Here is a 72,089-nt window from a genome sequence, read left to right on the forward strand (position 1 = left end):
CTACCGCCGTTGTGCTGCATCATCCCTTCCTCTTTGGGGAAATGCCGACATAGCTTCAAGCCGCATCAAGTACCTTTGTCTTCGGCAGATCCACGGGTTCATTAGCCTCCACATCGCCTCGACGAATCTCTGATGGATTTATGTGTCTTGCTGGCCCCGTAACAAGACATCAATTAGCAAGAGATCACTCCAGTTGTTCCACGTTATGGTCACTGAGAATGCGCCTTTCCTTGAGAGATTGCTTGTATGTGATCTAGAAGGTCCAACAAAAATCAGGGTCATTAACGCGCCGAAAATGACAACGTAGATGTACTCGTCTGCCAAATTCTCCAAACTCTTTATTGGATACGTAATCGTTCAGGTACAACACTCATCTTCTTCTCCGTCTTCTTGAAATTCACATTTTTAAATTTCATCTTGATGTATTTACGACTGTCACCCAGAAAATGATTCCCACAAGCTTGACCCAGTCTGTGCGCACAGTGAAGATCATGGCAATAAAATCTATCGGCCCCAATCCGGATCAAGTTGTTGGATTCCTTACATGCTTTCCGTGCACGGAGAAGGTACTCATCGAGGTGAAACTTCTTTCCTATTAGTAAATGGTAATCACAACCTAGCTAAAAAAATTCATAATTTTCCCAAATTATGATGACAAGTGTAGTGTTCAAAACAGCATCTACGCACTGCACAGAAAGAAAAGTTTTTAGTATTTTTTCTCACGTGATCACCTGCACCGTTTTTTTGTTGTACTACTAGTAGCCTAGGCTAGTCATAGTGGCAAGTAACTTAGACTAGTAACTCTATGGTTACCCTAAGAGCAAGTTCTACCTCCGTCCTGGTTAACTCTTCCTATTTTATAGTATCAAAATTTGACCATAGCTTTAACTGACAAAATGTTAATGCATGTCACTAAAAATTATATCGTTGGATTCGTATTTGAACATAATTTCAAATGGTATAATTTTGGGTGACATGCATTGGCATTTTCTTAGGTAAATCTATGGTCAAAATTTTACATAAATACGAGGTAGTACAAAAGTGGGCTATAACGGCCCTCCACTATGCAGGCCAAAAGACGTGCCAAATTCACTTGTGATGCATTTGGCATCGATGCCCCTCCATTGCTCACCTGGTGCCCCAATCTGGATCACCTACTTTGCTTCAGTGCCAAATTAACTCACGCAATTAAAAAACACTTGCGTGGGAGAGGGAGAGGACTAAGGCAATAAAAAAACATTTGTTTGGGAGAGTGAGAGGCTGGTGTAGTTGGTTTGATTGATTTGTTTATACATGTGGGTCTGTGTGCACAGTGGTGCCAACTCTCTCACATCACTAGAGCGGTGCCAAAATCTTTTGATTTGACATCGATGCGTATTATGTGGCATACTTTTGAGAAATATGGCATCGGCCACATAGTGGAAGGCAACACATGCTCAAGCTCTTCACGTGCTCCTAGGTAAATGAGAGGAAATAGAAAGAGAGAGAGAGAGAGAGAGAGAGAGAGAGAGAGAGAGAGAGTGAAAAATATCACTAGCCTTAGAGCCAACCCGATCGTATGAGCGAATGATATTGGTACCTCTTGATGACACGACAATCTTATACAGCCAGTTGCTCTAATATGTTCTCTTCTTTTGCAGATAAAAAAGACCCGAAAGTGAAAAATATGCTGCACCATAACAATCTCATCGAATGCCTTGATCTCCATATTATAGAAATTGATTTCATCGACTACCGAGGCAGCACATCTGAGATTAAATTGGCCATGTTCTTTTTTCTTGAGGCAAGTGTGCTCAAGGTAATGATGTTTGGCATTCTCTGGTGCAACAATGAATGGTGTGCTGATCATCGCAAGCGTATAAGCCTAAATGACAAAGTATCCGCAGAAGCTGATTTTTTTTTTGAAACATCAAGTCGCTAGAGACTCAAAAATTTATTTGCCCATTAGTGACTTGCTAGGGCGGTGGATTTTAGTTTGTACGATAATGAAGCATCCACCTAAAGTAATGAAAGTTCTTACATAAACTTCCTAATAATTCCCTCTTCGTAGGTGCAGCATTACTCCTAACATTTGTAATATCAGTTCGAAACTTGTAATATTGCCGTGTCCTATTCCCGCGTTTTCAAAATCCTGCGAATAAAAGAGGTCCTGAGTTGGCGATGATGGTGTGCCTGCCATCTTTCACCAATATCTGTCAGATCTAGATCTGACGCATGCAAAGCAAACTTCTACAGTTTTGCAAAAAGATGCCCGCACTTGTTCCCTATTTACAAACAACTCCTTGTTTCTCACAATCAGCCTTATCTCCTCCCCACCACATCTAGAAGGCCATGGAACAATCTGGCGCGATGGCCCTTGCCGGTGCCGTCCACCCCCAATCTTGGATTTCCATGCAATGCACGGGCATCTTACTCGTATAAGAAAAGAGTAGAGATACTCGTGGCAACGCACGGGAAATTATGTTGAACACGGCTAGTTGTAAGCAGGCTAGCTCTACAACCATCATGATAGTGACTTCACACGGTGAGGCTGACTTTGGTATGCCGAAGACGACGCCTACACTCAGGTGTCATATCCAGCGCAGGGTCTTGTCACTTCACCGTGAGGAGTAATTTGACCAACGGGTAGTACAGTACTAGTACTACATTGGTAGTACTACTACTAGTCTAGCACCACCGTCTAGATTTAGTAGTACTACCACGTCCGTCTGGATTTCGTATTTGACTAGCAATATCTAGTAATGCATGTCACAAAAAATATACCACTCCCTCTGTAAATAAATACATGGAGTATTATTTTATTTGTTTTTGAACGTAGTTCCAGATGATATTATACACTCTCCCTTCCGGTAGATGGCTCAAATCTGAAGTCTCATCAACCAGACTACTATTGTACTCACCGAGCGCTCAGCTTGGTAAGCTACAAACAAAAAATTGCAATCAAAGACTACTATTGTACTCCCTCTGTACTGGTGCATTAGTCACGTTACGAAAACCAAATAATCCCAAAACTTTTAGGCGTGGTGCATTAACTACCCACCTCGTTCCCTGTTTTTTGCCACAAAAAAAAGAAATCACCCAATAGGAGACGTGGGGTGCGTATGCATTCAATGACTTGAGACTACACAACATTTTTGGTTACATGCATTAACATTTTATTAGTTAAATCAAAGGTCAAAACTTGGCGCAAAATGCAAAGGGGACCAATAAACCAGTAAAGATAAAAGTTCTCTTGTTTTGCCCCAACTTGGTCTTGGTGAGTTGACTATACTGCACCGGCATGGAGGGGGACGCAGCTTCAGTGACTTACTGCACCTGCCTTTAGGTGTATGATAGGTGGGCCCACCAAGTGGCTGGCCCACCTATCATACAGCCAAAGGCAGGTGTAGTTAAGGCACCGAAGCTCAGTCCCGCGGGGGGAGGGCCGAAGAGTAGATGGCCAACACACACGTGAGTGCAACACAGTCTACACTTCTCATACAAGTGCTGCCCGCCAGTCCAATCTACGAAATCCTATGCACCTACGAACCCTAACCAAGGGCAAGAGTGATCACTCCAACCGCAAGATCAGTTGACTAGAAGCTATGGAGGCGATGAGCGCGAGCATCAGCCGGCTGTGCCAGATGGTCCACGACGCCGGCCTGCGGCCCGGCACCGAGGAACGTCTCCAGGTCGTGCTTGAGGCCGCCAGGGCGAGAGGCCTCTTGGAAGACAACTTCGTCTCCTTGTTCGACAAGGTCCTCATCGGCTTCCTCGACAAGTTCACCGTCGTCTAGAAGCTCGCGGGCGACCTTGACATATGCCTCCAACCCACGCACCCAGGCTCTGCGATGCCTGCCACCCACAACGGACTCTATGGTGACAACCTCTTCTACGCAATTCCGGCCCTGCGACTGCACGCCGTCGCGCCGGAGAATGTCCACCTCAAGGTCGCACTCGCCATACAGTGCCTAGCGCAGCAAGACACCATCGACATCATCACCCACGTCTACGCGCAAATCGTCCACAAGCACTACTACGTGCAAGAGGAGGTGATGAGGACATGGCTACCACAGTTACACCCAGTTCCCCTACTGTTTTATCTCTTGGAACAGTTGCTAGAGCTCAGATACGCCAATTAAATTATCAGGTACTTTCGTTTCTTGGTAATGTTTCTAATGTTCATGAGAATATGATGCTGCCTAACTTACATACATTTGTGTTGCTTGCAATTGAAGGGCCTAGCACAGACAAGAAGGTTGAACATTGGAGCATGGTCAAGCACGGAGATGAAGGTGCGTGCGAAGAGAACAAGAACGGAGGTTCAAGTGGAGATTTCCGGACTTTGAAGCCACCATGATGACATACAAGATGGTGGACGAAATATACAAGATGGCCTTTCATAAATTTCGTCCATAGCTTATTATTGGTGTTGCGCCACCTTATTTTGGGCCAGGCCCATCTAATCTATTTTTAGAGTCCATATTGTAGGGAAACGACTTAGGAGGTGTTTTAGTCCCACCTTGCCAAGGGTGGACAAAATCCCCTCTCTTTTCCCTATAAATATAGCCCTTAAGGCATCGTTTAGACTTGGGTTTTATTTAGTTAAAAGTTAGCCATCGCTGCAACTTCGTGTACTTCGTTTGTGTCCAACGACCAGACCAAGACCGCTTATGAAACCCCACTTCTATCAATACTTCATCCATACTCGCAATATTCAGATTGCTTAATCATATTCTTGCTTGTTCTTCGATTGCTTGCAGGAATAGACCTTCGTGGTCAGGTTGATCGTGCTCCAGCGTGGTCAATAACCTCTCGGAGTTGGTTTAGCGATTGCTAAGGCGCAACGTCGTGCACGTTTGTAGTCGGATCGTCAAAGTCGTCTCCACCAAATCGATAGTTATCATCTCATCGAAAGATCGGGACCCTCGCCTCTATCAAGTGGTATCAGTTTTCAGGTTGCTCGGTGAGATTTTCCAGATTTTCATAGTCTTAGACTGCATCTGTTCTTCATACCTATAGTCCTAGAAAAAGCCACAAAAATAAGTTAGATTAGTTCATCCGTGTCCCAGACAGTCTGAGCCTTTTCGCCATTGCCACTTAGTTTTTGCATTGTTGAATTTTCGGTTGCATCGTGTGTCGAGTTGCTGGTTTTGGTATCTAGTCTTTTAGAGTTTCGAGTTCTAGTCACGTTTTGTTCACGCCGCATCCACATACACGATCATCCACCTCATTGTCATTTTCCGCTGCCATTTATTTTTCCTTCCCCGTTGTCACCTTCATTCGCAATTGTCGTACGTCGTCATCTTCTCGATCTGTTTCACAGCCATATTTCTTGTCGCATCCTCCGAGCACAAGTGAAGTTGGTTGTTATTGGCAGGAAAGTGCGTTGTTGGTTTCACATAAAGTTTTCTTGGAACGCAAAGCAATACAGAAACAGGGAGTAGCCTACGGTGATCTTCACGTTTTGGAAAGAAGAAAGAGAAACGAAGTGGAGATTAGGCATTGGATTTGTTGTTGGCTGATTCGTTTCTTGTATACAAGAAAGGCTACATAGCAGATTTGGTATTTGGAAAGTTAAAAAAAAAACAGCAGAAGAAAAAAAAAAGGCAGATTCGGTTTGGCTTCCAAGGAAAGGTGTACGTGGGGTGGAGTCCTAGCAATTCACGCTTGCTGGATTTTCTTTGGACTGGTCCACCGTGATAGAAAAAGAAAGGCAAGTCAGATCAGCCTACTTATTAAAAAAAAGGGGGTTCGGCCACATCCTTCAGGTGATCTTGTTGCGATTGACTTTGTTGGTTTCGGTTTTGGCAAGTTCCGATCAACCAAAAAAAGAGAGAGAGATAGTTGCCACGTTTGGATATTGAAGTAAAAAAAATCTGACCGGTCAATTGTTAGAGCTGATCCGAATAGTCAAGAAAAAAATTGAGAAAGGAAAGAGATTAAAAGGAGGAAGTTTGTCCATCACTTCTGTGTTTTGTCATGTTTTAATTACCTGCTACGTTTGTGCCTTGTTATTTTCGGCAGGAAAGGAGAGAGAATCACGTTCAGATCTCTTGCCCCGTACAAGGAAAGAAACTTTGGATACTTGGAAGGTTCGGATTAGGATATAAAAAAAGGCAACTGCCAATCGGTTTGGTTGGAAGAAAACGTGAATAGTGGCTTAGATATTGAGGTTGTTGGCGTGAGCTTGTTGAAAAAAAAATTGAGAGAGATTCGGCCATATTAAAAGGCAAGTCTGGTCAGCAAAATGAATTAAAGGAATTAAACGAGATAGTAGAGAGAGAGAGAGAGTAAGGAAGGAGAGAGAAAAAAAGGAAAACCAAATTTCGGTTGGTGGTTTCCAAGTCTGGCCGTGTCTAAAAAAAGAATGATAACGTGACAAGTTTGGAAGGTTTTGATCTGTTCGAGACAAAAAAAAGAAGTTGCTTCGTTTAGAAGATTTGATCAGTAAAAAGAAAGGCAGGTTTGGATCAGTTTTTTTTGCCTTGTTTTCTCTCAAGGAAAGTCCACGCTGGTTGCCTAAATCTTGGATTCGTTTTTGCCATAGAATAATTTCAGTGCAGATCTGTTGGCAGGTTTCTTTTTCCTCTTGTGGGACCGAGCCATTGTTTCACGTGAGGAAAGAGATCCTTGCAGTTTTCCTTGTGAAAAAAGAGAGCATTAAGAGGAGGAATTGCTCCAACGTGAAGAAGGAAACAAGTAAAAAAAGAAGGAACGTGCGCAGTGGTTTGTGGGAGTTGGTCCATATACTTTTGCAAGGGAAAGGAGGCGTTCTAGATATTGAGACAAAAAAGAAAAGAAAAGAAGGATACGTGTTCTTCAGTTTTGGTTCGTTTGGAAAGGTTGAAAAAACAAAGGAAGAGTGCATCCGCTCTTATTTTTCTTTGGCGCTTCAACTCGGTTTGTCTCCATACGCTCATTATTTTCTCTTTGCGTGAATATTCATCTGTGTCATAGGCTCACATCTCTAGTACAGTCTAGCCTAGGACCAGCACTCGACCACTTTGAACGAATTTTCAGCTTGCATTAATTAACGTGGTTTTAGCATTTTTTTCCCACATATATAAAGCCAACCCAGCTCCACATATTTCTACATCGTGCATACATACGTTCACCTGGCAATCGCTTTACTCATCTCTTGGAGTTATTTGACACCGTGGTTGCCGGTCACCACCTGCTGCATGGTAAGAACTTGTAAGACTTTGATTTGCTATACTATGAGCGTTTTACCATCATTTCTCAGTAGTTCATAGGAACATTATTTTTGTATTTTGTTTCTTGTTTCTACTAATCATGACAGGATCTAGAGTCAATTCATGGGGTTTGTCGATCGTGGGAGACGTGCCATCACCAATGCAAATACCACAACCATCACGAAAGGTGCACAAACATCCAAATGCACATGATCAGGTTAATGTTTCTATACCACCATTTAATGGCCGTTTTAGACCTGCTTTATATATTGAATGGGAGTTTGACATAAATAATATATTTGCTTCCAATAATTTTGATGAATGTAAAAAAGTTAAGGTTGCGGTTGGTTCTTTCACTGGTTATGCTATAGTTTGATGGACTGAATATTGTCGGTTACACCCTAATAATATACCTACTACTTGGGATGATTTGAAACTTGCCATGCGACATACATTCGTTCCCGCTTATATACTCGTGACATGATTAAAAAGTTGCAACATTTAAAACAAGGTAGTGACACCGTAACGACATATTATGATACTTTACAAACTACCTTGCTGCATTCCTCTTTAGTAGAAAGTGAAGAAGATTTTATGGATAGATTTTGGGGAGGATTAAATCGTGACATTCAGGAGATACTAATTCATGAAGAGTGTTATCCTATGGACCATTTGTTTCATCTTGCTTGCAAAGCTGAACAGGAAATAAAACGACGTGTTGCCCACAAGGAGAACAAGCGCGAGATGCACATTCCAAGAGTTGATATGGTTGTCCCTTCAACTACTAGGCATACTATGACAACCACATCCGTTGTTGTCAGGACTACATCACCTCCACCATGCACCATCATCCACCGAGAGTGCCTACATCATCTGAGTTGATCATAAGAGGTAATGACAAAGGTACTAATCTTCCACCTCCACATGAGTATGATGAATGTCTTGTCAATTTAAATGTACCATGCGGTGAGCTACCCACTACTTTGATCACACCAGCTATTTTAGAGGACTATGTTGATGATTTGACTTTGCCATGTGATCAAACAATTTTGGGTGAACCCATTGAATTAACTATCGATGCAAAAGAATCAAGTGAATCAGGGAATAAATCAGATTTGGATCAAATACGTTTGAAAATAATTGTGCCAATGTTTAATCATTTTGATATGACCTCTAATCTTGGTGATGGTTCATCAATGTTGGGATGGTTTAATGATAAGCATTGTCAATCTTTTGATATGAATAAGAGCTTCACTTATATGTGCAAACTAGTTGCAATATTTTCATGCCTTTGACTTCTTGTGATAATATATTGGCTTTATATTTCATGACTTTTGAAGGGGGCTCTTGTATAACTGTGTCACATGTGCCCCAACTGAGATCAGTAAAAATGGATGACATATACATATACAACGTGTACACCTTGTCTCTTTTGTTAGCCAGATTTCAGATTAAGCAACGCCGAGGACGGCTTTGTTTTCAAGAAGGGGAGGATGATGAGGACATGGCCACCACAGTTACACCCATATCCCCTGCTGTTTTACCTCTTAGAACAGTTGCTAGAGCTCAGATATGCCAATTAAATTATCAGGTACTTTCGTTTCTTGGTAATGTTTCTAGTGTTCATGAGAATATGATGCTGCCTAACTTAGATACATTTGTGTTGTTTGCAATTGAAGGGCCTAGCACGGACAAGAAGGTTGAACATTGGAGCATGGTCAAGCACGGAGATGAAGGTGCGTGCGAAGAGAACAAGAACGGAGGTTCAAGTGGAGATTTCCGGACTTTGAAGCCACCATGATGACATACAAGAAGATGGACGAAATATACAAGATGGCCTTTCATAAATTTCGTCCATAGCTTATTATTGGTGTTGCGCCACCTTATTTTGGGCCAGGCCCATGTAATCTATTTTTAGAGTCCATATTGTAGGGGAAAACGACTTAGGAGGTGTTTTAGTCCCACCTTGCCAAGGGTGGACAAAATCCCCTCTCTTTTCCCTATAAATATAGCCCTTAAGGCATCGTTTAGACTTGGGTTTTATTTAGTTAAAAGTTAGCCATCGCTGCAACTTCGTGTACTTCGTTTGTGTCCAACGACCAGACCAAGACCGCTTATGAAACCCCACTTTTATCAATACTTCATCCATACTCGCAATATTCAGATTGCTTAATCATATTCTTGCTTGTTCTTCGATTGCTTGCAGGAATAGACCTTCGTGGTCAGGTTGATCGTGCTCTAGCGTGGTCAATAACCTCTCGGAGTTGGTTTAGCGACTGCTAAGGCGCAACGTCGTGCACGTTTGTAGTCGGATCGTCAAAGTCGTCTCCACCAAATCGATAGTTATCATCTCATCGAAAGATCGGGACCCTCGCCTCTATCAGGAGGACGATAGGACGCTGGCCTTCTTGGACCGCAGGGCAACCTTGGACGGCATTGTTCAGAAGCACGTTGAGCTCGCCGCGAACGTCGCTGCTCCTCACACATCAGTTGGTGACCCGGCGCACTAGGGCATGAGGATGTTGTTGATGGATCTTTATGTATCTTTATCTTTCCGTCAAATCCATGTAGTACCAGTATATTGTACTACTAGTAATTATCTTACCTTTCGCATCAACTTCATAATTTTCGTATGTACTCCATGCATGAACCACACCAGAACCAAACTTCTCATTACTCTAGGGAAAATCGTTATTTCTATCTATCGATCGCGTCATGGAGCAGAACCAAATTTTGCAAGTTACAAGTTCAAAAGGAAAAGCCTGTCGTGTTCGCGTCGCACCCCCACATGGTTGGTCCGACATGCCGCTCAAGGGGGAATGTGTATTGTGTTGCATTTTCACTTACAAGTGGGACCGCAGTTGAGCAAACCGACTATCGGCAAACCCCCACCCTGCCCACCGCGGGATTGCTGAGAAAACAGTAGGGAGAAGAGATGGCTGTAGCACGGACTCCAAGAAAATTAGTGTCAGATGTGACTCGTGTGGGTGGTGTGTGGCGTACTGCTAGACGTGAATGCTAGTTATGGTCCATGCCACCCCACTATATCGAGGTGCTGGTTACATAGAGCGAACACATTATCTCTCCAGGAGTACGGTACATCACTAGTACTACTCACATTGTCGTGAAATTTCCTGGAGTTCGTGCTCAGCCCTCCTCTCTCTCTCATCTCAGCCAGCCAGCAAACGCGCGGAGCCCATCGTATGTTTGCTCACATGCGGTCCCACATGTCAGTGAATAGGCAAGATGACCCACTGAACCTGCACATCTTCCACCTCGACTTGCTGCTGATGAAAAATAAATCCAATAAAGATCTTCGGTAGCCGCTTTTGGAGTTACTAAAGAGTAAGATTCTATTTACAGTTTAACCCAAGATGTACATCACGTAGCTTCAACTAGGACTCCAGTTTCATGCATGACACGACCTGGATGCTGGATGTCCCATGTGTCGTCAAAAGGAGGAAAAACTCGACCAAATCTTCTCCACATTTAGACCGGAGGAGTAGGAAACACGGCAAGCCCTGTGCCTGCATCATACTACGTACAAGCCCACCTCACACAGTCACGCTATCACCATATTTGTCGGCCTCCGTGCGACACCTAGCTCTAGTTGATCTAACTAGAACTAACTATTGTGCTAGCATACTCCAATAATAGGTTGGCTCTATGTGATGTGGCAACTTCATATAACAGGATGTTGGCTATACTACTACCGTACTCACACTCGAAGAAGTGAGTCGAAAATCATTCATAAATTGAGTTTATGACATGCATATGCAAATGTACCATTCGTTACATACAACAAGTCATAAACACACAACGAAACATGGATACATGTTGGATTATAGATTAGTTCCAACAAAACATTCTAGTAAATACTAAAGTTTTCATCACACAACAAATAACAAGCAATGAAATGAACTTCAGCTCAACCAATCCACGGCATTGGAAACGCTTGCTTTGAACCATAGGTAAGCCTCTGGGAAGGGCCAACTATTGTCAATCTTGAGGCCCACGCAGGACTGATCATCCAGGCTGAAGCGGCCTATATCTTTTGCCGGGGGTGCCTGAAACCCCTTCTCGTGACCCAATAAGTACCCGGTACCCCCGAAACACTTCTGGTGTCCGAATACTATCGTCCTATACATCAATCTTTACCTCTCGACCATTTCGAGACTCCTCATCATGTCCGTGATCTCATCCGGGACTCCGAACAACATTCGGTCACCAAATCACATAACTCATATAATACTAAATCGTCATCGAATGTTAAGCATGCGGACCCTATGGGTTCGAGAACTATGTAGACATAACCGAGACACCTCTCTGGTCAATAACCAATAGCGAAACCTGGATGCTCATATTGGTGCCTACATATTCTACGAAGATCTTTATCGGGCCAACCATTATGACAACCTATGTAATTCCCTTTGTCCATCGGTATGTTACATGCCCGAGATTCGATCGTCGGTATCTTCATACCTAGTTCAATCTCGTTACCGGCAAGTCTCTTTACTCATTCCATAATACATCACCTCGTGACTGACTCCTTAGTCGTTTGCTTGCAAGCTTATGATGTGTATTACTGAGAGGGCCCAGAGATACCTCTCCGATACTCGGAGTGACAAATCCTAATCTCGATCTATGCCAACCCAACAAACACCTTCGGAGATACCTGTAGAGCATCTTTATAATCACCATTTACGTTGTGACGTTTGATAGCACACAAGGTATTCCTCCGGTATCCGGGAGTTGCATAATCTCATAGTCGAAAGAGTATGTATTTGACATGAAGAAAGCAATAGCAATAAAATTGAACGATCAATATGCTAAGCTAACGAATGAGTCTTGTCCATCACATCATTCTCCTAATGATGTGATCCCGTTCATCAAATGACAATACATGTCTATGGTTAGGAAAATTAACCATCTTTGACTAACGAGCTAGTCTAGTAGAGGCTTACTAGGGACACGGTGTTTTGTCTATGTATCCACACATGTATCAAGTTTCTGGTTAATATAATTCTAGCATGAATAATAAACATTTATCATGATATAAGGAAATATAAAATAACAACTTTATTATTGCCTCTAGGGCATATTTCCTTCAGTCTCCCACTTGCACTAGAGTCAATAATCTAGTTCAAATCGCCATGTGATTTAACACCTATAGTTCACATCTTTATGTGATTAACACCCATAGTTCACATCGCCATGTGACCAACACCCAAGGGTTTACTAGAGTCAATAATTTAGTTCACATCGCTATGTGATTAACACCCAAAGAGTACTAAGGTGTGATCATGTTTTTCTTGTGAGAGAAGTTTAGTCAACGGGTCTGCCACATTCAGATCCGTGTGTATTTTGCAAATTTCTAAGTCTACATGCTCTGCATGGAGCTACTCTAGCTAATTGCTCCTACATTCAATACGTATCTAGATTGAGACTTAGAGTCATCTAGATCAGTGTCAAAGCTTGCATCGACGTAACTCTTTACGACGAACTCTTTATCACCTCCGTAACCGAGAAACATTTCCTTAGTCCTCTTTAAGGTAACTAAGGATAATTTTTACCGTTGCCCAGTGATCTAATCCTGGATCACTATTGTACCCCCTTGCCAAACACATGGCAAGGTACAAAATAGGTTTGGTATACAGGATGGCATACTTTATTGAACCTATGGATGAGGCATAGGGAATGACTTTCATTCTCTCTTTATCTTCTGCCGTGGTCGGGTTTTGACTCTTTACTCAACTTCACACCTTGTAATACAGGCAAGAACTCCTTTGACTGATCCATTTTGAACTCCTTCAAAATCTTGTCAAGGTATGTACTCATTGAAAGTCTTATCAAGCGTCTTGATCTATCTCTATAGATCTTGATGCCCAATATGTAACTAGTTTCACCGAGATCTTTCATTGAAAAAATTCTTATTCAAGTATCCTTTCATGCTATCCAGAAATTCTATATCATTTCCAATCGACAATATGTCATCCACATATACTATTAGAAATGCTACAGAGCACCCGCTCACTTTCTTGTAAATACAGGCTTCACCGTAAATCTGTAAAAACCATATGTTTTGATCACCTCATCAAAGCGTATATTCCAACTCTGAGATGCTTGCACTGGTCCATAGATGGATCGCTGGAGCTTGCACACTTTGTTAGCACCTTTAGGATCGACAAAACCTTCTGGTTGCATCATATACAACTCTTCTTTAAGAAATCCATGCGGTTTTGACATCCATTTGCCAGATTTCATAATCATAACATGCGGCAATTGCTAACATGATTAGGACAGACTTAAGCATCGCTACGGGTGAGAAAGTCTCATCGTAGTCAACTCCTTCAACTAGTCGAAAACACTTTTGTGACAAGTCGAACTTTGTAGATGGTGACTGAGGGAGTCCTGGATTAGGGGGGTCCTCGGGCGTCCGGACTATGGTACATGGGCCGGACTGATGGGCTATAAAGGTACAAGACCGAAGACTATCTCCCATGTCCGGATGGGACTCTCCTTGGCGTGGAAGGCAAGCTTGGCATCCTGATATGAAGATTCCTTTCTCCGTAACCGACTTTGTACAACCCTAGTCCCCTCCGGTGTCTATATAAACCGGAGGGCTTAGTCCATAGGGACAAGAATCATAATCATAGTCATACAGGCTAGACTTCTAGGGTTTTAGCCATTCCGATCTCGAGGTAGATCAACTCTTGTAATACTCATATTCATCAAGATCAATCAAGCAGGAAGTAGGGTATTACCTCCATAGAGAGGACCCGAACCTGGGTAAACATCATGTCCCCCGTCTCCTGTTACCATCGACCTTAGACGCACAGTTCGGGACCCCCTACCCGAGATCCGCTGGTTTTGACACCGACATTGGTGCTTTCATTGAGAGTTTCGCTGTGTTGTCGTCAAGAGGTTCGATGGCGCCGTCAATCGTCTACAACAATGTTGTCCAGGGAGAAACCTTCCTCCCCGGACAGATCTTCGTATTCGGCGGCTTCGCACTGCGGGCCAACTCGCTTGGCCATCTAGAGGAGATCAATAGCTACGCCCATAGCTGTCAGGTCAGATTTCGAAGCTTGAACTACGTCGCGGATATACGCGGAGACTTGATCTTCGACGGATTCGAGACCACGGCAGCCGCTCCCTGTCACCGCGATGAACATGGCTTAAATCTGTCATCGGACCATACTCAGGAGATAGAACCTGCAACTGCTCTGGCCCTAGATCCGGAGCAGATCGCGCCATCCGAGGACGGGAGGATCAACCCCGCCACGGAAGCCGCAGACTCAGCGGCGTCGGAGCCGCACACAGACCCAACCCCGAGCGGGATCTGTGTCACGGGAACCTCGGATTCGTCTTTGGCTACAGGTTCCAAACCATGTGCGCCCGCGCACGTTGAGCTTGATCAGACATCGATCGTCGAATTCAGCTCCGCGGACATCTTCCGGCACTCGCCTATAGGCGACATGCTAAACTCATTAAAAACACTCTCCTTAGCGGGGGACTCACAGCCGAATTATATCCGGTTCGAACTGGAGGTTGATGACGGAGAATTTCGTTTCCCACCCACCGCCCACTTGATAGCCACTGTCGAGGACCTAACCGACATGCTCGATTACGGCTCCGAAGACATCGACGATATGGACGAAGATGCCGAAGAAGAGGAGGCCCAAAACCCGCCGTTTACCGGACACTGGACGGCCACTTCCTCGTATGACATATACATGGTGGACACACCTAAAGGGAACAATGGCGACAACGAGAAGGATCCAGTCGAGGATAAACCTCCCGAGATACAGCCAAAACGCCGACGTCAGCGGCGCCGCTCTAAATCACGCCGTGCAAAAGACAGTCATACCGGCACTAGAGAAGATAACACTCCGGACGGTGCCGAAGACAATGAAGACCCTGTCGAGGCAACTTCCGAACAGGACGAACGGGAAGACGGGCAAGTTAGCCCTGATGAACAGGACATACAGAAGACTCGGAGGACAGTAATTATCTTCCACTCTCCGAGGATGAGGTGAGCCTTCGCAACGAGGATTTTATCGTGCCTAAGGAACCTCTCGAGCAGGAGCGCTTTAAGCGCCGGCTAATAGCCACTGCAAGGAGCCTGAAAAAGAAGCAGCAACAGCTTCAAGCTGATCAAGATCTACTCAACGATAGATGGAGTGATGTCCTGGCAGCCTAGGAATATGGCCTTAAGCTCCCAGCCAAAAGTTACCCGAAGCGCAAATTGCTACCTCAGTTGAGGCGCTGGAGCCCGTACCATCATCGCAGAATGCGGCTGACCGACCACCACGTGGTCGGGATAAAGCGACAACTCAAGCCGAACACCAGCCCGCCCCACATCACCGTTAAGGCGGAGATAAAACGGCTCGGGGACATACATATGACCTGCGGCAGGACTTGGACAGTAGAGTAGGTCAGAACAGATCGATCTATGGATCACGGGGACGTGCCCCGACACGCGACAACGGCTACCTCCGACAAACCAGCCAATCGCACCAATAGAGACTGTTGGATTTTTAAATAGGCCAGCAAGTTAAATGCCGAGAACAAGGAAAAGGGGCCGCAAAGTGAGGACGATGATGAGGAGCCCCGTCCACCGAACACAGGGGGACAGAAGAAGCCCCCCCCCCCCCAAGATAAAATGGTGAACATGATATACGCTACCCACATCCCCAAGAGGGAACACAAGCGCGCACTCAGGGACGTCTATGCGATGGAGCCAGTCGCCCCAAAGTTCAACCCATGGTCTTCATGTCCGATCACTTTTGATCGCAGGGACCATCCGACCAGTATCCGTCATGGCGGTTTAGCCGCACTGGTCCTCGACCCAATCATTGATGGATTCCACCTCACGCGAGTCCTCATGGATGGTGGTAGCAGCCTGAACCTGCTCTATCAGGATACAACGCGCAAAATGGACATTAATCCCTCAAGAATTAAGCCCACAAAGACTACCTTTAAAGGAGTCATACCAGGTGTAGAGGCCAACTATACGGGCTCAATCACCCTAGAGGTTGTCTTCGGATACCCGGACAACTTCTGAAGCGAAGAGCTGATCTTCGATATCGTCCCCTTTCGCAGCGGCTATCACACACTGCTTGGACAAACCGCATTTGCGCGCTTCAACGCGGTGCCACACTACGCTTATCTTAAGCTCAAGATGCCCGGACCACGCGGCGTCATAACAGTCAATGGAAACACGGAATGCTCCCTCCGTACCGAGGAGCACACCGCTGCGTTAGCAGCAGAAGTACAGAGCGACCTTCTCAAGCAGAACCTTAATTCGTCGGCCGAGCTCCCGGACACTGTCAAACGAGTCCGGACTACTCGGCAGTAGGACAGCCCAGCTCGTCAAGAGCTCGATTAGCAATTTGGCCTCCGTCCCAGTCCCAAGCAAGTGGCGGCATTCGTACAGCGCGTACATAAATACGCACTCAAAATACCATGGGCATAGACGGAGGCATAACTAGCTTGTGATCCATAATACGGCTCGACCGCTCCTGGACACACATACTTGAAATTTATCCCTTTTATCCTCTTCAGATTTCTTTTCCGCAGGCTTCTTCTGACGACCTGATCATCGGTCCTCTCGACAGGATGGATACACAAAGATGCCAAGAAGCACCGGCGTACAAGGGAATTTCTAGTTGGTCTCTTTAACGATCACTCTAACTGTTTTCAGGACCCGCATGCAGCTCTCCCTTGGTTGTGGCATGTCAAATAGCCCGATTGCTTATTGCACCACTTGTACAAATACGCTTTGACGTATTAATGAAACTATAATGGAAATAGTCTGTGGCCCAGCTTCTGCGGCAATAGCTTACTACCCCCCTTTGTTTCCTTTTTTCTTGATAATCTTCTCAAGTTGCACCCGTACACTTTGGTATGCTTTAAATCTGCCAGGGGCTTCATTGCGACCCATAATACGGCAACAAAGTACGAACACTTTTTACAATATAGTTCGGCACCCCAAATTTAGCATTATATGCATTGGCTCCGAATCATGTATTTAGTCAATAGTTGGGTTGCCCAGCTCCTGTGCTTACTACCTTACGTTCTGCTATATCGGCTAGGGTAGTAAAGGGAGAACTACTGCAATTGTGTCCTGGTTTATCCGGATGAGCACCTCAGTAGAGAAAGCCGAAAACTGACTGTCATGATGCGGCGAGAGCCGGTCAGCTCTTCGGAGGTTTCAAATCTTTACCGTTTTTTTTCGCATTATGCGATGAATTGGCTCTTACCCGATCAGGTGTTTACTATACCCTAGTTCGGATACTAGGGGCTGCGCCTAAATTTTCATTGTCAAACTCCTATGGCTAAGTGAGGGTGATAAAGCCACATAGTCCGATTGCCTGGTTCGTTGCGCTAAACACCTCCTTCAAGGACCAAACAATTGGATCAAGAGTTTTTAGATTCCATACCGAACACCCCCGTACTACCTACGGTGGGGCTGAAGCCGACGACTGGCCAACTCTTAAGAGATTCATAAACACGGCCGCACAGGAGGTAAAATATTAAACAAGCATTATATTACATAGTTGAACTTGTTTCATAATACAGAGCGAGACAATATGAATGTATTCATTCAAAGATTACATCTTTCGTACATTGCTCCGCCACAATGCGGGATCCCTCCAGGACGTCCCTAAAATATCGCTCCGGCATGCGGTGCTCCTTGCCCGCAGGCGGTCCCTCGGTCGCGACCGTGACGGCACTCATCTTCGCCCACTGCATCTTGACACGGGCGAAGGCCATCCGCGCACCTTCGATGCAGACCGACCGCTTGATGGCACCAAGTCGAGGGCAGGCATCGACTAGCCGCTTCACGAGACCGAAGTAGCTGCTGGGTATGGCTTCGGCAGGCGACAACTGGATTATTAAGTCCTTCATGGCAAGTTCGCCCACCCTATGCAGTTCGACCAGCTGTTTTAGCTGATCGCTAAAGGGCACCGGATGTTCTGGCGCAAGTTATTGCGACCAGAACAACTTCTCCGTTGAGCTCCCTTCTTCGGCTCGGAAGAATTCCGCAGCATCAGAAACACTGCATGGCAGATCCACAAATGCCCCTGGGGAACTCCATATCCGGGTTAGTAAGAGATATCTCTTCTTCACATACTTGCTTTGCATACTGAAAGCCTTACCCACCGCGATTTTCTTGGCCTCCTGGATCTCCTGGAGAGCACCCTGGGCTTCAACCCGGGCCTCGTCCGCGCTTCGGCGAGCCTTGGCGAGTTCGGTCTCTTGAGCCGAAACATCGCGCCCCAAGGACTCGCATTTCTTCACGGCATCCTGGAGCTCTTGCTGGATCTCATCAAGCCTGGCCTCGTGCTTCTCACGGGCGGCTTGTTCCTTGGCAGCTTTCTCCTCGGCCTCGGCCAGTGCCTTTTTAAGGACCTCGACCTCGGTCGCCGCTCCTACAAATATCATGGCACTACGGTCAATACGCGTCATTCATTATTTCCGAATATACAGCAAGTCTCCACATACCTTGCTTGTCCTCCAGCTGCCTTTTTACAAGGCCGAGCTCTTCTTCGGCCCGCTCCAGACTCTGCTTTAGTCTAGAGACCTCAGCAGCATGAGAGGTTGCGGCCAGCAATGACACCTGCTTATTCACATAGGACATATTTCGTTAGTTTCCTGCGAAATTACTTGATCCTCTGTCCGACTTTTCTTTCCGAACGCTGGACAGTGTCTCAGGGGCTACTGTCTATACTATGACTTTCTCTTTTGCGTCGCTTACCTCAAAGCCTGTCAGCAGGCTCGTGCAGGCTTCGGTCAGTCCGCTCTTGACGGACTGAACCCTGTCAACCACCGTACCCATAAGGATACGGTGTTCCTCCCCAATGGAAGCGCCTCGTGGCGCTTCCAGCAGATTATCTGGTGCATCTGGATGGACAGAGGTCACCAGCGAAATAGTCACACCTCCACCATTCGGAGGAGGCTGCTCGCTTGATTCCGGAGCCGTGTAGGTCTTCGGGATGGTATCCGGCTGGGGGCCGAATTGGATATGGCCCCCATCGCCAGTCTCCATGGGGGCTTTCTCCCCTAGGTTTCCGGCGGCCGAGGGGTCATCCTCTGGCGCCGCCCTGATGGCCTCCTGAACCTCTCCCTGGCCGGGGAAGGTCCTTGGGGACAGCACCTCGGCGTTGCCCTTGGCCTTGGGAGAGTGAGCCGGCGGTCGTGACTCACTGGCCATCGCCTTTGAATCCAGCGAATCCCCCGATGAGGACCGCAGGGAGCTGTCGCGGGCCGGACTGCAATTGCATAATTCAACATGTTAAAACTGTGAAGTAGAGAGGCCGGATATATGGACGCATCAGGGTTTTTAGTACTTACGATGCGGCCAGGGGCTTGTTTCGGGGGCGCGGCTCTGGGCTGCTGCCAACATCCCACGCGGAGTTATCCGCGAGGGAACCCTTCCCCCTCTTGGACGCTTCTGCCTCCAGACTCGTGGAAGCCGCCCTCTTCTTCCTTCCCCCCTTAGGGGGAGAGTTGCTCTCTTCCTCCTCGTCGTCATTGTCTTCAGCGGCAGAGGAGTGAGTCTTGTTGTCTTCGGACGACACGACCGAAGATCCCTTACGGCGGAGGCCACTTCTGCCCCCCTTGGCCTTCTTCTCCGGTGCCTGGTAAGGCACCGGGACCAGCATCTTTGTCAGCAGCGGGATGGCTGGTTCCTCGGGCAGCGTAGCCGGACACTTAATCTGCTCTGCTTTCTTTGTCCATACCTGAAAAAAATAAATAGTGAAGCTTAGATATCTTCCTTGAGTAAGCAAGTAGAGGATACACCATGAAACGCGAAAGACTTACCGCACTGGCGGGATGGGCCAGATCATGCCCGCGGTCCTCGGTGGTCTCCGACGGCATCTCGTTGCCCTTGAAGAGCAACTTCCAGATATCTTCCTGCGTGGTTCCGAAGAGCCTTTCCAAGGTCTGGTGCTTCTCCGGATCGAATTCCCATAAAGGGCAGGTTCGGCTCTGGCATCGAAGGATCCGGTGAACTAGCATCACCTGGATCACGTTGACGAGCTTGATGTTTTTGTCCACCATGCTTTGGATGCGTGTTTGCGGCTGATGAGGACATCAATACCATTGTTACACCCACAACCCCTGCTGCTATACATACTGGACCAATTACTAGAGCTCGCGCACGCCAATTAAATTACCAGGTACTTTCGTTTCTTGGTAATGATTCTAATGTTCATGAGAATATGATGCTGCCTAAATTGGATACATTTGTTTTTCTTACAAATGAAGGGCCTAGCTTTGAGAAGGATGAACATTGGAGCAAGAACAAGCATGGAGATGATGGCATGCGCATGGGGGACAAGAACGGAGTTACAAGTGATGATTTCAGGACGTTGAAGCCACCATAATGCGTGCATTAAGCCTTGGACGAAATATACAAGATGCTACTTCATAACTTTCATCCAGAGGCTATTCTAGGTGCTGCGTCACCTTATTATTGGGCCAGGCCCATGTAATTTCGAAATACTTGAGTATAGGCTATTTTTAGAGTCCGTATGTGTGGGGAAACAAGAGATAGGGTTGGTTTCGGACCCCTTCCCCAAGGGCCACGAAATTCCCCCCTCTTCCTCCATATATACAGCCCTTAGGGCGTCGTTTAGACTTTGGGTTTTGTTTAGATTAAAAGTTCGCCATAGCTGCAACTTCGCGTACTTCGTTTGTGTTCAACGACCAGACAAAGGCGTCACAGAACCCCACCTTGATCAATAAAGCTTTCATCTTATATTCGCAATATCCAGATTGCAATCTCAGTTTCTTGCTTGTTCTTCGTTTGCTCGCAGGAAACAGACCCTCGTGGTCAGGTTGATCGTGCTCCGGCGTGGTCAATAACCTCTCGGAGTTGGTTTAGCGATTGCTAAGGCGCGACGTCCTCGCACGTTCGTAGTCGGGATCGTCAAAGTCGACTTCCATCAAAGCGATATCCATCATCTCATCGAAAGACGGGACACCTTTGCCTCTATCAAGTGGTATCAGATTTCCAGGTTGCTCGGTGAGATTTTACAGTTTTTCGTAGTTTAGATCGAGTCTGTTCTTCATACCTACAGTCCACGAAAAAGCCACAAAAAAAATTAGGGTTAGTTCAGTATATCCGAACCAATCTGAGCCTTTGCATAATCTTTTTAGGGTTTTTGCTTTGTTGAATTTGCGGTTGCATCATCGTGTCAAGTTGCTGGTCTTAGAGTCTAGTCTTTTAGAGTTTCGAGTTCTGGTCATAAGTTGTCACGCCGCCGCCGCACCATCATCATCGCCTTGCCATCTACCACTATTGCTTATCCGCCACCGCTCTGAATCCGTATCCATATACCACCACCAATCCGTATCCATATACCACCACCGATCTGTATCCATATACCACCACCGCTATCATATACCACCACCGCTGCCATATCCTACCACCATATATCCACCACCAATCCGAGTTCTTTTCATATTCGGTTTGTTTTAGAGATCCATCTATTTTCTGTTTCGTGTTTCCTTGCCTGAGTAGGTCTCGAGAAAAAAAAGAGTCTGGAGACCCCCGGGCAGTTTTTAGGCCAAAATTTCGGCAACCAAAAATATTTTTTCCCTATCCTATTTTTAGGTCCCGGGGAGTGTTTTGAGACACTCGCCATCATAGTGATTTTTTGTCGCACTTTTTCGTCGTCGCTGCCCTGATTTCCGAAAAAAATAGTCAAAAAAATTGTGCCCATCCTGTCAATTTGACCTGGGAAGAGTTTTGAGACACTCGCCATTATAGTGATTTTTCACAAAAAAAAAGGAGCGCAAAAAAAAGAGCAAAAAAAATCCAGAGTGTGCTTTTCCCTTGTTTACGTGCAGCGCCGTGATTTTGTTAGTGTTCTAGGCTCGCGTCTCTAGCACGGTCTAGCCTAGGACCAGCACAGTACCGTCGTTGAGCGTTTCTTCAACTTTGCATCTCTGAATTGATTATTGCAGACCATTTTTGCTACCATATTATAAGCCTTCCCAGCTCCACATACATCTACATCGTGCGTTTGACTCTCCCTGGTAATCGCTCTATCCAAGCTTTGAGAGTTTTGACTACAACGGTTGCCGATCACCACCTGCTGCTGGGTAAGAACTGGTAAGAATTTGAGATTCGCTTGAAGGTTTTGTGACACACCACCATCACCACCACTTCCTAGTAGTCTGCAGGATCATATTCTTTTGTGTTTCTATTGCTGCTAACTATGGCAGGATCACAAGCCGATGAGACTGATTGGGAGAACATGACGAACAAGGAGTTGCATGATAAATTTCAGCAAATGATGAGTGGCCAGGTGGGAGATGTGCTAAACAGATTTGAAGAGGCTATGGAGAAGATAGATGCCGTGGAGAAGTCGTTCGAGACAAAGCTGGATAACAAGTTTACTGAATTACTCAAGCGTCTTCCCCAACCACCACCGGCTGCACATGTCGCACCTCTACAACAACAACAACCACATCTCCAACGCCGCCTTCCAAATCAAGTGGGACGAGCACAGCGCGTTCCAATTGAGACTGGTCAAAATTCGGGTGCCGCTGCACCTACTGTTGATGCTTCTTTGGCTCCTGCTACTGCGGCGGCTGAGGAGGATGACGATTATGCGGGCGATTATGAGGATGAGGTTGATCAAAATCAGAACTACGTGCAGCCACCAGCACCACCACCAGCAGGTCGACCTCAGGTATATATTCGCAACGGTAGGCCGGCACCACCACCTCAGGTACGAGATCATGACCATCTCCCTAAACTGAAATTGAATATTCCACCATTTGAGGGTAGATATGTTCCTGATATATATCTTACTTGGGAGTTAGAAACTGAACAACGATTTACATGTTTACAATATCCTGAGGAGAGACGTGTTCCTGCTGCTGTTTGTGCTTTCACTAGCTTTGCATGTGTTTGGTGGTCTGAACATTGTAGATTATATCCTGTTCCAGCTACTTGGGCTGCTTTGAAAACTGCTATGCGTACTCGTTGGGTTCCACCATATTATCAACGTGAATTACTTCAAAAATTGCAGCGCTTAAGACAAGGGAAAAATTCTGTAGAAGAATATTATCAGGAATTACAAACTGGCATGATTAGATGTGGTATTGTTGAGGAGAATGAAGCTATGCTTGCACGTTTTATGGGTGGATTAAATAAAGAGATTCAGACCATTCTAGAGTATAAGGATTATAATAATATCACTCGTTTATTCCATCTTGCTTGTAAAGCTGAACGTGAAGTGCAGGATCGACAGCCATTGGCGCGAACTAACTTTTCTGCAGGTCGACCTTCATCATGGACACCGCGTGCATCTTCTACTTCCACTGCACCAGCACCTCCATCAGGTTCCACCTCCAGCCGTGATACAAGAAAGCAGGCACAACCACCACTATCTGCCAAGAGCGCACCTGCCGGGCCTGCACAGAGCTCTTCTTCTTCCATGGCATCGACAGGGCACACAAGTGATATTATTTGTCGTCGTTGTAAGGGAAGAGGACATTATGCGAGAGAATGCAAATCTCAGCGTGTAATGATTGCTACTGAGGATGGTGGGTATGAGTCCGCTAGTGACTATGATGAGGAGACTTTGGCTCTTATTACACGTGAAGAACATGGTGGAGATGATTCTGAAAATGAGACGCAATACATGGCTCCTGAAGACGCTGACAGGTATGAATGTTTAGTTGCTCAACGTGTTTTGAGTGTGCAGGTCACACAAGCAGAGCAAAATCAGAGGCATAATTTGTTCCATACAAAGGGAGTTGTGAAGGAACGTTCTGTTCGCGTCATCATAGATGGAGGGAGCTGTAACAACTTGGCTAGCATGGAGATGGTGGAGAAGCTATCTCTCACCACAAGACCACATCCACATCCTTACTACATCCAATGGTTCAACAACAGCGGCAAGGTTAAGGTAACACGTACTGTTCGTGTGCATTTTAGTATCTCTACATATGCTGATTATGTTGATTGTGATGTGGTACCCATGCAAGCATGTTCCTTATTACTTGGTAGACCATGGCAATTTGATAAAAATTCTGTACACCATGGTAGAAACAATCAGTATACTCTTGTTCATAAGGATAAAAATATTACTTTGCTTCCTATGACTCCTGATTCCATTTTGAAAGATGACATTAATAGAGCTAATAAAGCAAAACAGGAGAAAAATAAGAGTGAAAATCAGATTGTGGCAAAAGAATTTGAGCAACAAATGAAACCTAATAATAAACCATCTAGTGTTGTTTCTGAAATTAAATTGAAAAGTGCATGTTTACTTGCCACAAAATCTGATATTGATGAGCTAGATTTCAGCAAATCTGTTTGCTATGCTTTTGTGTGCAAAGAGGCATTATTTTCATTCGAGGACGTGCCTTCCTCTTTGCCCCCTGCTGTCACTAACATTTTGCAGGAGTTCGCTGACGTCTTCCCACAAGACGTGCCACCGGGATTACCACCTATTCGAGGGATTGAGCATCAAATTGACTTAATTCCCGGTGCATCGCTACCCAACCGTGCACCATACCGTACCAATCCAGAGGAGACGAAGGAGATTATGCGTCAAGTACAGGAGCTGCTCGACAAAGGTTATATACGCGAATCTCTTAGTCCTTGTGCTGTTCCTATTATACTAGTGCCTAAAAAGGATGGTACGTCGCGTATGTGTGTTGATTGTAGAGGCATTAATAATATTACTATTCGTTATCGTCATCCTATTCCTAGGCTAGATGATATGCTTGATGAATTGAGTGGCTCTACAATATTCTCCAAAGTTGATTTGCGTAGTGGATACCATCAAATTCGTATGAAATTGGGAGATGAATGGAAAACTGCATTTAAAACTAAGTTTGGTTTATATGAGTGGTTAGTCATGCCTTTTGGGTTAACTAATGCACCTAGTACTTTCATGAGACTAATGAACGAAGTTTTACGTGCTTTCATTGGACGATTTGTGGTAGTCTATTTTGATGATATACTGATTTATAGCAAATCTTTGGAAGAACATTTGGAACATTTACGTGCTGTTTTTATTGCTCTACGTGATGCACGTTTGTTTGGTAACCTTGGGAAGTGCACCTTTTGCACCGACCGAGTATCTTTTCTTGGCTATGTTGTTACTCCACAGGGAATTGAAGTTGATAAAGCCAAGATTGAAGCTATTGAGAGTTGGCCGCAGCCCAAAACGGTCACACAAGTGCGGAGTTTTCTTGGACTCGCTGGTTTCTATAGGCGTTTTGTGAGAGATTTTAGCACCATTGCTGCACCTCTCAACGAGCTTACAAAGAAGGATGTGCCTTTTGTTTGGGGTACCGCACAGGAAGAAGCCTTCACGGTATTGAAAGATAAGTTGACACATGCTCCTTTACTCCAACTTCCTGATTTTAATAAGACTTTTGAGCTTGAATGTGATGCTAGTGGAATTGGATTAGGAGGTGTGTTATTACAAGATGGTAAACCTGTTGCATACTTTTCTGAAAAATTGAGTGGGCCTAGTCTGAATTATTCTACTTATGATAAAGAACTATATGCTCTTGTTCGGACTTTAGAAACATGGCAACATTATTTATGGCCCAAAGAATTTGTTATACATTCTGATCATGAATCTTTGAAACATATTAAAAGTCAAGCTAAACTGAATCGTAGACATGCTAAATGGGTTGAATTCATTGAAACTTTCCCTTATGTCATTAAACACAAGAAGGGTAAAGAAAATGTTATTGCTGATGCATTGTCTCGTCGCTATACTATGCTTTCACAACTTGACTTCAAAATATTTGGTTTGGAGACCATCAAAGATCAATATGTGCATGATGCTGATTTTAAAGATGTTTTGCAGAATTGTAAAGAAGGAAGAACCTGGAACAAGTTTGTCGTTAATGATGGATTTGTGTTCCGTGCTAACAAGCTATGCATTCCAGCTAGCTCTCTTCGTCTTTTGTTGTTGCAGGAGGCGCATGGAGGAGGATTAATGGGACACTTTGGCGTGAAGAAGACGGAGGACGTACTTGCTACACATTTCTTTTGGCCAAAGATGAGACGGGATGTTGAGCGTTTTGTTGCTCGCTGCACTACATGTCAAAAAGCTAAGTCACGACTCAATCCTCATGGTTTATATATGCCTTTGCCTGTACCTAGTGTTCCTTGGGAGGATATATCTATGGACTTTGTTTTAGGTTTACCTCGAACAAAGAAGGGGAGGGATAGCATATTTGTTGTCGTGGATAGATTCTCAAAAATGGCACACTTTATACCATGTCATAAAAGCGATGATGCTGTTAATGTTGCTGATTTGTTCTTCCGTGAAATTATTCGTTTGCATGGTGTGCCAAATACTATTGTTTCAGATCGTGATACTAAATTTCTTAGCCACTTTTGGAGATGTTTATGGGCTAAGTTGGGGACTAAACTGCTTTTTAGTACTACTTGTCACCCCCAAACTGATGGACAAACTGAAGTAGTCAATAGAACATTGTCTACTATGCTTAGGGCTGTTTTGAAGAATAATAAGAAAATGTGGGAAGAATGCTTGCCTCATATTGAGTTTGCTTATAATCGTTCATTGCATTCTACTACTAAGATGTGCCCTTTTGAAATTGTGTATGGTTTCCTACCTCGTGCACCTATTGATTTGTTGCCTCTTCCATCTTCGGAGAAGGTTAATTTTGATGCTAAACAACGTGCTGAATTGATCTTAAAAATGCATGAGTTAACTAAGGAAAACATTGAGCGTATGAATGCTAAATATAAACTTGCTGGAGATAAGGGTAGAAAACATGTTGTGTTTGCACCTGGAGATCTTGTTTGGTTACATTTGCGTAAGGATAGATTTCCTGATTTGCGCAAATCAAAGCTAATGCCACGTGCTGATGGTCCTTTTAAGGTGTTAGAGAAAATAAATGATAATGCATATAAACTTGAGCTGCCTGCAGATTTTGGGGTTAGTCCCACTTTTAACATTGCAGATTTGAAGCCTTATTTGGGTGAGGGAGATGAGCTTCCGTCGAGGACGACTTCATTTCAAGAAGGGGAGGATGATGAGGACATCAATACCATTGTTACACCCACAGCCCCTGCTGCTATACATACTGGACCAATTACTAGAGCTCGCGCACGCCAATTAAATTACCAGGTACTTTCGTTTCTTGGTAATGATTCTAATGTTCATGAGAATATGATGCTGCCTAAATTGGATACATTTGTTTTGCTTACAAATGAAGGGCCTAGCTTTGAGAAGGATGAACATTGGAGCAAGAACAAGCATGGAGATGATGGCATGCGCATGGGGGACAAGAACGGAGTTACAAGTGATGATTTCAGGACGTTGAAGCCACCATAATGCGTGCATGAAGCCTTGGACGAAATATACAAGATGCTACTTCATAACTTTCGTCCAGAGGCTATTCTAGGTGCTGCGTCACCTTATTATTGGGCCAGGCCCATGTAATTTCGAAATACTTGAGTATAGGCTATTTTTAGAGTCCGTATGTGTGGGGAAACAAGAGATAGGGTTGGTTTCGGACCCCTTCCCCAAGGGCCACGAAATTCCCCCCTCTTCCTCCATATATACAGCCCTTAGGGCGTCGTTTAGACTTTGGGTTTTGTTTAGATTAAAAGTTCGCCATAGCTGCAACTTCGCGTACTTCGTTTGTGTTCAACGACCAGACGAAGGCGTCACAGAACCCCACCTTGATCAATAAAGCTTTCATCTTATATTCGCAATATCCAGATTGCAATCTCAGTTTCTTGCTTGTTCTTCGTATGCTCGCAGGAAACAGACCCTCGTGGTCAGGTTGATCGTGCTCCGGCGTGGTCAATAACCTCTCGGAGTTGGTTTAGCGATTGCTAAGGCGCGACGTCCTCACACGTCCGTAGTCGAATCGTCAAAGTCGACTTCCATCAAAGCGATATCCATCATCTCATCGAAAGACGGGACACCTTTGCCTCTATCAGCGGTGCTATCAGCTCGTCCGACGAAGACCAATTCGGGCCCTTCTCTAGCCAGGAGGTGAGCCGCATTGGAGCTCCGGACTTGAATTCAGGAGCCGCGGCCCAGGTGGCGTCGCGGGGCTCTGTGATATAGAACCACAGTTTCTGCCACTCTTTGACGGTCTCCACAAAAGTACCTTTGGGCCATGTGACGTTGGGCATCTTGCTCACCATGGCACCTCCGCACTCTACGTATTGGCCATCCACCACCTTCGGCTTCACGTTGAAGATCTTAAGCCACAGTCCGAAGTGGGGTGGAATGCGGAGGAAGGCCTCGTACACGACATTGAATGCCGAGATGTTGAGGAAGGAGTTTGGGGTTAGATCATGGAAATCTAGCCCGTAATAGAACATGAGTCCACGACGAAAGGGTGGAGAGGAAACCCTAAACCCGCGACGAAATGGGGGATGAACACCACCCTCTTATTGGGCTTCGGGGTGGGGACGATTTGCCCCTTGGCCGGAAGCCGGTGGGCGATTTCTTTCGCCAGATACCCGGCCCCGAAGCTTGGTGATGTCCTTCTCCTTAACGGAGGAGGCCATCCACTTGCCTTGCGCTCCAGATCCGGACATCGTTGAGTGCTTCCTTGAGGTGGAAAGGATGAGGACTTGGGCGCTGGAGCTCGAGATTGGGAGGGCAGAGAGAGAAGGCGTGGGTGAAGGAGGGGAATCCTTGTCTCCTTATAAAGGCAGTGAATATCAAGCGCCTCCCCACTCGCCTTAAAACTCGCCTGCTCCCGAGGGTTGTGCAAACGGCACGGTTGGATTACCCACGCACGTATTGATGTGAATCCCGCAATAAGGGGACACGATCTCTGCTTTGACAAGACGTGCCAATGAGACCGCATCTCGAAGCGGCAGGCCGAAAAACGGTTCGAAATAATAACTGGGTGATGACGTGGTATCGCGTTACAAAAGTTGTCAGCGGATTGGACTCGTGAAATGTCATACTCTCTGCGGTTGTGTGTGGGATTTGTTTTACAGAGCCGGACACGTTCGTTGCGTCCAAAGACTGTGTTGGAGTAGTCGGAGAAGGAACCCGCCTTGCAATGCCGAAGACAATTTGCGCGCCGGACGCCTTGTCATTGAAGCCTGGTTCAGGGGCTACTGAGGGAGTCCTGGATCAGGGGGTCCTCGGGCGTCCGGACTATGGTACGTGGGCCGGACTGATGGGCTGTAAAGATACAAGACCGAAGACTATCTCCCGTGTCCGGATGGGACTCTCCTTGGCATGGAAGGCAAGCTTGGCGTCCTGATATGAAGATTCCTTTCTCTGTAACCGACTTTGTACAACCCTAGTCCCCTCCGGTGTCTATATAAACCGGAGGGCTTAGTCCATAGGGACAAGAATCATTATCATAGTCATATAGGCTAGACTTCTAGAGTTTTAGCCATTCCGATCTCGAGGTAGATCAATTCTTGTAATACTCATATTCATCAAGATCAATCAAGCAGGAAGTAGGGTATTACCTCCATAGAGAGGGCCCGAACCTGGGTAAACATCGTGTCCCTCGTCTCCTGTTACCATCGACCTTAGACGCACAGTTCGGGACCCCCTACCCGAGATCCGCCGTGATGAGGACATCAATACAATTATTACACCCACAGTCCCTGCTGCTATACATACTGGACCAATTACTAGAGCTCGCGCACGCCAATTAAATTACCAGGTACTTTCGTTTCTTGCTAATGATTCTAATGTTCATGAGAATATGATGCTGCCTAAATTGGATACATTTGTTTTGCTTACAAATGAAGGGCCTAGCTTTGAGAAGGATGAACATTGGAGCAAGAACAAGCATGGAGATGATGGCATGCGCATGGGGAACAAGAACGGAGTTACAAGTGATGATTTCAGGACGTTGAAGCCACCATAATGCGTGCATGAAGCCTTGGACGAAATATACAAGATGCTACTTCATAACTTTCGTCCAGAGGCTATTCTAGGTGCTGCGTCACCTTATTATTGGGCCAGGCCCATGTAATTTCGAAATACATAAGTATAGGCTGTTTTTAGAGTCCGTATGTGTGGGGAAACAAGAGATAGGGTTGGTTTCGGACCCCTTCCTCAAGGGCCACGAAATTCCCCCCCTCTTCCTCCATATATACAGCCCTTAGGGCGTCGTTTAGACTTTGGGTTTTGTTTAGATTAAAAGTTCACCATAGCTGCAACTTCGCGTACTTCGTTTGTGTTCAGCGACCAGACAAAGGCGTCACAGAACCCCACCTTGATCAATAAAGCTTTCATCTTATATTCGCAATATCCAGATTGCAATCTCAGTTTCTTGCCTGTTCTTCGTTTGCTCGCAGGAAACAGACCCTCGTGGTCAGGTTGATCGTGCTCCGGCGTGGTCGATAACCTCTCGGAGTTGGTTTAGCGATTGCTAAGGCGCGACGTCCTCGCACGTTCGTAGTCGGATCGTCAAAGTCGACTTCCATCAAAGCGATATTCATCATCTCACCGAAAGACGGGACACCTTTGCCTCTATCAAGTGGTATCAGATTTCCAGGTTGCTCGGTGAGATTTTACAGTTTTTTCGTAGTTTAGATCGAGTCTGTTCTTCATACCGCGTGCATCTTCTACTTCCACTTCACCATCACCTCCATCAGGTGCCACCTCCAGCCGTGATACAAGAAAGCAGGCACAACCACCACTCTCTGGCAAGAGCACACCTGCCGGGCCTGTGCAGAGCTCTTCTTCTTCCATGGCATCGACAGGGCACACAAGTGATATTATTTGTCGTCGTTGTAAGGGAAGAGGACATTTTGCGAGAGAATGCAAATCTCAGCGTGTCATGATTGCTACTGAGGATGGTGGGTATGAGTCCGCTAGTGACTATGATGAGGAGACTTTGGCTCTTATTACACGTGAAGAACATGGTGGAGATGATTCTGAAAATGAGACGCAATACATGGCTCCTGAAGACGCTGACAGGTATGAATGTTTAGTTGCTCAACGTGTTTTGAGTGTGCAGGTCACACAAGCAGAGCAAAATCAGAGGCATAATTTGTTCCATACAAAGGGAGTTGTGAAGGAACGTTCTGTTCGCGTCATCATAGATGGAGGGAGCTGTAACAACTTGGCTAGCATGGAGATGGTGGAGAAGCTATCTCTCACCACAAGACCACATCCACATCCTTACTACATCCAATGGTTCAACAACAGCGGCAAGGTTAAGGTAACACGTACTGTTCGTGTGCATTTTAGTATCTCTACATATGCTGATTATGTTGATTGTGATGTGGTACCCATGCAAGCATGTTCCTTATTACTAGGTAGACCATGGCAATTTGATAAAAATTCTGTACACCATGGTAGAAACAATCAGTATACTCTTGTTCATAAGGATAAAAATATTACTTTGCTTCCTATGACTCCTGATTCCATTTTGAAAGATGACATTAATAGAGCTAATAAAGCAAAACAGGAGAAAAATAAGAGTGAAAATCAGATTGTGGCAAAGGAATTTGAGCAACAAATGAAACCTAATAATAAACCATCTAGTGTTGTTTCTGAAATTAAATTGAAAAATGCATGTTTACTTGCCACAAAATCTGATATTGATGAACTAGATTTCAGCAAATCTGTTTGCTATGCTTTTGTATGCAAAGAGGCATTATTTTCATTCGAGGACGTGCCTTCCTCTTTGCCCCCTGCTGTCACTCACATTTTGCAGGAGTTCGCTGACGTCTTCCCACAAGACGTGCCACCGGGATTACCACCTATTCGAGGGATTGAGCATCAAATTGACTTAATTCCCGGTGCATCGCTACCCAACCGTGCACCATACCGTACCAATCCAGAGGAGACGAAGGAGATTATGCGTCAAGTACAGGAGCTGCTCGACAAAGGTTATATACGCGAATCTCTTAGTCCTTGTGCTGTTCCTATTATACTCGTGCCTAAAAAGGATGGTACGTCGCGTATGTGTGTTGATTGTAGAGGCATTAATAATATTACTATTCGTTATCGTCATCCTATTCCTAGGCTCGATGATATGCTTGATGAATTGAGTGGCTCTACAATATTCTCCAAAGTTGATTTGCGTAGTGGATACCATCAAATTCGTATGAAATTGGGAGATGAATGGAAAACTGCATTTAAAACTAAGTTTGGTTTATATGAGTGGTTAGTCATGCCTTTTGGGTTAACTAATGCACCTAGTACTTTCATGAGACTAATGAACGAAGTTTTACGTGCTTTCATTGGACGATTTGTGGTGGTCTATTTTGATGATATACTGATTTATAGCAAATCTTTGGAAGAACATTTGGACATTTACGTGCTGTTTTTATTGCTCTACGTGATGCACGTTTGTTTGGTAACCTTGGGAAGTGCACCTTTTGCACCGACCGAGTATCTTTTCTTGGCTATGTTGTTACTCCACAGGGAATTGAAGTTGATAAAGCCAAGATTGAAGCTATTGAGAGTTGGCCGCAGCCCAAAACGGTCACACAAGTGCGGAGTTTTCTTGGACTCGCTGGTTTCTATAGGCGTTTTGTGAGAGATTTTAGCACCATTGCTGCACCTCTCAACGAGCTTACAAAGAAGGATGTGCCTTTTGTTTGGGGTACCGCACAGGAAGAAGCCTTCACGGTATTGAAAGATAAGTTGACACATGCTCCTTTACTCCAACTTCCTGATTTTAATAAGACTTTTGAGCTTGAATGTGATGCTAGTGGCATTGGATTAGGAGGTGTGTTATTACAAGATGGCAAACCTGTTGCATACTTTTCTGAAAAATTGAGTGGGCCTAGTCTGAATTATTCTACTTATGATAAAGAACTATATGCTCTTGTTCGGACTTTAGAAACATGGCAACATTATTTATGGCCCAAAGAATTTGTTATACATTCTGATCATGAATCTTTGAAACATATTAAAAGTCAAGCTAAACTGAATCGTAGACATGCTAAATGGGTTGAATTCATTGAAACTTTCCCTTATGTCATTAAACACAAGAAGGGTAAAGAAAATGTTATTGCTGATGCATTGTCTCGTCGCTATACTATGCTTTCACAACTTGACTTCAAAATATTTGGTTTGGAGACCATCAAAGATCAATATGTGCATGATGCTGATTTTAAAGATGTATTGCAGAATTGTAAAGAAGGAAGAACCTGGAACAAGTTTGTCGTTAATGATGGATTTGTGTTCCGTGCTAACAAGCTATGCATTCCAGCTAGCTCTCTTCGTCTTTTGTTGTTGCAGGAGGCGCATGGAGGAGGATTAATGGGACACTTTGGCGTGAAGAAGACGGAGGACGTACTTGCTACACATTTCTTTTGGCCAAAGATGAGACGGGATGTTGAGCGTTTTGTTGCTCGCTGCACTACATGTCAAAAAGCTAAGTCACGACTCAATCCTCATGGTTTATATATGCCTTTGCCTGTACCTAGTGTTCCTTGGGAGGATATATCTATGGACTTTGTTTTAGGTTTACCTCGAACAAAGAAGGGGAGGGATAGCATATTTGTTGTCGTGGATAGATTCTCGAAAATGGCGCACTTTATACCATGTCATAAAAGCGATGATGCTGTTAATGTTGCTGATTTGTTCTTTCGTGAAATTATTCGCTTGCATGGTGTGCCAAATACTATTGTTTCAGATCGTGATACTAAATTTCTTAGCCACTTTTGGAGATGTTTATGGGCTAAGTTGGGGACTAAACTGCTTTTTAGTACTACTTGTCACCCCCAAACTGATGGACAAACTGAAGTAGTCAATAGAACATTGTCTACTATGCTTAGGGCTGTTTTGAAGAATAATAAGAAAATGTGGGAAGACTGCTTGCCTCATATTGAGTTTGCTTATAATCGTTCATTGCATTCTACTACTAAGATGTGCCCTTTTGAAATTGTGTATGGTTTCCTACCTCGTGCACCTATTGATTTGTTGCCTCTTCCATCTTCGGAGAAGGTTAATTTTGATGCTAAACAACGTGCTGAATTGATCTTAAAAATGCATGAGTTAACTAAGGAAAACATTGAGCGTATGAATGCTAAATATAAACTTGCTGGAGATAAGGGTAGAAAACATGTTGTGTTTGCACCTGGAGATCTTGTTTGGTTACATTTGCGTAAGGATAGATTTCCTGATTTGCGCAAATCAAAGCTAATGCCACGTGCTGATGGTCCTTTTAAGGTGTTAGAGAAAATAAATGATAATGCATATAAACTTGAGCTGCCTGCAGCTTTTGGGGTTAGTCCCACTTTTAATATTGCAGATTTGAAGCCTTATTTGGGTGAGGAAGATGAGCTTCCGTCGAGGACGACTTCATTTCAAGAAGGGGAGGATGATGAGGACATCAATACAATTATTACACCCACAGTCCCTGCTGCTATACATACTGGACCAATTACTAGAGCTCGCGCACGCCAATTAAATTACCAGGTACTTTCGTTTCTTGCTAATGATTCTAATGTTCATGAGAATATGATGCTGCCTAAATTGGATACATTTGTTTTGCTTACAAATGAAGGGCCTAGCTTTGAGAAGGATGAACATTGGAGCAAGAACAAGCATGGAGATGATGGCATGCGCATGGGGAACAAGAACGGAGTTACAAGTGATGATTTCAGGACGTTGAAGCCACCATAATGCGTGCATGAAGCCTTGGACGAAATATACAAGATGCTACTTCATAACTTTCGTCCAGAGGCTATTCTAGGTGCTGCGTCACCTTATTATTGGGCCAGGCCCATGTAATTTCGAAATACATAAGTATAGGCTGTTTTTAGAGTCCGTATGTGTGGGGAAACAAGAGATAGGGTTGGTTTCGGACCCCTTCCTCAAGGGCCACGAAATTCCCCCCCCTCTTCCTCCATATATACAGCCCTTAGGGCGTCGTTTAGACTTTGGGTTTTGTTTAGATTAAAAGTTCACCATAGCTGCAACTTCGCGTACTTCGTTTGTGTTCAGCGACCAGACAAAGGCGTCACAGAACCCCACCTTGATCAATAAAGCTTTCATCTTATATTCGCAATATCCAGATTGCAATCTCAGTTTCTTGCCTGTTCTTCGTTTGCTCGCAGGAAACAGACCCTCGTGGTCAGGTTGATCGTGCTCCGGCGTGGTCGATAACCTCTCGGAGTTGGTTTAGCGATTGCTAAGGCGCGACGTCCTCGCACGTTCGTAGTCGGATCGTCAAAGTCGACTTCCATCAAAGCGATATTCATCATCTCACCGAAAGACGGGACACCTTTGCCTCTATCAAGTGGTATCAGATTTCCAGGTTGCTCGGTGAGATTTTACAGTTTTTTCGTAGTTTAGATCGAGTCTGTTCTTCATACCGCGTGCATCTTCTACTTCCACTTCACCATCACCTCCATCAGGTGCCACCTCCAGCCGTGATACAAGAAAGCAGGCACAACCACCACTCTCTGGCAAGAGCACACCTGCCGGGCCTGTGCAGAGCTCTTCTTCTTCCATGGCATCGACAGGGCACACAAGTGATATTATTTGTCGTCGTTGTAAGGGAAGAGGACATTTTGCGAGAGAATGCAAATCTCAGCGTGTCATGATTGCTACTGAGGATGGTGGGTATGAGTCCGCTAGTGACTATGATGAGGAGACTTTGGCTCTTATTACACGTGAAGAACATGGTGGAGATGATTCTGAAAATGAGACGCAATACATGGCTCCTGAAGACGCTGACAGGTATGAATGTTTAGTTGCTCAACGTGTTTTGAGTGTGCAGGTCACACAAGCAGAGCAAAATCAGAGGCATAATTTGTTCCATACAAAGGGAGTTGTGAAGGAACGTTCTGTTCGCGTCATCATAGATGGAGGGAGCTGTAACAACTTGGCTAGCATGGAGATGGTGGAGAAGCTATCTCTCACCACAAGACCACATCCACATCCTTACTACATCCAATGGTTCAACAACAGCGGCAAGGTTAAGGTAACACGTACTGTTCGTGTGCATTTTAGTATCTCTACATATGCTGATTATGTTGATTGTGATGTGGTACCCATGCAAGCATGTTCCTTATTACTAGGTAGACCATGGCAATTTGATAAAAATTCTGTACACCATGGTAGAAACAATCAGTATACTCTTGTTCATAAGGATAAAAATATTACTTTGCTTCCTATGACTCCTGATTCCATTTTGAAAGATGACATTAATAGAGCTAATAAAGCAAAACAGGAGAAAAATAAGAGTGAAAATCAGATTGTGGCAAAGGAATTTGAGCAACAAATGAAACCTAATAATAAACCATCTAGTGTTGTTTCTGAAATTAAATTGAAAAATGCATGTTTACTTGCCACAAAATCTGATATTGATGAACTAGATTTCAGCAAATCTGTTTGCTATGCTTTTGTATGCAAAGAGGCATTATTTTCATTCGAGGACGTGCCTTCCTCTTTGCCCCCTGCTGTCACTCACATTTTGCAGGAGTTCGCTGACGTCTTCCCACAAGACGTGCCACCGGGATTACCACCTATTCGAGGGATTGAGCATCAAATTGACTTAATTCCCGGTGCATCGCTACCCAACCGTGCACCATACCGTACCAATCCAGAGGAGACGAAGGAGATTATGCGTCAAGTACAGGAGCTGCTCGACAAAGGTTATATACGCGAATCTCTTAGTCCTTGTGCTGTTCCTATTATACTCGTGCCTAAAAAGGATGGTACGTCGCGTATGTGTGTTGATTGTAGAGGCATTAATAATATTACTATTCGTTATCGTCATCCTATTCCTAGGCTCGATGATATGCTTGATGAATTGAGTGGCTCTACAATATTCTCCAAAGTTGATTTGCGTAGTGGATACCATCAAATTCGTATGAAATTGGGAGATGAATGGAAAACTGCATTTAAAACTAAGTTTGGTTTATATGAGTGGTTAGTCATGCCTTTTGGGTTAACTAATGCACCTAGTACTTTCATGAGACTAATGAACGAAGTTTTACGTGCTTTCATTGGACGATTTGTGGTGGTCTATTTTGATGATATACTGATTTATAGCAAATCTTTGGAAGAACATTTGGAACATTTACGTGCTGTTTTTATTGCTCTACGTGATGCACGTTTGTTTGGTAACCTTGGGAAGTGCACCTTTTGCACCGACCGAGTATCTTTTCTTGGCTATGTTGTTACTCCCCAGGGAATTGAAGTTGATAAAGCCAAGATTGAAGCTATTGAGAGTTGGCCGCAGCCCAAAACGGTCACACAAGTGCGGAGTTTTCTTGGACTCGCTGGTTTCTATAGGCGTTTTGTGAGAGATTTTAGCACCATTGCTGCACCTCTCAACGAGCTTACAAAGAAGGATGTGCCTTTTGTTTGGGGTACCGCACAGGAAGAAGCCTTCACGGTATTGAAAGATAAGTTGACACATGCTCCTTTACTCCAACTTCCTGATTTTAATAAGACTTTTGAGCTTGAATGTGATGCTAGTGGCATTGGATTAGGAGGTGTGTTATTACAAGATGGCAAACCTGTTGCATACTTTTCTGAAAAATTGAGTGGGCCTAGTCTGAATTATTCTACTTATGATAAAGAACTATATGCTCTTGTTCGGACTTTAGAAACATGGCAACATTATTTATGGCCCAAAGAATTTGTTATACATTCTGATCATGAATCTTTGAAACATATTAAAAGTCAAGCTAAACTGAATCGTAGACATGCTAAATGGGTTGAATTCATTGAAACTTTCCCTTATGTCATTAAACACAAGAAGGGTAAAGAAAATGTTATTGCTGATGCATTGTCTCGTCGCTATACTATGCTTTCACAACTTGACTTCAAAATATTTGGTTTGGAGACCATCAAAGATCAATATGTGCATGATGCTGATTTTAAAGATGTATTGCAGAATTGTAAAGAAGGAAGAACCTGGAACAAGTTTGTCGTTAATGATGGATTTGTGTTCCGTGCTAACAAGCTATGCATTCCAGCTAGCTCTCTTCGTCTTTTGTTGTTGCAGGAGGCGCATGGAGGAGGATTAATGGGACACTTTGGCGTGAAGAAGACGGAGGACGTACTTGCTACACATTTCTTTTGGCCAAAGATGAGACGGGATGTTGAGCGTTTTGTTGCTCGCTGCACTACATGTCAAAAAGCTAAGTCACGACTCAATCCTCATGGTTTATATATGCCTTTGCCTGTACCTAGTGTTCCTTGGGAGGATATATCTATGGACTTTGTTTTAGGTTTACCTCGAACAAAGAAGGGGAGGGATAGCATATTTGTTGTCGTGGATAGATTCTCGAAAATGGCGCACTTTATACCATGTCATAAAAGCGATGATGCTGTTAATGTTGCTGATTTGTTCTTTCGTGAAATTATTCGCTTGCATGGTGTGCCAAATACTATTGTTTCAGATCGTGATACTAAATTTCTTAGCCACTTTTGGAGATGTTTATGGGCTAAGTTGGGGACTAAACTGCTTTTTAGTACTACTTGTCACCCCCAAACTGATGGACAAACTGAAGTAGTCAATAGAACATTGTCTACTATGCTTAGGGCTGTTTTGAAGAATAATAAGAAAATGTGGGAAGACTGCTTGCCTCATATTGAGTTTGCTTATAATCGTTCATTGCATTCTACTACTAAGATGTGCCCTTTTGAAATTGTGTATGGTTTCCTACCTCGTGCACCTATTGATTTGTTGCCTCTTCCATCTTCGGAGAAGGTTAATTTTGATGCTAAACAACGTGCTGAATTGATCTTAAAAATGCATGAGTTAACTAAGGAAAACATTGAGCGTATGAATGCTAAATATAAACTTGCTGGAGATAAGGGTAGAAAACATGTTGTGTTTGCACCTGGAGATCTTGTTTGGTTACATTTGCGTAAGGATAGATTTCCTGATTTGCGCAAATCAAAGCTAATGCCACGTGCTGATGGTCCTTTTAAGGTGTTAGAGAAAATAAATGATAATGCATATAAACTTGAGCTGCCTGCAGCTTTTGGGGTTAGTCCCACTTTTAATATTGCAGATTTGAAGCCTTATTTGGGTGAGGAAGATGAGCTTCCGTCGAGGACGACTTCATTTCAAGAAGGGGAGGATGATGAGGACATCAATACAATTATTACACCCACAGTCCCTGCTGCTATACATACTGGACCAATTACTAGAGCTCGCGCACGCCAATTAAATTACCAGGTACTTTCGTTTCTTGCTAATGATTCTAATGTTCATGAGAATATGATGCTGCCTAAATTGGATACATTTGTTTTGCTTACAAATGAAGGGCCTAGCTTTGAGAAGGATGAACATTGGAGCAAGAACAAGCATGGAGATGATGGCATGCGCATGGGGAACAAGAACGGAGTTACAAGTGATGATTTCAGGACGTTGAAGCCACCATAATGCGTGCATGAAGCCTTGGACGAAATATACAAGATGCTACTTCATAACTTTCGTCCAGAGGCTATTCTAGGTGCTGCGTCACCTTATTATTGGGCCAGGCCCATGTAATTTCGAAATACATAAGTATAGGCTGTTTTTAGAGTCCGTATGTGTGGGGAAACAAGAGATAGGGTTGGTTTCGGACCCCTTCCTCAAGGGCCACGAAATTCCCCCCCCCCTCTTCCTCCATATATACAGCCCTTAGGGCGTCGTTTAGACTTTGGGTTTTGTTTAGATTAAAAGTTCACCATAGCTGCAACTTCGCGTACTTCGTTTGTGTTCAGCGACCAGACAAAGGCGTCACAGAACCCCACCTTGATCAATAAAGCTTTCATCTTATATTCGCAATATCCAGATTGCAATCTCAGTTTCTTGCCTGTTCTTCGTTTGCTCGCAGGAAACAGACCCTCGTGGTCAGGTTGATCGTGCTCCGGCGTGGTCGATAACCTCTCGGAGTTGGTTTAGCGATTGCTAAGGCGCGACGTCCTCGCACGTTCGTAGTCGGATCGTCAAAGTCGACTTCCATCAAAGCGATATTCATCATCTCACCGAAAGACGGGACACCTTTGCCTCTATCAACCCCCTTCTGGCAAAGATGGCGCCGTGGAAACGTTTCGTGAAGGCCCGTATGATGGCCACGTCCCCCCCGAGCGCGGCCTCCTGCGCCGAGAGCGTGGCCGCCTACGCCGAGAGTGCCGCCGCATCTGCATTGAGCATGTCGCTTCCGCCGAGAGGGCGTCTACGGCAGCCGACAGGGAAGCTGCAGCAGCCGAGACGGCTGCAGCTGCTGCTACGACGGCGGCTGCAAATGCCGAGAGGGCTCGAGTTGCCGTCCGTGCCGCTGATGTCGCCTTGGTTCGGGTCAAGGCCATCCACGCCAAGATCAAGGATGCACACGCCAAGATATTCCAGGCCACCTCGGACTCCAGCATGCAACCCATGTCTGAAAAGGCGGCGGTGGCCATGAAGAACCTGCTTCCTCATGAGGTCGCCTAGCGGGAGCTGGAGATGCAGGAGGCGGCGGAGATCGAGGAGCGCCGGGAGGAGGAGTTGCGCTTGGCCGAGGTCGAGGTAGAGAAGAGTCTGTCCGTCGACGAATCGGCGGTGGAGTACCAACGCGAGCTCTGGCGCAGCCACTACTACGAGTACTACAACCTTGAGGGCGGCGCCGAGGATGAGGGCGAGGACGAGGACGAGGACGCGGTCGACTTCAGCAGGGGGGACACGGAGTCCACCAATGGCGGCATGTCGCTGGGACAAGTCATCGACGTCTCATCTCACACCGGCGATGCATAGGCCGGCGCGGCGGCGGACTTGTTAAAATTATGCGTACTTAGGCTTTGTTTTTAATGCTGGTCCTTTGTTAGAGCAATGTTCAGGTCAACTAGCTCTGTTTAACTAAAATTGCTCGATTCAGTAAGTGTGGTCTGTCTGCTGTACGCTCTTTTGTGTGCCCAAATTAACAAGCGATGTTAAATTATGCAATGACGTACCCGGGGAAATTTCCACCAAAATTTGAATTATCAAACTCATCCCATGCGCGTAAAGCAGAAGAATCGTTTGCAATGCACACAATCATTCAAAGTGAATGGTCCGGCGGCACCGCACGCAAAGTTTCCCTCCACATTTCCAAAATTTTGGCCTACCGCCAAAATATCTACCCCCGACCCCTTCCCCCCTTGCCCACCCCCTTTTCTCCCCGACCACAAGTCACATTTCCCCTGTTTCCTCCTTCCTTCCTTCCTTGCTAAGCTATAGCCGCTTCCTCGCTCTCGCCGTCTCGCATCCTACCGTTGGGGTCGCCATGGTCTTCTTCAAAGACCTCTCCAGCGGTTCCTCCTTCGGCGACTACTCCTTCACCACCCGGGTATGCCTCTCTTCTCTCTCCCGGGCTATGACTTGGAATGAAGGATTTTTACTCGACGGTCGATTTGAGTCATTTCTTCCTCTTGTAGCTCCCTAACACCATTAGTGGGAACGAATGGAGCGGGGTGGCTAAAGATCTATCTGCTCGTTTTCACCATCAATCTCCATGCGTGAAGCTAGTTGCGTTTGATTCTGTGGACAGTGGGAGGAAGTTTCTGCCATGTGCAGAGAAGGTTAGACCCTCTTTCGTTGTTACAAATCATTTGTTAGATGTGATTCAGACACTGTCACGGTCCCGACCCATTCATACCACACCTTCAACCAAACGCATCCTAAGATAGTGTCACAGTTTGTACCTAGTATCTTAAATTGTTGCCATCTCATCGGCGGTGCCATTAGAAAATTATTTGGCACCGCTTCAACAGTTTGTGCAGCCAACTTTGGTCCACACATCCGAGCAGCCAAGCAGTAAAATACTAAATCTTTATGGCACGAAGGAACTGGGCATCGGAGCAACTACGTGCTCCGGAGTCTGGGTCCTTGATTTTTTTTCTGCTGCATCGGCTAGCCAATGCAGGGCACCGGTGCGAGATGTAGCAACTATTGTCTTTACCCCAGTTTTGGCATACATAGTAGACGACCTTAGTGCTATTAGTTCTATGTTACTAAATTTGTGCATGTACACACCTGTTAGTACCAATTTGATGTCATCCAAGCACTATCGCTATGCTGTTGCAGTTATATTTACCTTCCTCATAAAATGTTCAATTTGTTATTTATTGTACGTGAGGAAGAACTTGTAGCGCCGTTGTAGTTAATTATAGCTTCTGATGTTCCAAAATTTGGTTGTTGTCTTAGTACCAATTATTTCATTTGCACATTGATCTTTTTGAGAAGATATGTCATAATTAACATGTTTCTTTAGTTTTTCAAAATAAGCATTGGGGATTTTCTATGTTGCTATAAACCCATTTCCCCTACAATTGTTACTGATCTAGTTTTAAATATTATAGGATGAACAGAAGTGTTCTTACTTGGAGTGGGTTGATCAAGAGAGGCCACAGTCTTTGAAGATGTGCCTAGCGAAGCTCTGGAGCATGTATGAGGAAGAGAACACACGTAGGTTTAGAGAAACTATTGTCAATGCTGAAGCATATTTCAAGATGCGGGATAAAAAGTTGAAGGTGGAGAATGAGCTCAGATTTTTTAAATCAGACTTTGCTAAGATGGTGTTGGCGAAGGAGGAGGCACTTTCCCAGTTGGCCCGTGCAAAACGGGTTCTTACTGAACTGAAAGTAGAGGTGAATAAGACGAGCCTGGATGATCTCGATTAGGGAAATGAATATATTGTTCTTATGAAGTTGAACTAGCTATATGTTGTACCGCGCTATTCTCATGTAGCTACCGTACTGTGATGTTATAATATATTTATGTGCCTGATATGAAATTGGCAAACAGCTGTTCGATATGAAATGTGAATTTGCGTAATACTGGAATTATTAATTGTAAACTAATAAACCTGCTAATTGTGTCATGGACCTTTGCAAACGGTTCTAGCAGTAAAAGCGCTTGCGATGGATAGCCCAATGCCACACAGTTTTCTTCATCAAATCGTGTGTGATATAGTTGATAAAAGCAAACAGTTAATCAAGGCAGACCGTGTGTGATAGTTACACCTTTCACACACGAGCCTACACATAAACTGTGTGGGATGTACGTCCGAACAGAAACGTTTTCCCTGTATTGACTGTGTGGGATGTACATAAGAATGGAAACATATTCCTTGGATTGACTGTGTGTGATATACATACAAACGAAAATGTTTTTCTGGGATTCACCGTGTGGGATGTACATACCTACGGAAATGTTTTTTCGGATTACCGTGTGGGATGTACATACCTATGGAAATGATTTTCTGGGATTCACCGTGTGGGATGTACATACCTACGGAAATGATTTTCTGGGATTCACCATGTGGGATGTACGTACCTACGGAAATGATTGGGTTTCGATGCCTTGCCCGATCGCACACGGCCCCAGCCTGGGTCCCAGGAGGGCCTATCCCCGACAATTTCTCGGTCGTGTGGGAAGGACCCCCCTATCGCCCAAACTCACTTGGCGACGGTTCCAAATGCCGTCGCGGAAAGGGGTTAAAAACCGTTTGTTTAGGACTGACGCGTACCAGTGCATGTCATCACCATAATCATCATATATAGCAACTTTGTTGTCATAATCAATTGAAACCTCTTCCAAAATAGTGGATTCATCATTAAATAAAGTCATGACCTCTCCAAATCCACTTTCATAATTATTACAATAAGATTCAACACCCTCCAAGATAGTGGGATCATTAGTACCTAGAGTTGACACTCTTCCAATCCCACTTTCATCAATATAATCATCATAAATAGGAGGCATCACTACAGCAGGATGCTGCTAACAAGACACTACAATCAAAGACCCTCCGACGAAACTGTGTCCAATGCATTAATCGCAAACGGTAATGTAAAAAAAGTCAAAAAATATGCAAAACGTTTGCGATGCCGGATACATCAAACATGGTAAAGATTCTACTTACGTGTGCGATGAGGGGCATACGGTTCACTCCAATGAACTGTTTGCAATGAGGCAGAACAACAGAAACGGGCAGCTAGATGAATGTGTGTGTGATGTACGACATACAGTTCACTCTGATGAACCATTTGTGATTACGCAACAGAACACAAACAGTCAGCCAGATCAAGGTCTGTGCGATTGACGGCATACAGTTCACTCAGACGAACTGTTTGTGATTAGGCGGAACAAAAGAAATGGTCAACCATACCAAGGGGTGTGCGATAGAGGGCAAACAGTCCACTCGTGTGAACTATTTGCGTTGAGCGAAGAGAATAGAAACAGTTCAATTTAACAAGATGTGTGTGATACGCGGCAAACAGGTCTGTAGTCAGAAATGTGTGCGAAGACTGATAATAACACAGACGATTGCTGCTAATAAGATGTGTGTGTTGTGCGATGGGATTGCATACAGAACAACATATATATATATATATATATATATATATATATATATATATATATATATATATATATATATATATATATATATATATATATATATATGCACTTATGAGTACATGGTTGCATAACCAAATTAAACATCGGACTACATAAGTGGCTACTACACACATGACATTTGCACACACCAAAGTAAACTATTACATGCATAATTACATAGGTGGCTACTACACACATGCCATTTCCACACACCAAAGTTAAATGTATATTACATGCATATTTAACTAGGATAAATGATCATCTGATCATCATCTACTCCATGTGATGCTTGCCGCTATTGCTCTGCTTGTGGCTCGATCCGGCCGGCGTCGATTTTGGGAACGAGGCACTTCCTCATGTCAACGATCCGCCTATACATCCCATAGCACGTGTACACGCTCTTGGCCGTGAACCTAAGGTGAGGTTCATCCAGTTGCCGCATCCAGGCCCCGTGCCAGGATACATGACTTGTTCTGTTGGCATCTTGCTTCATCTTTTCGTAGTAGGGGTCGATGATGGCCGAGGCGAGTTCAACCAGGGAGTCCTTCATGCTGCCCCAGACCCTGTAGTGGTCACGGATTTCAACAAGGTTCTTGGAGGCCAAGCCCGTAACCATGAGTGCTTTTACATCGTCGAAGGTTTCCACTGTAGCAAACTTGTAGTCGGTGTTGTTGACAAACCTGGCGAAATGGTCGCAAGGCTTTGTGGCCATGCAGTAGTGGTAAATGAGGACATGATGGCGCACGCACAACTGGGCGACGACAACCTTCTGATCTTTGTCAGGACAACCGCCAGTGTACTGGAGGTCGATGTCGACCACCATGTACTTGTCTCGAGCAAACAACTGCTCCACGGTGTTGATGTAGTCCTCCACCACGGCCAAGTCGATGGTCTACACCACCCAGAGATCCGTCTCCCTCGCGTGGGTCTCCACTTTATGCTCGCCGAACTTCATTGGAGCGCCGCTAGATATCCTCTGTGTATGTGTCGTCGTGGGTGTGCTTGTTGTGTTGTGGCTTGTGGGGCAAGATCAAACTGTTGAAGAGACTAAGGTTATAATGACCGTGGGAATTAATGGGGAAGCCGGACGGCCTGGAATATACGCATGCCCGGATGGCAGTTCTAATTTGCAGGGCGTAACTCCATCGTGCCGCACGTAACTGCATCATGGCCACGCGCGCAACGCAACCGCCTGCATATGGGCCCCCCAACGTGATCATGCGCAGGCCCCAACCGCTGGCGTGCAGGGACACGAGCAAAGCGCTCCGTGGCGATTCAATGGCGAGCAACCATATATACGCATATAGCAGTTGAACACGCAAGGAAAAGCTGTCCACAAGCCGAGCGTGTGGAACGAGCAGAGCGCGCCGCGGCGCCTAACGACGAGCCGAGGCCGACACAGTGATACGTGGCAAATAAGATGAACTGTGCGAGCGATGGCGGAGACATCAAACACGAATCAGATTAGAGTTGCGTGTGCGATATGTGGCATACAATTGATCCATCCGAGCTGTTTGTGATGGAATAGGCCGTGTGTGTTGTGGGCAAACGCTTGCCCGTATATAACTATTTGCGATTGATGAATTCATCACCTACCTAGTGTGGTCCGTGTGCGATATGATATGCTCTGTCTGCACAACATCTATGCTATGTGTACAGAAGAACAACATATATATATATATATACTTATAACAGGAAATGATTGCAAAACCTAATTAAACATCCAATTACGTTATATAACAAATACCATAAATATTGCAAGGTTCAAATTCCAGCATTACAAGGCCCAAATTCAAATATTACAAGGTTCAAACTATTCATACACATAAAATTCATCTTCTTCAGAATATTTTGTATGCATTATTTCTGCGAAAGGATCAGCCACCGAGAAGTCATATAGCGGCTCGATACAGTGTCTTCTGAATAATTTGTCATATGAAGTTACAAAATGAAATTCAGCTTGTGCAGAGCCTTTTCCATTTAGCTGTAGACGCATGCGCTCTTTATCAATCCATTCACTTCTGCGTAGTAAATATAGGGCAAACCTCATTACCTTGAGCAACCTTGCTTTCTGAACAAAGAACCTGGCGAAATTATTTTTTGGTGTGGTGCCTCGGTACTCAATTAAAGTAATTTCTATGAAATGAAGCTCAAGGCATTCAATGGGATTGTTATATTCCCCAACATTTTCTACTTTCGGTCCTGCTAGTATCTGCAAACGAAGACAACATATTAGTGCCTAGCTGCAGTCTTGAACACTTCGGGCCTCTTTGATTTGCAGGATTTCTAAAATACACGAAAAGAGTGAAATGCCACATTCAATCTTTCGTGATAAACTTTTATCACGAAAGCATGTCGGGCGAAGGAATAAAACGCGTACAACACTAGCATCTCAAAAAATATATGTATTCAGATCCTCCAAATTTCCTTTAGAAATCATTCTACATTTGTCATTGTAATCATGGGTAAAAGTAACGAAATATTGAGCTCCGTTGTGGTTAACAATTAACAGGAAACGAGCATCACCTTGATGTATAGCTTCTCCGTGCAAGGAAAGCATCTAAGGAATCTAACAACCTCATCCAGATCGGGCCTGGCAGATTGTAGTGTCAATATCTTGACTGTGCGCATAGGCCGGGTCAAGCTTGTGGGAATCATTTTCTGGATGGCAGGTGAACATATAGATCAACAACAATTAGATAAAATGTGATGTCCAATAATATATAAGAAGGATAAGAAGAAGACTATTGTACTTGAACGAATGATGATCCAGTAACAAGTTCGTTGAATTCAGCACACGAATAGCCCAACACTGTCAATTTTGGTGCGTGACTGACCCTGATTCTTGCTGGACATAATTTATTAAGTACATACAATCTCTCGAGGAAAGGCGCATTCTCAATGACAATATCGTGAAACACCTCAACTGACAGCCTTGGGCGGCGCCAGCAATGCACCTAAATCGCGCGGACATTCATCAAGGTGACGTGGAGGCTACTGAACCCATCCATCGCATGAAGACGAAGGTACTCGAGCGCTGTACAGCCGACGAGCAGGCGCTCCAAATCCTCCTTCGAGATGAGGACGACAATGAGCTCGAGGTGCTTAAGTATAGGGAGATGAAGAGTGCGTGCGACATCGATCCAAGGGAAATGCACCGCCTGAATGTAGCACGGCCCACCGTGGGCGCGAGGCAGGGTACGGGCAGCGGCAGCGAGCAAGGACATCTGGCATGAAGGCTGAGCTCCTCGAGCCGATCCAGGGCTGGAGATAGGAACCAATAGTGCAACCTGGGTTTGGTCTTGTTGTGGGGACTGAGCCCGCCGATACCAAGGCGTCTGGCCGACCCAGGGTGCGTGGCGAGGACATGGGACAATCCGTCCAAGTGTTCCTGCTCCCCACTGCAGAACTCGTGGTCGACATGAGGTCCAGGGGGCTGGAGTGCCAGAGGGGGCGCCACCGTCGCGAGAGGACAGTGGTCCGCATGCCATATTTGATGGGGAGGTGGATATGATGGTTACCAACATCTCGTCAGGGAGGCTACTGATGAAGTCCACATTCGCCGGAGGCTCTTGCCTTCTGGCTCGACCAGCCCCCGCTTGTTGGCCGGCTCGTGCTCCATCTTGCAACAGGTGGCTAACCTCGGCGGTGGTGCTTGTAGATGAGAATGGAAGACTGTTCTACGTACCTTCCCAAGGCGGCCGAAACAAAAGAGCAAAACCAGCAATAAATTGCATCGTCCACGGCGAACTGCTCATAGTCATCCCGTCATATCAAACAGCGGCCCGCGGTAGTAAATGGTTAGTTGAACACCCATGGTTGGACTAATACGACCGTTTGTGATAATAACATGGTGGCTGTTTGTTAAAAACCCTAGGAAAATCAATGTATAAAAAGGAGAAACGAACCCTGAATAATTTCATATGTTTAGTAGAGTTGCATGTTGCCTCTGTAAAATAAATCAAGGCGGGAAGATATAGCGTATGTCATTTGCACACAGATCATGTGACCAAGTTCCCTCTAGGAACCATGAGGATTCTTGATAGATGCTCTAGTTTGTACGAAAGAAAATATGGGTCAAAGCCGAGTTGAAAAGGGCAGCAATATCTAACCCCATCTTACAGAAGATACAAAGCACGATGCTTAATTTTCAGCAGGTTTACACAAAATCCAGATTGAACGGGACAATAACAACTAACTCAACCAAAGTTTTCGGCAGTCACAATCAAATGGATCGACCTGATCCATATAATCAAGATCCTAGACCAAAAAATCTACTGGTACATGAAGACAAGTTGTTGTAAATAGAAGCCGAGCATGTTCAGAAGCCCATTTATCCACCCGAAACTTCTTTTTATGTTGTTCAACATGTCCATCCGTGAGAAAGCTTTTGTTAAAAACTTAATCCTCATGGACAATAGTACTCTTGCATTCAATAGGAAGAATGTGACAAAGCTAGTGTTTGCATGGTTGGATGCATATCCTTCTAGCATTATTGTCATCAAACGAATGTCATGAGAACTGAGAAAATCCCGGTGCTTCTTATGCCACCGATTGGTTATACCTTTTTGTTCATGTCCTTTAGCCTAAATAGACATGAAGACTGAAAGCAGTTAATATCTAAAAAAATAGTATAGCTGAACGGTTAGTTCTAATAAAATATATCAATGTGCTTGATATCATCACCTCTATATACAAATTCTCCAGACATGGAAAGCATCACAGCAAGCTGATAATCATGTTCAGACCAAAACACCACGTACTGATATGTAAGGTATTGACAAAATCGAGCACCATTGATAGGGTACCCATGGACAAACTCTTCATTGAGCATTGAACATAATATTAGTACCAAAAGCGTACTCCAAGATTATATAAAACTTATGTGCACAAATGAAAAATGCAGCTTATGATTACAAAAGTGTTGATGATATAAAACTTACGCACACAAATGAAAAATGCAGCTTATGATTACAAAAGTGTTGATGATATAAAACTTACGCACACAAATGAAAAATGCAGCTTCTGATTACAAAAGTGTTGATGATAATAAACAGCACACGAATAATTGTGGAGCTAACCACCAACTTGTAACCATCAAACGGATCAGGAATTACACCCAAGGTCTCCAGTTTAGGCGCAGAGACCACAGTTATTTGCGAAAGGTGCATAACAATAATCAAGGAGCAGCCCTTGGAGTGAAGGGGCGTCTTTGATGATGATCTCCTCTCCTTTAAAGAAAATTCCAATGCTTACAAGGTGAGGCGACTTTATTTGGAGATAACGGATATGAATTTCTTTTCCAAAAACAAGCAGCAAGTGCTCCAGGGTAGGGCAGCAGGAGTGGATGATGGTGTGCAGTGAGGCCTATGACAGATCGACCACCACAAGCGCGAGTTTTTTAGCAGTGGGAGTCGAAGCCTTTGTACCAGATTATCTGGTAGATGACACCAGCCCAGTGTGGTGGTGTGGAGAGAGGAGGAAAACCATGAGATGGACATTGGTGGTGAGGGCCCAGCTACAACGCTTGGTGGACATCTATTTGCATAGTAATGGTAGAACTCAAGATGTTGGAGTTTTTTGAATTGACAGGATGTCAGCCAGGCGTGGACCGTGAAGGGTATGTGCAGCAGGCAGAATGCCGAGATGCATAGGTGTTGAACAGAGCCCTGGTGGGAGGAGATGATGGCTCCGTGGAGTTCAAAATCATGAACGACAGATAGCCGTCCACAGTCGAGATTAGGAGGTGCGACGCCACAGAGTGCGCCACCAAGATGCGAGGACCTGTGTGTGGAAGCCATCCTTGGTGGGGAGAAGGAAGATGATCTCCCCAAGGATGGCGTCCGGGAGACCGCTGATGCCGTCCGCCCAATAGTCTATGGGTTCCTCAAATCCAGGGGGCGTGGCCGCTTCTGCCCGCGCTGTCGGGTACATGATCAACAGCCGGCGGTGCCGCTGGCCGGAGCCTCATCTCTGTACTTAGCAATCTGGAAAAAGGCAGAAACATACATGTTGGACATTCAAAATCAATTCTCAAGATCTGGAAGAAAAAAGGGCACAAACATATATGTAGGACATTCAAAATCAATTCCCAAGATCTGGCTACGAATTATTAGCAAGCACGCTAACCCTAGTCGGATTATTAGCAAAAAAATCATTTGTACATAACAAACAATTAATCACTAACCATAGATACCATTCAAACAATCAATTTACTACACGGATCTAACGAATCTTACTCTGATTTCATGGACTAGGTGAACATAACCAAGGATTTCTGTTCCCAACAAAAGGGGCGGGGGGGAGGGACTAAGCATTTTTCCGTCGGAGTCGGAGTCGTTGCTGGAGTAGTCGGGGACCTCCGACTCCGGCTGGGGAGGCAAAGGACGGCGACGAAGTCAAGGTCACGCTGCTGCCAGCGCGAGACCTCATCGGTGGCGACAGCAACCTCTGTGCCCAGCTTCATGTGTTGCGTGGGTGCTTTACCAGCCCCGGCGTCACCACTCCCACCGATGGTGTGCGGAGGCCTATTATGACCAGCGGATCAGGCACGCCATTAATATGGAGCAATGGGAGCGAGGTGGGCGGCGGTCAAAGGGCTGGCTTGCCTCGCGGTGAGCCTCCATAGCGGACTGCTGGCATGCCTACCGTCATTTCACACAGCTACTAGCACGTCCCATGGTGAGTGCGTAGCGAACACGCACATGCCTCGGCCTCCCGGTCTGCCTGCTAGCATGCGTCTCATCAACTCACGCATGCTCGTACGGCACACGGGACGCGTGCCCGACACGTATTATATTGATTTTTCCTTTTTGATGATTAATTCTGCTGCTTTATTGCTTAACCGAAGCACGACACGTACATTGTTGGTCTAACGCACACGGTTCGAATAAAGAGTCGTTTGTGATATTGGTTGATAATTATTTATAGTTTCCAATATGTAAGAAGATTATATCAAAACTTGTCTCAAATTTGAAAATAATAATAATATCACCAGTCTATTGGTGTCCATATGACACCACGATAAGTTGCATGAATTTCAACATAGTTTTTGATTTACTGGATTTTAAAATCAAGATTCTCGATGTTAGAAATTTCTTGCATGGGGACTAAACATGCACCCAAGGACACGTACACATTTGAATTTGCAATCAATTTTCATGCACTATCACGGGTCTCATGTAGATCAAATTTGATTTTTGCACATTAAATCCCTAGAAAATCAATCAATGTATAAAAATGGACAAATGTTATCTATTTTTTTTCAATTTTTAACACTAAACTCCTTTGGTCACATGTTTGCTGCAGAAAAAGTTTGACATGCACTACTAGGAAAAGGGCTATAGATGGAATGGCCACTAATGGCGCACCAGACATGTGGTGCGCCATTGGTATATAGCAATTTATTTTATTTTTCCAAACATACTAATGGCGCACCAGGGCACAGTGCGCCATTACTAGTTCTAACTAGTAATGGCGCACCAGCCACATAGTGCGCCACTACTATATTTTTTTATTTTTTATTTTTTTGCAAAACTACTAATGGCGCACCGGAGAACAGTGCGCCATTACTAGTTTAGTAATGGCGCACTGTTCCCTGGTGCGCCATTAGTGTCTTTTTTTTTTGCAAAACTACTAATGAATGCAACTAAAATTGCAAAAAAACAAATTTGATTATATTTTCAAATAATAAATTTGATGATTTTTTTCATATTCATAAATATTATTACTGTTTTTATAAAAAAATATTACTGTTTCATATTCATATTCATTTTCTAAAAAATTATTAGATGCAACAAAAAAAAATAAAAAATATATTACTAATGGCGCACCTCTGGCTGGTGCGCCATTGCTATGTAAAAAAACATTCTAATGGTGCACCGCTTCGTGGTGCGCCATTAGTAAGCTTCCCCCACACTAAGCTGCTCCCGCCGCACCCGACCACCACCGCCCCCAACGCCCCCTCCCCGAGCCGAGCGCCGCCTCCCTCGCAGTCCCCCCTCCGCCCGCGCCCGCGCCCTCGACGTCCTCCCGCCCAACCGCCCCCTCCGCCCGCGCCCTCGCCGTCCAACACCGCGCGGCCTACCCAGGAGGACCGCCGCCATCTTCCTCTTCTTCACCCCCCAGCGTGAGCTCGGCGGCGACAAGGAGTGGCGACCGCAACGACCCCGTCGCCGGCGTGATTCTCCCCCGCCGGACTCCACCCCCGCCGCCCTCGCGCCCCCGCGCCCCCCACCACAGCAGCCGGCCGGCGCCGTGTACGCCCTCGACTGCAGGTGAGCCCCTCCCCTCCACTTCCTTCTTCTTCTTCTTCCTCTTGCCCTCAACCTCTGCTCTGAGTCTCGACCACTGTGCAGGGCCTGTCCATCTCCGGCGAGCTCACCACACCGCGCGAGCTCAACGACCGCTGTGCAGGGCACCACCACGCAGGTGACCCTCCGAATGTCAAAATTTCAACATTTTGATAGAGTATAATTGTTACAGTAAAGTCAGAATTGTGTATGATTGTGCCTAAAGTAGATAATAGTGGACTTTAGGCTTTTTTAGAGGCAATACTAGTGAATTTCAGTTAACTCCTTACAGTTCAGTTAGGTACAGAAAAATTCAGTTAGGTACAGTTACAGAAAAATCCAGTTAGGCTTTTTTAGAGGCAATACTAGTGGATTTTAGGTATCTATTTGCTTGTCCTTCAAATAGGGGCAAGACTGTTACAGAAAAATTACTAAATACAGTTAGCTACTGTCAAAAAATTCAGTTAGGTACAGTTAGGTACAGTTAGGTACAGTTAGCTACTGTCAGGCTTGTTAGATTAATCTTCAGTTTACTTGACTTTTGAGCCGCTGTATCTGAAGGGAGGGAGACAGGGAGTGATGCAGTTGTGCAGCTGCTTGCTGCTGAACCCTAATTAGTTTGTTTGGCTTATGTATAAGACCATAGGGCACACCTCAATTGGAACCACAGCTGCACTAGAGCAATTATGTTTCAGAATGCCCAATCATGTTCTCCAAGTGCACCAAGTGCAAGTGCACTAGGATTTTAGAACCACAGCTGCACTAGGATTTGGTGGTGGTGACTGAATGCAAGTGCACCAAGTTATAAGGGTCCATAAGCAGTGTTGTCATCAGGTCCAGACATAAGCTCCTGTAGTAAGTAGCTTTTGGTTTTATCTTTGTAAGATAACTTGTTCTTGTAGTTTGCTGTTGGTTTCTCTTAATGGAAATCGGAGGGGTAAACCCTTCCTTGATAAAAATTAAAGTGTCTGGTTTGTCGATTGCAGAACTGAACTTCTCTTTGAGAATGTGTACTCTGTGCTCTTGACATTTGCGCTTAAAGTTCTGAGAAAATCCACATGGTCTTTCATTTCTGTTGCATTGTTTTATCTATATGGTCTTTCATTTCAGAGTTACACTTATATCATATTAATCATTGACAAATCCACATGCTTAATCAATCGAGTAGTAAGTTGTTTAGGCTTGGCCATTTCCACTCATTGTAGATAGATAGAGTTACACTTTTGTTACATTGCGTTATCTTTCTGTAGAGTAGTAATGCTCCACTTCCATTGGTACTACTTGTGATGCTGACAGCAAGTCTGTAATATTGAAATTTTGTCAACTTGTGATGCTGCTGCTGTACCCCGAGAGGCCCTTGAGTTTGCTGGAATGTCGATTAACTTCCGTTCTGGCAAATTTGGGTACTCCATATGTCCTATTTTCAGCAAAGGTCATGCTGAAATTTTCCATGAATTTTAGCATGACTTTTCCATGAAATAGGACATATGGGGTACTTGTGACTAATTCATGGGCCGGGGTCTTAGTACTTAATTAAGTAGGAACCACTCATCCTAACCATTTGCTCTCAAAATTACCACTTCACTTCTTACTACTGAAAATCTTAGACCATCTCCATTCACCAATTGCTCAAACCAGTTCGAAGGGCATGTTTTCACCACACTGTGGATTATCTTATTGGACCCAACAGAGATGATGTAGTTTTGAATTATGAACATAGGAAATGTCGTCAACGGACGACGAAAGTCTCCCGGGGGAGTGCGACTGGTGCCACGACGGTCGAGGTCTGTGCGACAGGCCTCACCTGGACGATGATCGGCGCTTCAGCATTAAGCTCGAGGAGACCTTCGAAGTTGAAACGGTACGCAACGACAAGTGTTTTTTTCATAATTAAGCATGACTTCAATTATTTCAACGTGTAATTTCATCTTTTACAATTCGAGTATAGTTTATCCCATGCCATGCAAGACGCTATGTCTTGGAGAGGATGGATTTTGAAGATCATGAAAATTTTGAAACGAAGAAAATTCACCTAAGGACACATCATGATGTGGATTTTGAAGTAAATTTGTATAATGCTGAGAGCGTAACCCATTTTGGTTGCAAAAATTGGGAAGCATTTTGCAAGATGTATGGTTTTGATGAGGGTATGCTTATCACCATGGATCTTGGTGATCCTGACACCGACCATGACAATATGGACATTTGGGTCCTTGTTGATACGCCTCCAGTTCTACCGCTATGTGAGTTTCTCAAACATAGTTAATTATTAACTAATTTATATTGTTTATTTCAAAATAGTTGACACCTTATTTCCATTGACAGCTTATTTTGATTGTTCAAAAAATGTGCGGAACATGGTAGACAAAACCCACTACACCGATGGCTCCGAGTTAACTTATCAGGAGAAAAATCATCTGGTCGGATTTTGTACTGATCTTGAGAATTACAATATCTACAATCAAACTCCTCAACATTATGGTCAATACGTGCCACTAGTGCACGTGTTGAACTACGGTAACTACCATGGAGATACCCTGGTAAGATTTTTTACTATTACGACATCCGTGCATCTTTTGCATACTTCTAAAACTAGTACATCATTGCTAACTATGAAGTTATTACTATGTTTTTCAACAGAGAATCCCTGAGGATTGTGTGCCTCATTTGATGTATCAGAATGGCAGCCTTCAGGTTTTCAACTTATATCCAGGTCATCCTACGAATCTCAACTGTCCATACCGGATTTCTAGAAGAAGTGGAGACATGCTAATCAGAGAATGGAAAAAATGTATGGACAGTCATAAGGAGGTTCTTGGAAGCAAAAGGAAGCGCCGCGCAAGAATTGGAGACAGGATGATCTCCATTCTCCATAATGGAGAGTCAGGGTCTATATTGTTTTATGCTATTTTACCTTAAATAGGGTATTTAGGTCCTGCCTAATATTGATGATCATGTGCTAAGAACAATTAAGTAGGGTTGGTTGGATGACTATCAGGATGATGATCGTATGACTTGTTATTAATAACGAGTAGAAGTTGTATGATGATGATTAGTAGGACTTGTTAGGATTAGTATTACTTTCGACAAACTCGCTACTCGCGGTCTCGAGACTTGTAATGTTCTATCTTTGTTCGGTCTTTTGAATTCGGAGACTAATATGATGAATTGTATTCGGAGACTAATCTTCTATTGTATTCGATGAATCTGCTGTTGCTGTGTGGTGCTGCTTATATTCTGTCCAATAATATATTTTGTAATCTGTGCAAAAATCAGAAAAGAAAAAAAAATCCCTAATATACATACTAATGGCGCATCACACCGCAGTGCGCCATTAGTATGCCAAAGGATACTAATGGTGCATCACCACGTGGTGCGCCATTAGTATGGCTAGGCACATGGGTAAATATGGCCCCCTGGGAGGCATACTAATGGCGCACCGTGGCCTATACTAATGGCGCACTGCCTGGTGCGCCATTAGTATACCAGATACTAATGGCGCACTAGTGGTGCACCATTAGTAAAAAATACTAGTGGCGTGGTGCTAGTGGCGCACCAGTAGTGCGCCATTAGTAGGCAAAACTGGTGCGCCACTAGTAAGCCTTTTTCTAGTAGTGATGCATCTTTGGTCCACATGCACGTGGTGGTCCTACGGCTCTCCCTCGCGTGGGCCCGCGAGGTCGCCGTCCAGCATTATGACATGCGATGAGAGAGGTTAATTTGACCAACAAGGATGCTCTTTTTTTGGTTTTTGTTACGTACGGTAGGAGTATATATATAGTACGCGTTGAAGAGGGTGGCCGGGGCAATACTACGCGTGATATAGGACAGTCACTCGCATGCGATGCTTCCATCCGTGGGCCCGCGAGCTTGTACCTCCATCACTTTGACCCAACAAGGAGGCTTCTTTTTGGGTTGTGTTGCGGTAGGAGTGTATAGTACGCGTTTAAGAGGGGACGAGGGGGCCGAGGCAACACATACTACACACACGTCATGAACGATCTCGCTCCGTGTGGGGACTTTTCGGTTTCCGAGGCAGGTGCCACAAAGAAGTTGTGGATATTGGGTATTAAAAGTATCACCAACACACTGGGCCATGTGGAGACGATGGTTGTCACTCATTCGCCTGTGATTCTTCCCTCCATGGGCCCGCGAGGTCGTCGTCCATCTAATATATGACACAATGAGAAAGGTAATTTGACGAACAAGGAGGATTATTTTTGGGTTGTGTTACAGTACGTAGGAGTCTATATTACGTGTCGAAGAGGGGAGGGGGCAACATATATGTACTACGTGTCATGAACCTAGTCAATCACTTCGACCAACAGCGATATAGGTTAATTTGACCTATAATTAGGAGGGCATTAAATTTTGGTTTGTCTTATACGGTACGGCACATGCAACTATACTTTGAGCGCATGTGTATGCACGAATCCCTCCCACCGGGTCGAAGTGGGGGGAGCACACGACCTGTCATGAACCGGATCTGTGTGGGGACTGTGCGATTTTTGACGCATGCATGCGCCACATAAAAAATGTTGTGCTTTTGGTATTCAAACATATATGCATGCATCACGCATGTCCATACATATGTTTGGGGCACATACATGCAGTGGTTGTCTTTGGACACTCTCCCTCGGTTAGTTATCATCGACGGCCTATATATTCGTGGGCCCGTGTGGATGTCCATCACTTCGACCAACAACGCGAGAGAGGTTACCAGGGTAAATTCTTCTTCTCTTGGTTCGCGTTACCGTATAGTCGTACGTCGATCATGGTGAGATTCGAGACCTAAGTTCGAGGGCTCACACAGACACACACACACACACACACACATATATATATATATATATAGTATACGGGACGTGAACCCTCACTCCGTGTGGGGACTTTCCGCTTCTAAAGGCACGCTGCCACATCAAAGTTGTGCATTGGGTATATTCAAACATCACATGACACTTCATACATATGTTTGGGCCACATGCACGCAGTGGTTGTCTTCAGGCACTCCCTCGCGTGGTTATCGGTGACAAGCTAGCCTATTTGTGGACGTCCATGCATGAATTTGACCCAACAACAAGAGAGGTTATACGACCAAGATGGTGATTCTTGGTCAGTCTTACAGTACGCCTTGGTGAGATGCCCCCTCCCACCGACCCAAAGTGTGTGTGGGGGGGGGGCACTTACTACTTCGCACTAGATGAACCTCCATGGGGCCGGGGATGTCCGGTTAATTTGCAATGCACATGTGCCACATCAAATTTGTGATTTGGTTATTTAAATATCAAACCACACACACAGACACATATCGGGCCACCCGTAGGTGTGGTTCGTATGTGGTCTCACCCATCTAACACGAGAAGAACAAACCTGTGGGACCGCACATGGTCCACATTTAATCGGAAGCAAAGGAGGGGGGGTTGACCACGATGTACTCATTTCGTTTTTGTGTTACGGTAGGGTATGATGTCAGACCTAGCTATTTGGGGGCATGCACGTTCATAGCTAGGATTCCCTCCCGGCAACATGAAGTGTGTGTGTGTGTGTGTGTGTGTGTGTGTGTGTGTTTGTGTGTGGGGAGGGGGGCTAGCAATAATAACATGCGCTTTGTGCGAAAGGTGCTACATCAAAGTTGTGCATTGGGTATTTGAACATCAAACCACCCTTTTCACACATATATTTGGTCGACATGCAAGTGTGTTCGTGTTCTGACCCTTTCCTGCATTTTTTCGCCAAATTTATAAACAATAGACAAGTTGGACACAGCAACCGTCTATGATCGGGTACAAAATAGACACGGTTCCCTAGGACTACCCGTGTGCCGTGCCCCTGCCCCTGTCACCCACATGATCACAGTAGATTGGGCTCCACGAGGCTTTCCCCCTCTCAAAAATATGTACTCTCCCTCGCAATCTCGAAAATATCTACCCGCCTAGATGGTTTTTCTGTTTGATAGCACACGATTAGTATGTGTGGACCGTGTGCGATGTCTACCACTCCTGCTCTGCTTCAATCAGTAGATCCAAATTTTCAGTAGCCCCGGAATTTTATTCCCGCCTGCATCCCTCGCAATCTAAAAAATATCTGCTCGGTTAAAGTGTTTTTCTGTTTGATAGCACACGATTATTATGTTTTAACCGTGGGTGATGTTCATTACTCCCGCCCCACTCTAGTTCAATCCCTTGATCCAAATTTTCGGGAGCCCCACAATTTTACTCCCGCCTAGTAAAATTTTCAGTACCCGCGGCATTTCCTCAAACACCACCTTGGACCCCCTCCACACACACTGATGAGGACATCAATACCATTGTTACACCCACAGGCCCTGCTGCTATACATACTGGACCAATTACTAGAGCTCGCGCATGCCAATTAAATTACCAGGTACTTTCGTTTCTTGGTAATGATTCTAATGTTCATGAGAATATGATGTTGCCTAAATTGGATACATTTGTTTTGCTTACAAATGAAGGGCCTAGCTTGGAGAAGGATGAACATTGGAGCAAGAACAAGCATGGAGATGATGGCATGCGCATGGGGAACAAGAACGGAGTTACAAGTGATGATTTCAGGACGTTGAAGCCACCATAATGCGTGCATGAAGCCTTGGACGAAATATACAAGATGCTACTTCATAACTTTCGTCCAGAGGCTATTCTAGGTGCTGCGTCACCTTATTATTGGGCCAGGCCCATGTAATTTCGAAATACATAAGTATAGGCTGTTTTTAGAGTCCGTATGTGTGGGGAAACAAGAGATAGGGTTGGTTTCGGACCCCTTCCTCAAGGGCCACGAAATTCCCCCCTCTTCCTCCATATATACAGCCCTTAGGGCGTCGTTTAGACTTTGGGTTTTGTTTAGATTCAAAGTTCGCCATAGCTGCAACTTCGCGTACTTCGTTTGTGTTCAGCGACCAGACAAAGGCGTCACAGAACTCCACCTTGATCAATAAAGCTTTCATCTTATATTCGCAATATCCAGATTGCAATCTCAGTTTCTTGCTTGTTCTTCGTTTGCTCGCAGGAAACAGACCCTCGTGGTCAGGTTGATCGTGCTCCGGCGTGGTCAATAACCTCTCGGAGTTGGTTTAGCGATTGCTAAGGCGCGACGTCATCGCACGTTCGTAGTCGGATCGTCAAAGTCGACTTCCACCAAAGCGATATCCATCATCTCATCGAAAGACGGGACACCTTTGCCTCTATCAAGTGGTATGAGATTTCCAGGTTGCTCGGTGAGATTTTACAGTTTTTCGTAGTTTAGATCGAGTCTGTTCTTCATACCTACAGTCCACGAAAAAGCCACACAAAAAATTAGGGTTAGTTCAGTATATCCGAACCAATCTGAGCCTTTGCATAATCTTTTTAGGGTTTTTGCTTTGTTGAATTTGCGGTTGCTTCGCCGTGTCAAGTTGCTGGTCTTAGAGTCTAGTCTTTTAGAGTTTCGAGTTCTGGTCATAAGTTGTCACGCCGCCGCCGCACCATCATCATCGCCTTGCCATCTACCACTATTGCTTATCCGCCACCGCTCAGAATCCGTATCCATATACCACCACCAGTCCGTATCCATATACCACCACCGATCCGTATCCATATACCACCACCGCTACCATATACCACCACCGCTGCCATATCCTACCACCATATATCCACCACCAATCCGAGTTCTTTTCATATTCGGTTTGTTTTAGAGATCCATCTATTTTCCGTTTCGTGTTTCCTTGCCTGAGTAGGTCTCGGAAAAAAAAAAAGAGTCTGGAGACCCCCGGGCAGTTTTTAGGCCAAAATTTCGGCAACCAAAAATATTTTTTCCCTATCCTATTTTTAGGCCCCGGGTAGTGTTTTGAGACACTCGCCATCATAGTGATTTTTTGTCGCACTTTTTCGTCGTCGCTGCCCTGATTTCCGAAAAAAAAATAGTCAAAAAATTTTGTGCCCATCCTGTCAGTTTGACCTGGGAAGAGTTTTGAGACACTCGCCATTATAGTGATTTTTCGCAAAAAAAAAGAGCGCAAAAAAAAAGAGCGATTTTTTTTCCAGAGTGTGCTTTTCCCTTGTTTACGTGCAGCGCCGTGATTTTGTTAGTGTTCTAGGCTCGCGTCTCTAGCACGGTCTAGCCTAGGACCAGCACAGTACCGTCGTTGAGCGTTTATTCAACTTTGCATCTCTGAATTGATTATTGCTTACCATTTTGCTACCATATTATAAGCCTTCCCAGCTCCACATAAGTCTACATCGTGCGTTTGACTCTCCCTGGTAATCGCTATATCCAAGCTTTGAGAGTTTTTGACTACAACGGTTGCCGATCACCACCTGCTGCTGGGTACGAACTGGTAAGAATTTGAGATTCGCTTGAAACTTTTGTGACACACCACCATCACCACCACTTCTAGTAGTCTGCAGGATCATATTCTTTTGTGTTTCTATTGCTGCTAACCATGGCAGGTTCACAAGCCGATGAGACTGATTGGGAGAACATGACGAACAAGGAGTTGCATGATAAATTTCAGCAAATGATGAGTGGCCAGGTGGGAGATGTGCTAAACAGATTTGAAGAGGCTATGGAGAAGATAGATGCCGTGGAGAAGTCGTTCGAGACAAAGCTGGATAACAAGTTTACTGAATTACTCAAGCGTCTTCCCCAACCACCACCGGCTGCACATGTCACACCTCTACAACAACAACAACCACATCTCCAACGCCGCCTTCCAAATCAAGTGGGACGGGCACAGCGCGTTCCAATTGAGACTGGTCAAAATTCGGGTGCTGCTGCACCTACTGTTGATGCTTCTTTGGCTCCTGCTCCTGCGGCGGCTGAGGAGGATGACGATTATGCGGGCGATTATGAGGATGAGGTTGATCAAAATCAGAACTACGTGCAGCCACCAGCACCACCACCAGCAGGTCGACCTCAGGTATATATTCGCAACGGTAGGCCGGCACCACCACCTCAGGTACAAGATCATGACCATCTCCCTAAACTGAAATTGAATATTCCACCATTTGAGGGTAGATATGTTCCTGATATATATCTTACTTGGGAGTTAGAAACTGAACAACGATTTACATGTTTACAATATCCTGAGGACAGACGTGTTCCTGCTGCTGTTTGTGCTTTCACTAGCTTTGCATGTGTTTGGTGGTCTGAACATTGTAGATTATATCCTGTTCCAGCTACTTGGGCTGCTTTGAAAACTGCTATGCGTACTCGTTGGGTTCCACCATATTATCAACGTGAATTACTTCAAAAATTGAAGCGTTTAAGACAAGGGAAAAATTCTGTAGAAGAATATTATCAGGAATTACAAACTGGCATGATTAGATGTGGTATTGTTGAGGAGAATGAAGCTATGCTTGCACGTTTTATGGGTGGATTAAATAAAGAGATTCAGACCATTCTAGAGTATAAGGATTATAATAATATCACTCGTTTATTCCATCTTGCTTGTAAAGTTGAACGTGAAGTGCAGGATCGACAGCCATTGGCGCGAACTAACTTTTCTGCAGGTCGACCTTCATCATGGACACCGCGTGCATCTTCTACTTCCACTTCACCATCACCTCCATCAGGTGCCACCTCCAGCCGTGATACAAGAAAGCAGGCACAACCACCACTCTCTGCCAAGAGCACACCTGCCGGGCCTGCGCAGAGCTCTTCTTCTTCCATGGCATCGACAGGGAACACAAGTGATATTATTTGTCGTCGTTGTAAGGGAAGAGGACATTTTGCGAGAGAATGCAAATCTCAGCGTGTAATGATTGCTACTGAGGATGGTGGGTATGAGTCCGCTAGTGACTATGATGAGGAGACTTTGGCTCTTATTACCCGTGAAGAACATGGTGGTGATGATTCTGAAAATGAGACGCAATACATGGCTCCTGAAGACGCTGACAGGTATGAATGTTTAGTTGCTCAACGTGTTTTGAGTGTGCAGGTTACACAAGCAGAGCAAAATCAGAGGCATAATTTGTTCCATACAAAGGGAGTTGTGAAGGAACGTTCTGTTCGCGTCATCATAGATGGAGGGAGCTGTAACAACTTGGCTAGCATGGAGATGGTGGAGAAGCTATCTCTCACCACAAGACCACATCCACATCCTTACTACATCCAATGGTTCAACAACAGCGGCAAGGTTAAGGTAACACGTACTGTTCGTGTGCATTTTAGTATCTCTACATATGCTGATTATGTTGATTGTGATGTGGTACCCATGCAAGCATGTTCCTTATTACTAGGTAGACCATGGCAATTTGATAAAAATTCTGTACACCATGGTAGAAACAATCAGTATACTCTTGTTCATAAGGATAAAAATATTACTTTGCTTCCTATGACTCCTGATTCCATTTTGAAAGATGACATTAATAGAGCTAATAAAGCAAAACAGGAGAAAAATAAGAGTGAAAATCAGATTGTGGCAAATGAATTTGAGCAACAAATGAAACCTAATAATAAACCATCTAGTGTTGTTTCTGAAATTAAATTGAAAAGTGCATGTTTACTTGCCACAAAATCTGATATTGATGAGCTAGATTTCAGCAAATCTGTTTGCTATGCTTTTGTGTGCAAAGAGGCATTATTTTCATTCGAGGACGTGCCTTCCTCTTTGCCCCCTGCTGTCACTAACATTTTGCAGGAGTTCGCTGACGTCTTTCCACAAGACATGCCACCGGGATTACCACCTATTCGAGGGATTGAGCATCAAATTGACTTAATTCCCAACCGTGCACCATACCGTACCAATCCAGAGGAGACGAAGGAGATTATGCGTCAAGTACAGGAGCTGCTCGACAAAGGTTATATACGCGAATCTCTTAGTCCTTGTGCTGTTCCTATTATACTAGTGCCTAAAAAGGATGGTACGTCGCGTATGTGTGTTGATTGTAGAGGCATTCATAATATTACTATTCGTTATCGTCATCCTATTCCTAGGCTAGATGATATGCTTGATGAATTGAGTGGCTCTACAATATTCTCCAAAGTTGATTTGCGTAGTGGATACCATCAAATTCGTATGAAATTGGGAGATGAATGGAAAACTGCATTTAAAACTAAGTTTGGTTTATATGAGTGGTTAGTCATGCCTTTTGGGTTAACTAATGCACCTAGTACTTTCATGAGACTAATGAACGAAGTTTTACGTGCTTTCATTGGACGATTTGTGGTAGTCTATTTTGATGATATATTGATTTATAGCAAATCTTTGGAAGAACATTTGGAACATTTACGTGCTGTTTTTATTGCTCTACGTGATGAACGTTTGTTTGGTAACCTTGGGAAGTGCACCTTTTGCACCGACCGAGTATCTTTTCTTGGCTATGTTGTTACTCCACAGGGAATTGAAGTTGATAAAGCCAAGATTGAAGCTATTGAGAGTTGGCCGCAGCCCAAAACGGTCACACAAGTGCGGAGTTTTCTGGGACTCGCTGGTTTCTATAGGCGTTTTGTGAGAGATTTTAGCACCATTGCTGCACCTCTCAACGAGCTTACAAAGAAGGACGTGCCTTTTGTTTGGGGTACCGCACAGGAAGAAGCCTTCACGGTATTGAAAGATAAGTTGACACATGCTCCTTTACTCCAACTTCCTGATTTTAATAAGACTTTTGAGCTTGAATGTGATGCTAGTGGCATTGGATTAGGAGGTGTGTTATTACAAGATGGCAAACCTGTTGCATACTTTTCTGAAAAATTGAGTGGGCCTAGTCTGAATTATTCTACTTATGATAAAGAACTATATGCTCTTGTTCGGACTTTAGAAACATGGCAACATTATTTATGGCCCAAAGAATTTGTTATACATTCTGATCATGAATCTTTGAAACATATTAAAAGTCAAGCTAAACTGAATCGTAGACATGCTAAATGGGTTGAATTCATTGAAACTTTCCCTTATGTCATTAAACACAAGAAGGGTAAAGAAAATGTTATTGCTGATGCATTGTCTCGTCGCTATACTATGCTTTCACAACTTGACTTCAAAATATTTGGTTTGGAGACCATCAAAGATCAATATGTGCATGATGCTGATTTTAAAGATGTATTGCAGAATTGTAAAGAAGGAAGAACCTGGAACAAGTTTGTCGTTAATGATGGATTGTGTTCCGTGCTCACAAGCTATGCATTCCAGCTAGCTCTCTTCGTCTTTTGTTGTTGCAGGAGGCGCATGGAGGAGGATTAATGGGACACTTTGGCGTGAAGAAGATGGAGGACGTACTTGCTACACATTTCTTTTGGCCAAAGATGAGACGGGATGTTGAGCGTTTTGTTGCTCGCTGCCCTACATGTCAAAAAGCTAAGTCACGACTCAATCCTCATGGTTTATATATGCCTTTGCCTGTACCTAGTGTTCCTTGGGAGGATATATTTATGGACTTTGTTTTAGGTTTACCTCGAACAAAGAAGGGGAGGGATAGCATATTTGTTGTCGTGGATAGATTCTCGAAAATGGCTCACTTTATACCATGTCATAAAAGTGATGATGCTGTTAATGTTGCTGATTTGTTCTTTCGTGAAATTATTCGCTTGCATGGTGTGCCAAATACTATTGTTTCCGATCGTGATACTAAATTTCTTAGCCACTTTTGGAGATGTTTATGGGCTAAGTTGGGGACTAAACTGCTTTTTAGTACTACTTGTCACCCCCAAACTGAAGTAGTCAATAGAACATTGTCTACTATGCTTAGGGCTGTTTTGAAGAATAATAAGAAAATGTGGGAAGAATGCTTGCCTCATATTGAGTTTGCTTATAATCGTTCATTGCATTCTACTACTAAGATGTGCCCTTTTGAAATTGTGTATGGTTTCCTACCTCGTGCACCTATTGATTTGTTGCCTCTTCCATCTTCGGAGAAGGTTAATTTTGATGCTAAACAACGTGCTGAATTGATCTTAAAAATGCATGAGTTAACTAAGGAAAACATTGAGCGTATGAATGCTAAATATAAACTTGCTGGAGATAAGGGTAGAAAACATGTTGTGTTTGCACCTGGAGATCTTGTTTGGTTACATTTGCGTAAGGATAGATTTCCTGATTTGCGCAAATCAAAGCTAATGCCACGTGCTGATGGTCCTTTTAAGGTGTTAGAGAAAATAAATGATAATGCATATAAACTTGAGCTGCCTGCAGATTTTGGGGTTAGTCCCACTTTTAACATTGCAGATTTGAAGCCTTATTTGGGTGAGGAAGATGAGCTTCCGTCGAGGACGACTTCATTTCAAGAAGGGGAGGATGATGAGGACATCAATACCATTGTTACACCCACAGGCCCTGCTGCTATACATACTGGACCAATTACTAGAGCTCGCGCACGCCAATTAAATTACCAGGTACTTTCGTTTCTTGGTAATGATTCTAATGTTCATGAGAATATGATGCTGCCTAAATTGGATACATTTGTTTTGCTTACAAATGAAGGGCCTAGCTTGGAGAAGGATGAACATTGGAGCAAGAACAAGCATGGAGATGATGGCATGCGCATGGGGAACAAGAACGGAGTTACAAGTGATGATTTCAGGACGTTGAAGCCACCATAATGCGTGCATGAAGCCTTGGACGAAATATACAAGATGCTACTTCATAACTTTCGTCCAGAGGCTATTCTAGGTGCTGCGTCACCTTATTATTGGGCCAGGCCCATGTAATTTCGAAATACATAAGTATAGGCTGTTTTTAGAGTCCGTATGTGTGGGGAAACAAGAGATAGGGTTGGTTTCGGACCCCTTCCTCAAGGGCCACGAAATTCCCCCCTGTTCCTCCATATATACAGCCCTTAGGGCGTCGTTTAGACTTTGGGTTTAGTTTAGATTCAAAGTTTGCCATAGCTGCAACTTCGCGTACTTCGTTTGTGTTCAGCGACCAGACAAAGGCGTCACAGAACTCCACCTTGATCAATAAAGCTTTCATCTTATATTCGCAATATCCAGATTGCAATCTCAGTTTCTTGCTTGTTCTTCGTTTGCTCGCAGGAAACAGACCCTCGTGGTTAGGTTGATCGTGCTCCGGCGTGGTCGAGAACCTCTCGGAGTTGGTTTAGCGATTGCTAAGGCGCGACGTCCTCGCACGTTCGTAGTCGGATCGTCAAAGTCGACTTCCATCAAAGCGATATTCATCATGTCATCGAAAGACGGGACACCTTTGCCTCTATCACACACACACCCCAAATCCTTCACTCACCCCAAATCCCCCGCTCACACACATACACACCACCCCTCCCTCGCTCCAAACCTATCTAGGTCGCCACCGCCGCCGCCGTGCCGCCTCCATTGTCAACCTCTGCCAGTCTGCCCATGTAGTTTACCCACCGGTATACATACCCTCGCCACCCTGAGTTTCTTAGATGACGCATGCAAAATGCTCCCTTTCCCAGAGATCCCCATCCCCACCCCTCCCCCACTCCAGAGCGTTACAACCTAAGCCCGGCTATGCTTCCTGGGGAGCTCGAGGAGCGAATGTCCCAGAAGAGCTTTACCGCGGCCTCTTCGCCCGACGTCGGCGAGTTGGCCTCCGAGGAAGCTGACGACGATGATTGGACCTAGATTGAGCCTTTCAATCAGCGGGCTAGAGTATTCTGGCATGTCGCGGACGCCGGCTACGACATGAGGTCATTGACAACGATGGCTTGACGCAAGCTATGTCACAGGTTATGTTGCGCACCCCCAACCCTTAGGGTTCGACAGCCGTCGATCTCATCGATGGCCCTGCCACTGATCTCCTGTGGCTCGTTACGAACAATTAGCCATCCTTCATCGCCATGGAGCCCCTTTTTTCAGTTCTGAAGGACACGTTCTGCGATGCTGGCTTGGGATCCTCAGCTGGCAAGTCAGACCTCATCGACGACGACCATGAGGAGGAGCCAATCTGTGACAAGTGAGGAAACCCATGATTTCTTTTCTCGAGCCCCTTTTGTAGCGAGAACCTGTCTAATATTTATTGCTATATCTGGTTGTTTGCATTACGCCTTGTTTATTTCTAGGGTTATGGTTGTTCGGTTGTTTGAGTTAGCATATGTCCAGTTTCAGTTGCCATCTTTGGTTGTTCGTAGTATGCCTTATTTATTTCAGCTATTCACAGTGTGATGTTCTATATGTGCTAGTATGAACTGTGCAGTTCAATTTCATCAATACCAATTTTAATAATAGCTCTATGAATGACTATATTTGGTTGATGTTAAGCATGTTGTACTCCCTCCAAATCTTTTTAGTTCGCATATAAGATTTGTCTAAAGTCAAGTCTCGTAAAGTTTGACCAACTTTATAGAAAAAAATACTAACATTCACAATATGAAATCAATATGAGTAGATGTGTCATGACTTAAATTTTCGTATTGTATAACTTTAGTAGGGTAGATGTTGATATTTTTTCATATAAATAAGGTCAAACTTTATGAAGTTTGACTTCAGACAATTCTTATATGCAGGGTAAAAGGACCAGAGGGAGTATTTAACACGCCTTTCCATTTGATTAAACAATGACACTGTTTGGATACTCTAACTTAGCTAGAGGTTAGAGTTAGTTTCTAGCTCATGACAGTTAAAAGGTAGAGAGAGAGATTGGTGGAATAGATGATTGTATTGCTTGAGCCTCGTGGACATATATATAGGAGTACATGGTAATCTTGGAGTATAAGTTAAGGTAGAATAAATCCTATGCTATCCTACGTTTCCTAAATAACAATGATACTCAACAATGACTAACCCAAAACTAACCCTAAACCCACCTGGGTCACGATTAAAGATGCGCCTGTGGTAGTCGGACATAGCACAGTGATGCCCGAGCTCACGGGCGAGGCCTTGGACGGAGCGGCCATGGGCGTCATCATCTGCAGGTACGTAACTTGGTTCGGCCAAGACGAGCTAGATGATTTCGCCGGAGTTGAGGTGCACTTGCACACCAAGCAGGCAGACACCCATGTGGATTGATTCCACGTGAACCTAGTACATGGATGTATACATGATCTGCGGTACACAGGTACAGTAATTACGTATGAAGCCGCCGGCTAACACATGCGAGAACACGAGTCACACAACACGCTGAGATCTAGTGGCCACAGCCACATACCTGCCGGTACAAAAATATTACAAGATACACGAGTATATATAAGAGCTCACCTCCCATAACACGAATCTATCATTGTTCCAGTCCGGGTCGGACATAGACTCTTCATCGTGCTTAATTCCAACAGAGGAGGCTCAGGCTGCAGGCGTCGACGTGCACAGTTAGAGAGAGGAGTCGGAGGTTAGTTGTGAGGGCCGAACGACGCCGCAGCCGGCGGCCCTAGACTGGGCAAGCGCGTGGTTTCCGATTGCGCATATTGCACACACACATACTAGATACGCACGAAACAAAATACTGGAGCATACATATACATGCACAACATCCATAAAATATGAGTGAACTATTTGCTTTCTTATTACATCCAGGATAGTTACAGAATGCACTAGGGGCAACATGGTCTTTTCACCTCACACTGAACACAGTTAGTGTCTAAAATGGACAAAAGTGTCATATAAGGAACAAAAATTACTTTTGTAGTCAAATAGGGAAGAAATGTTTATTTGGGCCAAATAGGGAACGAAACTTTAAGAAAGGGCCAAATAAGGAATTCTCACTTTTGCATATGGGGAAATGAGTTGTCCGTGATTATCAGTCAAGTCAAGAAACTCAGAAAGATTGTTAGGATAAAGAAATTAGTGACAAAAAACAACAAGATCTTTGTCTGCACAATGAAGAAGACATCAGTTCACTACAGCATGGTACTAACTATTATACCTTGCTTTTTTTATTCCTTTGCCCCATTTCGAATATAGAGAAGATATTTATGCACATCCTTGTTTTCACGCCTTTCCAAAGCAGTTCACTGATGATTACCTCTCAAACCACCTGTATGGTCAGGAGGCGAGGAAGGTATTCATACAACACCCATGATTCAGTATTGAAGTGTTCCTGAAGAGAACGAAGGATGGACGGTCAATCATCCACAGGCACTGGCATAAAGTTGCAAAGACCTTCAACATCAATGAAGGCTCAATATTTGCCTTCCGCTTCAGCAGTTTTCTAGATGAGATTCATCTGTCTATGTACTATCTATGATGCTAATTTTGAAAGTTTATAGATGTTGCATGTGAAATTTGGTGCTGGTCCAATTGTGTAATGGGGTAGCTGAGTGCGATGTTGTACTCTGATGTATTCCAATTATGAAATCCTACTTCCTTAATATGAAATTGAAATATATTGTGTGCTTAATATGAAATGTCAATTATATTAATAAATGTATTATTAATAATAGGACAATTAGCCTGCTAATTGGGTTTTCTATTGCAAACGGTTATTGATAAAACACCATGGGCGATGACCTCAGGCAACGCATACAATTCGTAGGAATAAAACGTGTTGGATCAATGAACAATCACACCCGACATCCTCTTGAAAACTGTTTGCATTAGACCACCTTGCGCAAACGTTTACCACATAAAAAGTGTGTGTCATGGACAGCCTTTGCCACACAGTTTCTTCTACGCACCGTGTCTGCTGTATTTAATAACACAAACGATAAAATTGTTAATATCGTCTGCAATGGCAACGCTATCACAAACAATTTAATGGGGAAAATTGTGTGTGATGTACCTGCGAACGGAAACATTTTCCTTGGAGTGACTGTGTGGGATGTATATACGAATGGAAACGTACTTCTTGGATTATCTGTGTGGGATGTACATACTAATGGAAATGTATTCCTTGGATTGACAGTGTGGAATGTACATACGAACAGAAACATTTAGCCGGGATTGACTGTGTGGGATATACTTACGACCGGAAATTATTTGGCCTATATAATTGTATTTTTTTAGCACAACTGTACATATAACCGTATTTGATCCCTCGCACGTCGCAACGACCTCATTTTTCTGAGCGTGTGTGCCAGGAGGGCCTATCCCGCACGGTTTCTGGGTTGTGTGGGAAAGACACCCCCTATCGCACACACTCACTCGGCGCCGGTTTAGAATGCCGTCGCGGAAAGGGGTTAAAAACCGTTTGTATAGGGCCTCGCTGTACCAGTGCATGCAATCATCATAATAAATTATCTCATCAAAACTTGGGGGACTAAAAATATCATTTTCATCAAACATAGCATCCCCGAGCTTATGGCTTTTCATATCATTAACATCATGGATATTCAAAGAATTCATACTAGCAACATCGCAATCATGCTCATCGTTCGAAGATTTTATGCCAAGCATTTTATTGAATTCTTCTTCTATCAATTGAGCACAATTTTCCTTTCCATCATTTTCAATAAATACATGATAAAGACGAATAGTATGAGGCAACCTCAATTCCATTTTTTGTAGTTTTCTTTCATAGACCAAACTAATGATAAAACAAGAAACTAAAAGATTCAAATGCAAGATCTAAAGATATACCTTCAAGCACTCACATCCCCGACAACGGCTCTAGAAAAGAGCTTGATGTCTACTATGCAAATTTATTCTTATAGACTCATGTTGGGCCTCCAATCACAGAGTTTTGTAGGAAAGTAGAAAATTTTCCCTCAAGTGGATGACCTAAGGTTTATCAATTCGTGGGAGGCATAGGATGAAGATATTCTCTCTCAAACAACCTTGCAACCAAATAACAAAGAGTCTCTTGTGTCCCCAACACACCAAATACAATGGTAAATTGTATAGGTGCACTAGTTCGGTGAAGAGATGGTGATACAAGTGTAATATGGATAGTAGATATAGGTTTTTGTAATATGAAATTATAAAAACAGCAAGGTAGAAATGATAAAACAAAGCACAAATGGTATTGCAATGCTTGAAAACAAGGCCTAGTGTTCATACTTTCACTAGTGCACTCTCTCAACAATGCTAACATAATTCGATCATATAAAAATTCCCTCAACGTGCGACAAAGAGTCACTCCAAAGTTCTTATCTAGCGGAGAACATAAGATGAAATAGTTTGTAGGATACAAAACCACCTCAAAGCTATTCTTTCTGATCAATCCATTGAGCTATTCCTATAAGTGCCACAAACAACCCTAGAGCTCGTACTAAAATAACACCAAAATAACTTCAGATTCATAATACTCAATCCAACACAAAGAACTTCAAAGAGCGCCCCAAGATTTCTACAGGAGAAACAAATACAAAAACGGGCATCAACCCCTATGCATAGATTACCCCAATGTCACCTCGGGAATCCACGAGTTGTGTGCCAAAACATACATCAAGTGGATCAATATGATACCCCATTGTCATCACAGGTATTCATAGCAAGACATACATCAAGTGTTCTCAAATCCATAAAAGTATTCAATCCGATAATAACG

This window comes from Triticum aestivum, chromosome 6D, assembly GCF_018294505.1.
Source record: "Triticum aestivum cultivar Chinese Spring chromosome 6D, IWGSC CS RefSeq v2.1, whole genome shotgun sequence".
In the NCBI taxonomy this organism is placed as follows: Eukaryota; Viridiplantae; Streptophyta; class Magnoliopsida; order Poales; family Poaceae; genus Triticum; species Triticum aestivum.